Genomic DNA, 71,718 nt, shown 5'->3' on the forward strand with positions numbered 1-71,718 from the left:
GGCTGGTGAGGGAAGGATCCTGGGATTTGCACTTACATTTAGGGCTAAGGAGGGAGGGCAGGAGAGCTGTTTCCTGTGTGCCCTGCAGTGGTGGAGGAAGGCCACACAGAACAATTTTAAAATCAAGCTGGGAGGTTTGTTTAAAAACTTTGTGCTAGGAATTGCATTAGGGCAGGTCTCTGGCCTGTGTTTTACAGGAGGGCAGACTAGAGGATCACAGGGCTTTCTTCTGGCCCTGAAATCTATAGCTCTATAAAGCGGGAGGCTGCGTACTGCTCAGAAGAAGTGCAGCAGTAGTGCCTGAGCCAAAAAGACCCAGGGGCATGGAGAGAGCAATGGATCTGGGTTGTACACATGCTCTCCCTGGGCTCTAGGAGCCTGCACACATTGTGGAGAGTCTCCAGAAAGATGCTTCTCTTTTGCCTTCTTGTTTCTTCCCTTTTTTTCCTTTTCTTTAGGACCTCCCATCTTCTCTTCCTGTCCCAGCATGGCATGTGGAGAGGGAAGACAGGGCTGAGAGCACAGGGCTGAGAGGAGTCCCTGCTCTCAGGAGAAAGAGGCAAGGACACTGTACTGCAGGGTGTGACATGGCTGCCTGCACCCCAGTGAGTCACCGCAGCTTTGTTTCTTTGCCTCCTGGCAAGTGCTGCTGTCTGGGCTGGTTGTGCTGGGATAGGAGAAGAGGAGCAGGAGGTTAGTCGTTATCCTAAACTAACCTCTTTCATGTTACTTCTGCACTCGGAGAGTGTGCTGGTGTGTAGAGTGGGGCCACAGGGCTAGAGTTTGGGGTTTAATGCCTTAAAGAAACAAGAGTATAATCTAAAGAGGGGATAGCTGGAACAGGAAATAGTAGAATTAGGGAAACAATGGGTGGTAGTCAGGGAGTTACTGATTAAGCCAGCTCTACACAGTAAGCAGTCTGAGCTGGGGGTTATAATACCCTGAGGTGGAGAAATTATTAGGCAGAGCTCAAGTAAAATGATCTGAAGACACTGATAAGGTGGGTAAGATGCTGGTCCGCTTAATCCACAAAGAAGAGAAAAAGAAAAGAATTTCCACTCTGAGCTGGTTCAGTTTCCAGTGACAACCAAAGAGTTAAAGTGATATGAAGGGAGTTATGAGTGTTTATCGAAAAGCAAAGGGGCAGGTGAAAGGGATAAAATAACACAGATCCTAAAGCAATGCAATATGTTAGAATTATCCAAGGATCAGAAATGGAATTTGGAAGGTAATATTGGAAAGCAAGAAAGGTTAGATGCAAGACAGAAAGACACCAGCTTTTGATGACTTTCCTACTGAGTGTCATAAAAATGGTTGGAATTAGGAACTTTACTGAGTTTGTTCAATGAAGGGGATTTTTGCCACTGCTTTAAGGGAGGGCTTTTTATTGTACTTTTTAAACTGACCCAAGACCTTGTGGTATGTCAGGCATACAGTACAGGCCTGTATCCCTCAGCCACATTTGGATGCAAAAATGTTGGCACAGATTGTTGCCTCTTCTAATAATATCTCTGAAACGGGCTTTGTGCTTGGCCAGCCTATAAAATATAACAGGGCCCGATCCTGCTAGGTGCTGAGCTTCTTTGACTACTCTTTAGCTCAGTGAGAGCTAAGGGTGCTCAGCACCTTGCAAAATTTGGCTTCTAGACTTCAGAGAGTGGTTCCAGCTCATATTTATGCTAAGTTTTCTGACAGTGACAAAGCGGTTTCTCTTTAGATAACAGGCAGGAACCTTCCATCCCTATTGTGCGAAGTTTTCTTTATTTTCAGTTTGACTTATCTTGATGTTGGGGACAAACATGCAGGTGGGAATGTAGGGATAGCTCTCAGCAGAGTCTTAAATTGCCGACACACTGATGCTAGGAACCTGGGTTACAAATGAGAGGAACTGGAACTGCTCATTCATGAGCATAAATTCAGTTTAGTTGGTCCTACTGAAACCTGGTTGGATGATTTACATGACTGGAAAGTTTCAATCACTGGTTGGTTATAACCCGTGTAGGAAGGATTGAGCAGGCAAAAGGGGAGGAGGAGGGGCACTCCACATCAAAAATGGCATCATCTGTTTCAAAGTCACTGATAACTTGGAAGAAAATGATCTTGAATGCTTATGGCTCAATGTCCTGACAGATAAAGCAGAATATGGAGTATTAGTTGGTGTCTGGTATGGACCATCAAATCACACTAGGGAACAGGATGACCAGCTGCTTATGCCGCTATCTATACATGTAGGAAAAAAGCTGTATGATTACAGGGGACTTCAAGCTGAGTGACGTATGCTGGAGGTCTCTTGCTGCAAGTACGCAAACATCCATGGAATCTCTAACCATTATAGGTGACAATTTCCTAACTCAAAAACTGTTGCAGCCAACATGGGGGAATTCTTTATTAGACCTTGTCCTAACAGGTAAAAGGAACTGATCACAGAACTAAAATTTAATGGCAGCTTAGCTACAAGTGATCATGACTTGATCACATTTATAATGTACAAGTAGAATAAAGTCCATACCAGGTACATACTTGGTACTTGGGCCAATTCCACAAAGCTGAAAACAACTAGAAACCAAAGTAACTGAGAGGAAGAACTTAATCATAAAAATGATTCACAATTATCATTTATATTTAAGAACATCTTACTAGATGCCTCAAAAGGCACAATCCCACAATCAAGGAGGATGGGTATGTTGGTTAAAAAACTGACCTGGTTTAGAAAGGAAGTGAAGGCAGCTGTAAAAAATAATGTTATATATAAAACAAATGGAAAAGGGGAAGCTGACAGTAATGAATATAAACCAGAAGTTAGGAATTGTAGAAAATTGATAAGGGAAGCAAAGAGACACAAGGAGAAATCTATGGCCAGAAGAGTTAAGAACAATAAGGAGTTTTATAAGTATAATAGGAACAAAAGAATTCTGACAATGGTATTAGTCCATTACTAGATGGAAATGGTAGAATGATCAATAATACAGAAAAGGGAGAAGTGTTCAATAAATATTTGTTCTGTAGCTGAGGAAAAAACAGGTATAGTCCTCCCATCACATGGTGGTGGTGATGATACTCTTTCCATTCCACTAATAGCTCTGGAGGATGTTAAACAGAAGCTAGTAAAGTTAAACATTTTAAAATTGGCAGGTCCAGATAACTTGCATCCAAGAGGTTTAAAATTGCTGACTGAAGAGCTTGCTGGAGTGTTAATGTTGATTTTTCGATAAGTCTTGGCACACTGGGGAAGTTCCTGGGCGAAAGTTAATGTTGGGCCAATTTTTTAAAAAGGGTAAACAGGATGACCCAGGTAATTATAGGCCTGTCAGTCTGACATCAATCCCAGGCAAGATAATGGATCAGCTGACATGGGACTTGATTGATTAAGAATTAAAGAAGGGTGATGTAATTAATGCAAATCAACATGAGTCTATGGAAAATAGATCCTGTGAAATCAACTTGTAATCTCATCAAAAAAAAGATTACAAGTTTGACTGATAAAGGTAATAGTGTTGACTTAGACTTCTGCAAGGCATTGACTTGGTACTGCATAACATTTTGATTAAAAAACTCAAATGATACAAAATTAACATGGCCCACATTAACTACTGGCTAACAGATGTAATTATAAATGGGGAATAGTTGTTGAGTGAGTGTTTCCAGTGGGGTCCCTCAGGGACTGGTTCTTGGCCCTGCCCTATTTAACATTTTAATCAGTATCCTGGAAGAAAACATAAAATCATGGCTGATAAAGTTTGCAGATGACACAGTAACCAGGGGAGTGGTAAATAATGAAAAGGACAAGTCACTGATTCAGAGCTATCCAGATCGCTTGGTAAATTGGGTGCAAGCAAACAATATTCATTTTACTACAGCTAAATGTAAATGTCTACAGCTAGGTCAGACTCACAGGATGGGGAACTCTGTCCTGGGAGCCAGTGACTCTGACAAAGACTTGGGGGTCGTGGTGGGCAATTAGTTGAATGTGAGCTCCCAAAGGTGCTGTGGCCAAAGCACTGATGGGATCCTGCAATGTGTGAATGTGAATCTCCAGTAGGAGCAGGGAGATTATTTTACCTCTGGATTTGTCACTTGTGCAACCACTGCTGGAATTCTGGGTCCAGTTCTTGTGCCACAAATCAAGAAGGATGTTGATAAATTGGAGAGGGCTCAGAGAAGAGCCGTGAGAATGATTAAAGGATTGGAAAACCTGCCTGACAGTGACAGACTCAAAGAATTCCATCTATTTAACTTAGCCAAGTGAAGGTTATGGGATGACTTGATTACAGTCTACAAGTATCTACAAAGGGAACAAATTTCAGAACGGGCTCTTCAGTCTAGACGATAAAGCTATAACATGATCCAATGGCTGGAAGTTGAAGCTAGACAAATTCAGACTGGAAATAAGGAGTACATTTTTAATAGTGAGAGTAATGAACCACTGGAACAATTTACCAAGGATTGTGGTAGATTCTCCGGCACTGACAATACTTAAATTAAGATTGAATGTTTATCTCAAAGATCTGCTCTAGCAATAACTTTGTTATACAGGAGTTCAGACTATATGATCACAATGTTCCCGTCTGGCTTTGGAATCGATGAATCTATGAACTCCAAACCACAGTGAACAAGAGAGGACTCAAAGAGGACAAAAATATTTTGTTGATATCTCTCCTAGCCACCGCCACACCATGAAGAGGGGATGTGCCAGTGAATTCCTCCCATCAGGTGAGCTGGTGGCTCAGAGAAGAGGGAACAGGAATAAAAATCCCTTACAGGAGAAACTGTATCTGTCTGCTGCTTAGATTCTTGAGGGCAAGATTTCTAGGCTTAAGCAGGGGATTCCCAGCTGTTTAGCCTGGGTTAGCCCTAAGGGACATATAGCGCTTGCTTATTACACAAGCTTCTATTATCTCTTGAAACTTAAGACTGTAACTTGTGTGTCTGTGTGTGTGTTTACCTACTTTAACCTTGTAAATAACTTCCTTATTTTCTTTTCCTAGTTAATAAATCTTTAGCTTATTATAGGATTGGCTACAAGCATTGTCTCTGGTGTGAGATCTAAGGTTCAACTGACTTGGGATAAGTGACAGATCCTTTGGGACTGGGAGTAACCCTAATATCGTCATGATTATTGGTGTTAGGAACCATCTGTCACAACAGCAAGGTTGCCTAGGTGACCAGCTAGATCTGAATACCCAAGGGGACTGTCTGTGACTCCATGTTTAGGTTGTTGTGCCTGAGGCGTTTACACTTGGTCGGTAAAATCTAAGTATAGAACTCATTGCCAATTTGGGTTGTGTGCCCTGCTTCTTAATCGTCTACCCTGAGATTGCTACTCACTCTCTTGAGCCCCTGCAAAACAGCTTCACAGGCACCCCAGACATAAACTGGCTGGCTCTAAAGGCAAAGCGCAGTCTGTGGTCCATGCATGACAATTTTTATAGAGCTGGCAGACATTGCACTCAAGCCCACTGTCCTCACTCTCTTAGACTCATAGACTTTAAGGTCAGAAGGGACCAATATGATGATCTAGTCTGACCTCCTGCACAACGCAGGCCACACAATCTCACCCATCCACTTCTATAACAAACCCCTAACCTATGTCTGAGTTATTGAAGTCCTCAAATTGTGGTTTGAAGACCTCAAGCTGCAGAGAATCCTCCAGCAAGTGAGCCGTGCCCCATGCTGCAGAGGAAGGTGAAAAACCTCCAGGGCTTCTGCCAATCTGCCCTGGAGGAAAATTCTTTCCAGACCCCAAATATGGCGATCAGTTAAACCCTGAGCATGTGGGCAAGACTCACCAGCCAGCACCCAGGAAAGAATTCTTTGTAGTAGCTCAGATTCCATCCCATCTAACATCCCATCACAGACCACTGGGCATACTTACGTGCTGATAATCAAAGATCAATTGCCAAAATTAGGCTGTCCTATCATACCGTCCCCTCCATAAACTTATCAACCTTAGTATTAAAGCCAGATATGTCTTTTGCCCCCACTACTCCCCTTGGAAGGCTGTTCCAGAACTTCACTCCTCTAATGGTTAGAAACCTTCGTCTAATTTCAAGTCTATGCTTCCTAGTGTCCAGTTTATATCCATTTGTTCTTGTGTCCACATTGGTACTAAGCTTAAATAATTACTCTCCCTCCCTAATATTTATTCCTCTGATATATTTATAAAGAGCAAGCATATCCCACCTCAACCTTCTTTTGGTTAGGCTAAACAAGTCAAGCTCTTTGAGTCTCCTTTCATAAGACAGGTTTTCCATTCCTTGGACCATCCTAGTAGCCCGTCTCTGAACCTGTTCCAGTTTGAATTCATCCTTCTTAAACATGGGAGACCAGAACTGCACACAGTATTCCAGATGAGGTCTCAACGGTGCCCTGTATAATGGTACTAACACCTCCTCATCTTTGCTAGAAATACCTCACCTGATGCATCCGAAAACTGCATTAGCTTTTTTAACGGCCATATCACATTGGCGGCTCATAGTCATCCTGTGACCAACCAATACTCTGAGGTCCTTCTCCTCCTCTGTTACTTCCAACTGATGTGTCCCTAGTTTATAACTAAAATTCTTGTTATTAATCCCTAAATGCATGACCTTGCACTTTTCACTATTAAATTTCATCCTATTACTATTACTCCAGTTTACAAGGTCATCCAGATCTTCCTGTATAATATCCCAGTCCTTCTCTACGTTAGCAATACCTCCCAGCTTTGTGTTATCTGCTAACTTTATTAGCACATTCCCGCTTTTTGTGCCAAGGTCAGTAATAAAAAGGTTAAATAAGATTGGTCCCAAAACCGATCCTTGAGGAACTCCACTAGTAACTTCCCTCCTGCCTGACAGTTCACCTTTCAGTACGACCCGTTGTAGTCTCCCCTTTAACCAGTTCCTTATCCACCTTTCAGTTTTCATTTTGATCCCCATCTTTTCCAATTTAACTAATAATTCTCCATGTGGAACCGTGTCAAATGCCTTACTGAAATCGAGGTAAATTAGATCCACTGCATTTCCTTTGTCTAAAAAATCCGTTACCTTCTCAAAGAAGCAGATCAGGTTGGTTAGGCACGATCTACCTTTTGTAAAACCATGTTGTATTTTGTCCCAAATACCACTGACCTCAATGTCCTTAACTACTTTCTCCTTCAAAATGTTTTCCAAGACTTTACATACTACAGATGTCAAACTAACAGGCTTATAGTTACTCAGATCACTTTTTTTCCCTTTCTTAAAAATAGGAACTATGTTAGCAATTCTCCAGTCATACGGTACAACCCCTGAGTTTACTGATTTATTAAAAATTCTTGCTAATGAGCTTGCAATTTCATGTGCCAGTCCCTTTAATATTCTCACTCTCTTTATGAGCTATCTGTTATGAACCAAGATTCATCTGCTTTCTGGCCCATAGTTCTTGCTACTCTAGTTCAGAATCACATTACAGGGTCAGAGAACACTAGCACTTCATTCTCTTGGGGTCTTCCTTTGTCTGTCTGTGGGCTTTGCCTTGATTTCAGCCACTGGCAACAAGCAGCTGGAGTAGCTGTCCTGGTGCTAACCCCTAATGCAGACAAGGATAGCCTTACTTTGCAGTGGTGAAACTCCCGCATGCTTGAAAGCTTAATGGCCACTGATTACTGAAATTGAGACTAATTTTCACAATAGGTGAGACTCCTGACTTCCTCACCAGTCCTTCTGTAATAAAGCCCTGTAAAACTATCCTAGCAGATCCCCTCTAGACATTGCAAAAGCTGTCACAAGCCCAAGTACAACAGATTTCTACCTTCCATTATCCTGGGCTCTGCCCGCCCACTTCCTGGTTGCCAATAGGATCACCCTGGCCCATTGCAGCCAAGTGCAGCAGAATTCAAGACATGGTGAATTGTGCAATCTGATCCAGATTCAAGTGAACCTTGGAGAGGACCTGGGCAGGGATCCTCCTCCTCCGTCCTACAGTCTCCTTCACAAACATGCCTTTGGATCTCCCCTCTACCCAGTAGAACTTCCTTCCTTCCCAAAAGCTTATAAGAACATAAGAACGGCCATACTGGGTCAGCCCAAAGGTCCATCTAGCCTAGTATCTTGTTTTCTGAGAGCAGTCAATGCCAGATGCTTCAAAGGGAATGAACAGAACAGGGCAATTTTTGAGTGATCCATTCCCTCTTGTCCCACTCCTCATTTTTGTTGCCCTTCTCTGTACCTTTTCCACTTCAAATATATCTTTTTTTGAGATGGGGCAACCAGAACTGCATGCAGAATTCAGTGTGTGGGTGTACCCTGGATTAACATCATAAAACAGAAAATGTCATATTATCTATCACTTTCCTAATGGTTCCTAACATTCAGTTCAGTTTTCTGACTGCTGCTGAATAGTGAGTGGATGTTTTCAGAGAACTATCCACAATGACTCCAAGATCTTTTTCTTGAGTGGTAACAGCTAATTTAGGCCCCATCATTTTGTATGTCTATGTAAGTAGAGTCTGAATGAGCTCTCCCCTGACATCTAGTGATGAGTTGGGGGAAAAGTCTATGCAAACAAGGTCAGTTCCTGAAGTCATGCCCACTCTGCCTAGGTGCGCAGCATGATGGAGCTGCTTTGCCCAATTCATCACTTTTGGCTGGTGTTGGATCACAAGTCACTTTGTTATTGGGAGGCAGGGGTAATAAAGTGTTACCCTTGTTGTGTGAATAAAGGGCAGAATTGTTCTTGGCATACCTTGTTGAGGGACTCACCCTCAACTTAACTGCACTTGCTAGGAAGAGGGCAGGGGTGCCAAAGCCCAGAGAAGATGAGAGAGGGTTGGGGTAGATGTATGTGTATCTAGTGGTGTGGGCTGTACCTAAGGGTTCTAGATTTCTTCTTTTCCACTCTCTATTGATAGAGCTGATTAAGACTAAACTGAGAGTCTTGTTGCAGATCAATAGAACTGAAGTCACTGAAAACCAGGTCTAAGCATTAAATCTGCTTTGAGGCAGTGTCTCTGATACAAGAGACTGCTTAGTCTGCACTAGCAGTGAGGGTCCTCTGCAAACAGCTGAAATCACAGAGAGCTGTGTTAAGTGGTGGGACTTCAAGATATCCCAGATATTGTAGTGGAGTGAGCAGCTCGTGGTGCTAGTGACTGGCTGGTGGAGTGAGCAAGGTGCCTTCCCCCCATGAGTGGGAGGTGAACTCATGAGAATGCATCTCTGAACTCTGCATCTTTGCTGCCAAGGACAACTACTGTGAGTGGGGTATGGTGGAGGCAGAGGGGCATGTTAAAGGAACATTTATTTGTTGGACTTTCTCACTGCAAAGTGAGAACCTGAGGCAGAAGGACACTGCCCAACCTACTCTGGGGTGGGTATCTTGCTGGTGGTCTTGTGCTTATGAATTCTGATTGTGGTTTCACAAGTTAATTCTGGGTTACTTTCCCCTTTTTATTAAGTTTCTGGTCTACACACAGATCAGTGCTTGCAAGAGGGGAAGTATTATTAGACGTACCCAGGGGTTACTGGGCAGGGGATTAAGACAGTTCTGTGTTGTGTTATAAAGGAACCTCATGATATTGCACCACCCCTTGTTGCTGTCAACTCCACCTGTTGGAAGGGTTACATATAATTGGGATTATGTTTTCCAATGTGCATTACTTTGCATTTATCAGCATTAAATTTCATCTACAACTTTGTCACCCAGTTTAGCAAGATCCCTTTAACTTTTCCACTATCAGCTTTGAACTTAATTATCTTGAGTAATTTAGAATCATCTGCAAACTTTGTCACTTCACTCTTTCTTCCCTGGTTCAGGGAATTATGAATATATTGAACAGCGCAGGTCCAAATAGAGATCCCCGTGGGACCTCACAATTTACCTTTTTCCATTGTGAAAACTGATAATTTATTGCTACTCCTTGTTTTGGGTCTTTTAACCAGTTACTGATCCATGAGAGGAACTTCCCTCTGATCCCATGATGGCTTTCTTTGCTTAAGAGCCTTTGGTGTGGGAACTTATCAAGGCAAGTACACTATATCAACTGTATCACCCTTGTCCACGGTTTATTGACACCCTCAGAGAATTCTCATAGATTGGCAAGGCATGATTTCCCTTCACAAAAACCATGTTGACTCTTCCCCAACATATCGTGTTCATCTATGTGTCTGATAAGTCTGTTCTCTACAACAGTTTAAACCAAACTGCCTTGTACTGAAGTTAGGCTTACTGGCCTGTAATTGCCAGGATTGCTACTGGAGCCTTTTAAAAAAAATCAGTGTTAGACAGCTATTCTCCAGTCATCTGGTGCAGATGGTGATTTAAGTGATAAGTTGCATATCACAGTTCTGCAATTTCACATTTTGAATTCCTTCAGAACTCTTGGGTGAATACCGTCTGGGCCTGGTGACTTATTACTGTTTAGTTTATCAATTTGTTCTAAATCTCTTCTAATGACATCTCAATCTGGGACAGTTCCTCAGAGCTGTCACCTAAAAAGAATGGCTCAGGTGTGGGAATCTTCCTCACATCCTCTGCTGTGAAGAGCAATGCAAATAACTCATTTGCTTCTCCACAATGGCCTTGTCTTCCTTGAGAGCTCCTGTAGTACCTGGATTGTCCAGGGGCCCCACTGAGTGTTTGTCAGCCTTCCGGCTTCTGATGTACTTTATATATATATATTTTTGCTGTTAGTTGTTGTGACTTTTGCTAGTTGCTTTTCAAATTTTTTTTGGCCTGCCTAATTATACTCTTACATTTGACTTACCAGAGTTTATGCTCCTTTCTATTTTCCTCAGTAGGATTTGACTTCTGGTTTTTAAAGGATGCCTTTTTGCCCCAACTGCTCTTTTCCCTCTGCTGTTTAGCCATGACATTTTTTGGTCCTCTTAGTGTATTTTTTTAATTTGGGGTACACATTTACTTTGTGCCTCTAGTACGGTGTTTTAAAATAGTTTTTGCAGTTTCCAGGCATTTCACGCTTCTGAATCCTCCATTTTCTTCTACCACCCCCCCCAGTAATATTTAGATATTTCTGGTAGGCATGATGGCAGCCAACCTCTCTTTCCCTTTTGAAGTCTTTAGTAGTTCCCAACTCCTCCCCATCTCCCAGGACTCTGGATGGTTCCTCTGCCAGTGCAGGATTGCTCCATCTTGCCAAGGGCCAATATATTCTGGGATTCTCTGACTGCAGCACTGGCCAGGCAATCCACTCCTTGCACAGGATTGTGTTTCAAAATCCAAGTGTTATTGCTTTAAAAAATGTTTCCATCCTTTTTGGCTACTAAGAAAACTTCAGAAACAAGACATGAGTGTAGCTGATGCTTGGCAGGCCTGAGTCTGCAGGCAGCCTGAAACAGGAGTTATCTCAGTGTGACTCTTTTACTATTTCACTATAGTAATGATGCATCTGACGAAGTGGGTATTCACTCACGAAAGCTCATGCTCCAAAACGTCAGTTAGTTTATAAGATGCCACAGGACTCTTTGCTGCTTTTGCAGATCCAGACTAACACAGCTACCCCTCTGATACTTTACTATTTCACTGCTGATCTTTCTAGTAGATACATCCAGCTAAGGTGTTTATCCCACAATCCCAAACTTCCAAACCCTGCAGCTTCTCTCCTTTCACAAATTCTACCAGGCAGTTCTGCCCTATCAGTGCAAAAATCTACAGCACGTTCAAAATTGGAAATGTGAGACAGTGTGAAACTGAATTGAACACAAAAAGTAACACAAGGTGGTGCTGGCTGATTGTAGTTTTCATTTTCATGTTTGGTTCAGATCCTGAAGACCTGTTACCTCCCATTGTTAATGATAATCAAACTGTTACAGAATTTCCAGCCTATCACAAAGCTTGAGGACTTCCCTACAGAACTGAGTTCCATCGTATTGTGGAGTCTTGGCTCCTGCACATTGTACAGACCCAGCCAGGCTAGTATTAGATGTCTGGGCAATGTAGTTTCCACCCTTCCACTGTTCTACAGCCAAACACTTTGCACTGTCAGGAAACTCTTCCTGATATTTAAACTAAATCTCACCTTTCATAATTGCATCCTATGCTTCCTATTATGCCAAATAACAATCCCTCTTGGGGTTTGCAACCTTTCTATATTCAGAGGTGGTGGTCACCTTTCTTCCAGCACTTAAGACAGTCATTTGGCCAAGCTAGACACACGTTTTGTAGGTCAAGCCCTTCCAGCCATTTATGTGTTTTTTTTTTTTTTTTTTTTTTTTTGAAGTCTCTGTTTGTCAGGATCTTTCTGGTACAAAGTTGCCCAGAAAGGAGCACAATATTCTAGGCGTGGTGGCCCTATAGAGTCATAGATTCCAGCAGGAAGGGACTATCGTATAGAGCTTCCCCCCAAATAATTCCTAGAGCAGATCTTTTAGAAACACATTCAATCCTGGTTTGAAAATGGTCAGTGGTGGAGAAGCCACCATGAGCACCCATCCTATCCCTTGACATACTGTGTATGTAAAGCGAATGCTTCTGTACAGGCCTTGCTCTTAATCTTCATGGTGATGGATTGTCTCCCTGCCCAGACCACTTCATCAGACACAAGTTCCAATAGACCACATTCAGGTCTCTCATGCTCTCTGCATTCCCTGAGCCCTCTAGATTTTGGGTCCTTTCCTTCCATCTGCTCTACTCTTCTGCTGGAGTTGAAAAACCTCAGCAGCAATGCAGAACTTTCCTTGTGCACAGAACACAGCCCCATTGCTGTGCATGCCCATTTTTTCCTATTTATTCCCCACTTGTCTACGTTACTGCAGAGCTATTCAGACATGAAAACACAATGTTACTACTTGGAACAGAACTACATGTTCAGCAGCAAGATAAAGTGAGCCAGCCAGCTAGCATGTAAGCCTGGCTCATAGTTAATGAAGCAATGTTCCTAGTACATGAGATCACCTTCTTTGTGACCTTCCATCAAAAGCATTGTGCTCTGAAAGGCAAATATAAGTAGACCCTTCTGTTAAACCTTTTATACACAGGCTGCTTGACCAGGAAGAGTGACTTCCATTGAAATGACAATTACGTCATTCTCCCCTATCTGAACCAGTGATCCCTCCCTAGTCTGGGGGCGTGAGAGAAGCAGCTCCCCCAAGAGCAGCACACAGTCAGACACTGGAATGAAATGGCGGCTGCCTGTGGAGACCAGACCAGGTGTCTGACTGACAAGCAGGTCACCCACTGCAGGTCCCAGAAACTGCCTGCATATGGTGGGGGCCACCCACCTCAGACACCCGGTTTGGGAGAAGGCGTTACCAGGCCAGAACCTGATTGACATGCCTGGGTGACCCACTGCAAGGACTGCATAGTCTACATCTGGTTGGGACCTTCCCAGGATTCGTGCTGAGTCTGGCTGTGCTTGTGGAGAGAGCCGGCACCAGGGCTCTGGATTCCAGCAGCCGGAGGAGAGGCAGCCCTGGAGATGGTCCCTGCAGCAGATGAGGAGGTGCCATTTTGTCTCTCTCAGACTGACCCGGCGCTCCCAGCTCCACAACAAAGAGCCTGAGCCCAAGGGCTCCACTGCACCTGTGAGGACTGACGGCCTGCTGGGCCCAGTAGGATCCCCTGCACTGAAAGCCAGGGAACGGCCAGGACTTGTGGAGTCCATGGACCCATTCCCTCGCAAAGGGAGAAGTGTGGGCTTCCCAGCAAGGGACTCAGCCCGTCTCAGTGAGCTCCACCTCCACCAGCCAGCTACACCTGTGGGCACCCTCAGGCGATGGGGCATTCCCATTTCTTTTACTTGTGGGGCCTTTGATAGTGGTTGTGTTTAATTGTTGCCGTGCAGTTGGTTAGCCACTCATTTACATGTTACCCTGACTCCCCGGCTTTTTCCTCTGGTCCCTGCCTCCTGCTCTTCCCCTCTATTTACCCCTCTTTGTCTGCAGACCCTTGCCTTCCCGTATTTATAAATTGCAATGTCCTTGAGGCCATAGGGACTGCTAGCTCACACACCCAGCCATTAGCTGGAGGAACTCAGCACAAATAAGAGTCTTCTGGCCCGAATGTGCGTCACCAAGCCCCCGAGGCTGGAGGAATTAGGGGCTATGCCACCCTTTGGGAGATGAGGTGCCCTAAACAGTATGTGATAGGCAGGGATTATCTCTTTACATTCTTATTAACAAAATCAATGTACACGCTGAGGAGACAAGATTGCCCTGCCTGTTGTTCTGTGCCACTGCAGTCCCTCTGTGCAATGAGTGAGAGAAAAGACGGTTACTCACCTTTGTAACTGTTGTTCTTCGAGATGTGTTGCTCATATCCATTCCAGTTAGGTGCGCGCGCGCTGCGTGCACGTTCATCTGAAGATTTTTACCCTAGCAACACTCGGTGGGTCGGCTGGGTGCCCCCTGGAGTGGTGCCGCTATGGCGCTGGATGTGTACCCCTGCCGACCCAACGGCCCTTCAGTTCCTTCTTGCCGGCTACTCCGACAGTGGGGAAGGAGGGCAGGTTTGGAATGGATATGAGCAACACATCTCGAAGAACAACAGTTACAAAGGTGAGTAACTGTCTTTTCTTCTTCGAGTGATTGCTCATATCCATTTCAGTTAGGTGATTCCCAAGCCTTACCTAGGCGGTCGGGTTGGAGTGAGATGTTGCAGAATGCAAAACTGCTGAGCCAAAGGCTGCATCATCTCTGGACTGTTGAACCAGAGCGTAATGAGAGGCAAAGGTGTGGACCGAGGACCAGGTAGCTGCGTGACATATCTCGTGGATGGGTACATGAGCCAGGAAGGCGGCAGATGAAGCCTGAGCTCTGGTAGAGTGAGCGGTGAGGTGGCTCGAGGGAACATGAGCCAAGTCATAACAAGTACGGATGCACGCCGTCACCCATGATGAGATACTCTGGGAGAAGACAGGTAGGCCCTTCATTTGGTCTGCCACCGAGATGAAGAGTTGGGGCATTTTACTAAAGAATTTTGTGCGCTTGATATAAAATGCGAGCGCTCTACAGACGTCTAGGGAGTGCAATTGTTGCTCTTGTCATGATGAATGTGGCTTCGGGAAGAAGACCAGAAGGAAGATGTCCTGGTTTACATGAAAGGCCGAAACCACTTTAGGAAGGAACGCCGGGTGTGGTCGCAACTGCACCTTGTCCTTGTGAAACACCGTATACGGTGGGTCCACCGTGAGAGCCCGAAGCTCAGAGACTCGTCTGGCCGAAGTAATGGCTACGAGGAAAGCTGTCTTCCAGGACAGGTATAGTAGTGAGCAGGTTGCTAACCAGACATGAGTCTGGTTAGAACCAGGTTGAGGTCCCAGGTTGGAGTGGGGTGTCGTACTTGCGGGTATAGGTGCTCCAAGCCCTTGAGGAACCTAGAAACCATAGGATGCAAGAACACGGAGCAGCCACTCTCCCCTGGGTGGAAGGTAGAGATGACCGCCAAGTGCACCCTCAATGATGCTATCACTAGGCCCTGCTGTTTGAGATACCAGATGGTGGGGATCGAGGCCTCGGTGGGAGTGACATTCTGCGTTTCGCACCAGCAGGAGAAACGCTTCCACTTGGCCAGATACGTTGACGGAGTGGAAGGTTTCCTGCTACCCAGGAGCACTTGTTGTACAGAGACAGAGCAACATAACTCGGACTGGTTTAACCATGCAGCAGCCATGCTGTGAGGTGAAGGGACTGCAGGTCTGGGTGGCAAAGTCTGCCGTGGTCCTGAGTTATGAGGTCTGGGAGGAGAGGCAGGGTAATTGGGTTGACTATTGACAGGTCAAGCAGCATGATGTACCAGTGCTGCCTGGGCCATGCTGGAGCGATCATGATCAAGTGAGCTCTGTCCCTGCAGAGCTTTATCAGGACCCTGTGAATCAGCGGGAATGGTGGAAAGGCCTAAAGCAGTTGGCTCGTCCATGGCATCAGGAAAGCGTCTGAGATCCATTCCGGGGAGAGGCCTTAGAAGGAGCAGAACATCTGGCATTTCCTGTTCTCGTGGGAAGTGAAGAGGTCTATACGGGGAAAGCCCCACTTATGGAAAACAGAATGAATAATGTCCGGACGAATCGACCACTTGTGAGACAGGAAGGATCTGCTGAGTCGATCCACCAGACTGTTCCGTACACCTTGGGAGAAAAGACGCTACCAGGTCTATCGAGTGGGCTATACAGAAGTCCCAGGGCTGGATGGCTTCCTGACAAAGGGGGGAGGACCATGCCCCTCCCTGCTTGTTTATGTAATACATGGCCGTTGTGTTGTCTGTGAACACTGAGACACAGCGGCCTTGTAAGTGCTGTTGAAATGCCTGGCACGTGAGGCAGACTGCTCTCAGCTCTTGGACATTGATGTGCAAGGCCAGCTCCTGAGATGAACAAAAGCCTTGAGTGCGAAGATGTCCAAGGTGAGCACCCCAGCCGAGAGATGAGGCGTCCGTCATCAGGGCCATGGAAGTCCGGGGTGGGTGGAACAGCATCCCTGCACACACTAGGGAGGGCGTCAGCCACCAGTCGAGGGAGCCTAGGATGCTGGGGTGAATGGTGACTATTATGTATATGGCGTCTCTGCCCGGGTGGTATACCGAGTTGAGCCAAAATTGGAGGGGACGGAGGTGTAGCCTGGCGTGTTTGGTGACGAACGTGCAGGCAGCCATGTGACCCAACAGACTGAGACAAGTGTGAACTGAAGTCGGGAAGTTTTGTAGGCTTTGGATAATTGTTACCATCGCCTGAAACCAAGTCGGTGGTAAGCAGGCTCTGGCGAGACTGGAGTCCAGGATGGCCCCAATGAAGTCTATCCTCTGTGTGGGAACCAGAGTGGATTTGTCTGTATTGATCATCAGGCCTAGACGTATGAATAGGTCCTTGACGATGCCTACATGATGGGTGACTTGTGTCTCGGAGGTCCCTCTGATGAGCCAATTGTCGAGATACGGAAAGATGTGTATCTGACGGCAGCGGAGGGAGGCGGTGACTACAGCCATGCAATTTGTGAATACTCTCAGTGCTGTAGAGAGGACAAATGGTAGGACCGTAAACTGGAAATGCTGATGGTTGGCTACAAATCGGAGGTACCACCTGTGTGGAGGATAAATGGCGATGTGAAAATACGCGTCCTTCATATCGAGGGTGGCATACTAGTCTCCAGGATCCAAGGATGGGATGATGGTCCCCAGGGATACCATGTGGAACTCCAACTTTATCATGAATTTGTTGAGTTCTCGCAGGTCTAGGATAGGTCTGAGACCTCCCTTCGCCTTGGGGATTAGGAAATAGCGGGAGTAGAACCTCTTCCCCCTTTTGTCTTCTGATACTTCCTCTATGGCTCCCATGGTAAGGAGCATGCGCACCTCTTGTAAGAGGAATTGCTCGTGAGAGGGGTCCCTGAAGAGGGACGACGGTGGGCGGTGGATGGGAGGGGGCAAAATAAACTGGAGGTGGTGCCCAAGTTCCACTGTGCGTAGGACCCAACGATCTGAAGTTAGCTGGGACCAAGCAGGGAGGAAAAAGGAGAGGCGGTTGGAAAAGGGAGGTAAAGGATCCTGGAAAGAAACTGGTATGCAACTCCTGAGTCCTCAGTTACTGAGTGATAAATAAGTATGTAGATGCCCCATTAAATTCCAGGTGGCTGAATATCAATTTGGAGAACATTAATTACATAGGGGAGCAGAGTTCAGGCATTACTCTGTCAAATGCTGGAGCACAGCCCTCATTACCATTACTCATCCTCTGCCGATAGCACCATGCATGTACATGGGACTGGACATAGCAAGTAAGAACACAGTCTGAGCTCCAAAGGCCCTACGTCATTTTGTGCTTTTGTGGATCCCGCAATACTAGGCTTCTACCGCAATTTTGATTTTAATTAGCTCACTTTGCACAGGCCACAATTTTGCATATATTTTGAGGTTTGCAACACACTTTTTTTCCCCTTTAGTACAGTAGAACCCCATTTATCTGAGCTGACAGCAGCTGGGGCTTGGGCTGTCAGCCCTGTGCATTAATAACTGTAATATTGTTGCAGCAAAATGCCTGGTTATTAAAAAAAAATAGCAGACATAATACTTGAGTGTTTATATTGGGCCAGCAATTTTTTCTTAAACAAATAGGCCTTCTCTGGCTTTTCCAATTACCGCACTTAATAAAGGTTCATTAGTATTTTTTCATGATTTTCCATGTCTTGTCTGCAACTCAGCTGCAATTATTTGACAATCATCCTGCGATTCACGTAGGGCCTTACTTATAATCAAATTGGTAACAAGAAGGGAGCAGGGAACATGCACAAGTTGATGGAGCTGTGTGTGTGCCACAATCAGAGCTTGCTCTTTCCGAGTAACTAAAAGCATTTGCTTTATTTTATTGTTTAAAGGGAAGACAGGGTTGGAGTAGTAATTAAATTGCTAATCAAAATACCATTTATTTATTTATTAGAAGCTTATTTAATTCCTCCAAAAAAAGGAGAGTGGTAGCCAGCTGCTGAGAGCTGTGCATGGCCTTCACAAGGAGGATGATCCACTGGAAACTCACGTGGAAGGGACATGGCCAGAAAGAGTGAGGCTTGGCCATGACAAGAGCAGCCTCAGTGGGCAGTCGCTGGCCTGCAAAGCAAGAGGAAAGAGGAGGAAGATGGAATGTGGTGGTTGTCTGGATCTCAAGGGACCTGCTCTGCCATGGACTCACTGGGGGACCTTGGGCAAGTCACTAAGGCCAGATTTTTAAAGGTATTTTGAAGTGCCTCGGTGCCTAAGTGCTTTTGACAATCCCTCTGGATGCCTATCAGCTTCTTCAGGTGCCTCAACACCGTTAAAGATCCAGCCCTTAGTCTCTCCATGCCTCAGTTCTGTACAATGGGGATAAAAACCTCTCTGATGGGGGTGCTGTGAGAGCAAATAAAATAAAGATGGGGCGATGCTCAGGCATTACGGTAATAGGGGGCATATAAGTGGCACATCTAGATAGGAGTCAAGGGAGGATTTCAAGCAGTTGGCAGTGGCATGTTTGAAGGCTGATAGAAAGGAAGCAGATGAGGAAGAGAAAGTAGGAATGAGGAGAATCAGGGAAGGCGCATAGGAAGTGGGCAAGGATGGAGTCCAGTGGGACAGACAGGGGTTCCAGGAGGAGACAGAAGTCAGCCAGGCTCCAGGAGGAGAAATAACGCCGCTTGGAAAGACGTGAAGGAGGAGGGGACTCAGGCCATTTCCTGCAGAATCCGCATTTGTTGGATGTTCTATTTCTGCAACAATGGTCACGCTTAAAAAAACCAAACCACACACAGATGCCAGAATGCAAGAAGTAATCATTTTTATAGTGAATGCCACCAAAATGTGAGTCAAACTATGTGATGGAAACATTACAGCCAATTACATAGTATAAAAATAGGACACTAAAATTCAAAAATAATAGTCAGAGTACCACACAGTTTGGGATAGCAGCATCCAATATCCTACAGCAACCCAGCTTCTGTGCCAGACAGCCAGGGCACGGGGGAACACACATGGGAAGTGGTTTCTAGCTACATTTCCATGACACACAGAGACTTTGGCCTGGGGCAGCACAGATTGACATCTTTCCAGTGTTCTGTATGTGTCTGACAGTGTCGACCAGAGATGCTGATCATGGGGACATCCAGAATCTGAGCTCTGACAGACCGCTCCGCCTGTGTATGGAGATAACAGAGCCTATTCCCAGAGTGCACGACCCTCTGGGAATGCCATGAAATGCCATGGTTTCGGGAGGATTCATCTGTGCTGTTGCCCAGGTGTTCGTATGAAGAGAGGTAGAACAAGAACACTGTTCTGGGGCTAGTTCTTTATGTGTAAGGATCCCATGTAATGACAGCTTCCGATTTCCTAGGGCTCGGCCTCGGTAAACAGCCAAGGATTTCGTGTCATATGTCTCCTGAAAAGAGACCCAAAGACACTCATGCAAGGGAAGGAGCCGTGTGGCCTGGTGGCTGCAGGGAGCAATAACTCCTTGGGCCGGTTCTCTGGTTTATGGGAACAGGCCTCCTCACGTCCCCCTGAGCACAGGAATTACCACATCTCAGGATTTGAGGGAGCGTGGCAGATCGTTACCGTGGACACCAGGGACCCACAGAAGGAAGCCATTTTCAAGCCCTCAGCACCCAATGTGCCTTTAAAAATCTGGACCCGATTGCAGGTACTGAGCCCTTTTGAAAATTCTGGCCTTAGTGCTCACTTCAAATCCGGTGGGGTTCCCAACTCGCAGCCCACAGGACAATCCGGTTAAAGAGCTAATATGTATTTGATTCTGAGCTGACAGCAAAGCCCTGAGCCACATGGGAATTAGCACTGTTGATGCAGGAAGAAACGGGGGGCAGCACCTCCAAGACGACCTCCCCTGCATCTCAGGAGTGCACGGAACAGTTGCAGCCCCTTCCCCGCTACAATCTGCTCAGCACTGCCTCCCCAACCCCCATCTGCATCGCATGGGAGGGAGGAGCAGGAGCTTGACTGGCTCCCGTGAGTGTAGGGAAGCCCCTCACATAGGATGGGTTCCCTCCCCAACAGCCATCCAGGTAACCCCAAGGGAAGAGAAAAGCAGATGTTGAGAAACAGCACCTAGCTCTGGCCCCTGGATCTCTGCCCCAGCACAAACGAGAGCAGCAAGAGACTGAATTAGCTGGAGATGGGTAGAGGGCCGTGCACTCCAGCCACCCCCAGTCTACCTCTAGATCCCAATGGAGCCTACACCAAGGGCTGGAGATGTCAGAGCTAAATGCACTGGCTCTGCGCTCCCAGCTGGGGACTTCTCCACACCAAGGGACTCCCTAACAGGAGGCAGGGGTGGGGTTTCTGGCTCCCTTGCCAGCCTGTGTAGCACAAAGGGTGGGGAGTAGGGCAGTGACTCTGCAAAGCATCAGCTGGGACTCTGCCTGTGGGCTGAGAAGGTTGGACTGTTTTAAACTGATCGTTAGCCCCATGCTCTTGATAACACGACATTGCAGAGTTACCGAGATTTAAGCTACGTGCTGCTCTTGAGCAGGCAGCCTGTCTAGTGGTTAAGGCGGGAGATTAACAGTCAGGATAACTGGGCTCTGTTCCCAGGTGCAGCAAGTCACTGCTGCCCTGTGCCTCAGTTTCTCCCCCTGTAAAGCAGGAATAAGACCCACCCACCTTTCTAAAGCACTGGGGGGGGGGTGCTCTGATAACAGGAAGGATGTGAGTGCATTTGTGATCGCAGATGCCGAATTTGCACCGATGAGAGGCCCAGACTGAACATCCATGATGGGAGTATCTAGAGGAGACAGCCACTAGCCTGAAGATCAGGATCCTCCCCGACCTCCAGAATATTCATGTGTGAGACACAGGCAGGTCCTCCCCTGGGATGCTCAGCAAGTGACAGCTGAAGGCCCCTCCTCCCAGGCATTTCAATGAGATGGGCACCGAGACCTCACCCACACAGGGGTTCTTCCCCTTCTAAATGCAGGAATCCCAGCACATCAGAACAGCCAGGAAGGGCTGTTTGCAGAGAGCACTAGTTTTACATAGTACAGTGCAGCTCCATTACTGGTGGGGGCAGGGAGGGGACGCCCTATGCTAATTTAGCACAAATATCATTTAAAAAACAAAGTAAATCAGAAAAAGGCAACGGTACTGTGCTGGTGCCGAAATGTACAATTGTGAGACGCGCCAGAGAGCTGCAGAGCCAGGGGACCTTGGGGGTGACATTTCCAGGGATCAGCTTTCATTGCAGTTTGAAAAAACCCTGTGCAGAGAGATTATCTCCACACTGATCTGGATTGTCTCGTTCAGCTTTGGCCCTCGGCCTAGCTGGACAACGAGTAGAAAAGTTGGCCAACGTCCTGAGGTCAGCGGCCCCCACTGCATTAGCTGGGAAATAGTAGAAAGAATCTTCAAGGCACTTAAGAACTCACAGGCTTAACACACTGGAGCCCAGAGAATTGAGGGCAGCAGCTTGACATGGGAGTTAAAGCCCATATACCTGCAAAAGGTGATTCAATATCATAGCATATGTAAACCAAAGCGGCGCAGAACAGAAATCACTCCCGCAGTGCAGGACAGAGCTGGTGTTGCTCAAGTTAATGGCTCCTGTTTAGATCAGAGTGAATGAACTGGTGCAAGAGGTGCTGCATTCCAGGTTGGAAGGGGCTTGAGTCCACCAGGTGGTTTCTTCTTTGCCTTTAGGAGGCCTGCACTTACTCAGGGATGGCAATGATGCTGCAGACTGCTGCTTAGCCCCTCCGCAGGGCACTGAAGCAATCTGCTGTTACAAGACAAACCAAGAGGTTACAGTGGAGTTGGCTGAAGGGAGAAGTGCTCTTCTGCCCCACTGGGTGGCTTCACTCCATGGGGTCCTTTCTTGTCCCACACTGTGCAGAAAGCAGAAGTGTAGCATGCAGAGTGAGCAGGGGCCCGTTCTGGGCACACAGTTCAGCCTCTGGAGGAGCATCTGCTGCTGCGCCGAGTCAGTTGTCAGAAAAGTTCCAGCCGGACGGTGTCTGGAGTCCTTCCAACGACCACAGCCGCTCCCCCATCCCATCACTGCCATAGCACAGACGGGATTTCACGTATGTCTGCCTTTCCCTCTAACCTTTCCCCTCTCTTCTTTAAGGGGAAGAAGAGGGAAAAAATATAGGTCTAAGGTCTGCATGGATTCAGCTCTTAAACCTCCGTTTCTCTCTTAAAGAGAATGGATCAAGGGCAAGCAGAAGAGTCCGGACTTTTCTGGATTGGGAACGACAGTCTGTCTGGCCACACTCCATCGAGATGGAGGGTTGGCACCATCAGCACAGAGTTTTCCATTCAGCTAGCAGGGGAGGAGCTGTTAGCAAGTGACAGGGTCCTGCCTTGGTCTCTACCACCAGCAGATTTCTCGCTCACCTGGAAGCGTGATTTTGGGGATTAATCTGCCTTTTCCACCTTTTCCTTCTGCACATCACTAGGTGAGAGGGAGATTGTTTCATGTGCCACCTCCCCTCAGTGCCCCACGGCTTATTAATTCTCCAAATATTTCACTCTCTAGAGCGGCAGCAAGGGCTCTGTACTACCCTAACCCTGGGAGGAAGGAGAGAGAGCGTAACCAGCCCGGCTTCAAGGTGAAGGCTGGGGGGAGGAGGAGCATTCAGGTCTCTGCCTTAAGACAAACTGAGCTGCCTGGTGTGTTCATTTCATTATGCTGTTTGTAAAGCAAATGGTTGCCAGTAAGGACAGCCCAGTGCCCCGCGTCCCCTCTGCAGTGCCTGTGTTTATGGCTGGACAGAAGTAGCAGGCAAAGGCCAACATGCATGTACTACTCCAGCAACATTTCCCCCTCCTTGGAAATCACTTCACCCTCCTACGACCCAAAGGCTGAGCATGGTTGTGGTTCTGGCCACACCGAACACATCCAGATTCCTTTTTCCAGAGTCCCTATTGGAGAGGCCAGGGAGAATGGGCCCCTCGGGGAGCAGAGACAGAGTGTGAAGTGGGAGGCCAGGTCTCCGAGACCCTGCAGATGCGGACCAGGGATGCAGATGCAGCAACTGGAAAAACTGAAGAAATCTCAAGTGACTTCCTGCTAAAACGCTGGGGCAGATTCTGACCCCTGTAAGGACCCATTATGCTGCTCTGGTGTTGGAAAGGGATAGAAACAGCCCCCAGGGAATAGCTCCAGCACAGCTGGGCTGTATCCTTCCCCCAGCACAGCCCTCAGTGCACAGTGCTGGGGAAACAGCCACAGGAGGATGTTTACTGAGGGTATGAGAGTGCCTGCCTCTAGCTAGGCTGACAGCAAAGTAGTTCCGGGAGCTGCTCCAACCTAGCTGGGTCCTGGCTGCTCCTGCAGCACCCAGAACCTGGGTCCTTTTGCAGACAATTGGTCCAGGCTCAGCAGATACACATGGGTTTCAGGATAAGATGTCTGGGGGCATCTCAGGGGTGTGGGGGAAGGAGCAGCAGAGGGCAGGGGTCAGGCCAGGGCCCCATGGCAAAAGTTGGGGGGGAGGGTCCGAACCTGCTGGGGTCAGGTCTGTTCTGTGGGGTAATGGATGGGGGTGGGGCTAGGAGCCCTCTGTGGTTTCGCAGCTGTGGAGGAGGAGCAGAGCCCTGTATGAAGCAGAGGGCATAGGGAGGGGTGGACATGGCTAGGCTCAGGACCGAGCTTTGCTGGGAAGAGGTGTGGAGAGAGGAGACCAGGGTGCTTAATAGGCTGGGCAGGTGCCCACAGTGAGGCAAAGGCTGTAAGAGGAAAAGGACCATTACTCTAAGCAGCCCCAGGTACATGTGGGGTGAAGGCTGTGGGTTGGCCTGGCAGCCAGAGGAGCTCAAGACATCTGAGGTCAGGAGCCCAGGAGGCACCACGGTTGCAGTGGACTAGGCAGGGTTCGGGGGGCAGGAAGTGTGCAAGGCGTGAGGTGACGCTTGCAACAGTGTTGGAGAGGCTGGGCTAAGGGCTGTGTTGTGGGTGAAGGCTATGGAGGGGGTGGGGGGCCTGGGAAGCGCTCATGGACTTACTCATCAGCACGATTATTTTTTCTTTTATTTCTAAGTAAGAGGCTGCTACCACAACAGGCATCAGCTTGGAATGGGAAGAGATGACAGGCCACCAGCCTCACAGGGCAGTTGGAGCTGAACAGCAAGAGTGGATATGGGCTCATGGCACATGGGGGGCTGTTGGGGAAGCAGATTCCACCTTGATGAAGTAGCTTCTGTGCAGTTGGGTCTCTGTTCTCCTGCCTCACCGCTTCCAGTGGCTTAGACCCAAAGGGAGAACCCTACCACATAACAACAGGAAGAAAAAGCCAGGGGCTTGGAACCAGACCACGAGTTTTGTCCTTCCTCACATTTTAACTTCTGCACAAAGATCTCTGGTCTGCGGAATCAGCTGGTCCCAGTAGCTCAGCAGCAGAGTTTCTGGCAATAGCACAATCCCCGGGGCAGCTTGGGATGCTCCGCTGGCTCTGCCCGCTCTCGTCTCCTGACGTGGTACAGAACCAGCCAATATGAGAACAAAGACTTCGGGAGCCTCAGGCCAGGCCTGCAGTTTGTTTTTAGTCTGAAGTAGCTGTAATATAAAAGACCAATATAAAAGTGCCTAACGCTAGGTTTTGTTACAGTTTAAAATCTACGCGGACCGAAATGTTCCATTGGTCAGTCATTTGGAGTTCGTCTGACGGAGGCAGGTACTTGGGGGCAGGCACCACAAAGGTCCCTTGCCTGGCCCCAGCCCAGCAGCAGCATCGAGCACATGTGCGACCCTTCCAGCACATGCAGTTCAGGAGGGCTCTGGCTTTGGCAATAAATAAAGGCAAAAATACAACAATCACTTTTGGAACTTTAAATATCTTTCTCTTGCACTCGGTGTCTCTTTACACAACCCTCTCCTTGAGGCGTCTGGATCACCTCCTCCAGTCCTGGGCAACAGGCAGGGGAGAGGAAGGGTCAGTTATAGAGGGGAGCTACCATCCTGGCATCACCGGCACGTATGCATTTCTACCACTCGGTGGCACTGTTTACATTTGACAAAGCAGCACCAGTGGAACTTGCAACTGCACCTTTCCACCACCTCCACTTCGTCTGTGTGAAAGCCCCGCCCACAGCACATAAGCTCACAGCCATCAATAGCTTTGGAAGTCTTGTTGCATTGACGGCCACTGGTCCCCAGGACCCCATTCTTTAGGTCATGATCACAGAAGTCAGGGCTAGAGTCCAGGTAGACCAGGTCCTCATCCGTGTGTGGTTTGAACTGGGAGTTTTTTGGCACCAGGACTTTGGTGGAGCCGATCTTTCTCTGCTCAACTTCTGTGGCCCCATCAAATTTCTCCTTTAACATGTTGCCCACTTTGCGGAAGGGAGGCATTGCTTTCCAACAGGTCTTCACCTCGCATGAGCCTGACACACCGTGGCATTTGCACTCTACTCGCATGTTGTTCAGGATAGCCTGAAAGAGCACACAAAGAAGAGAGCTGTCAGCTGCTGCAGGAGGCACCCGCACTCAGATCCATTAGTATACACCATGCTGCACGGCAGTAAGACCAGGAAGTGTGATGCAAGTGTGACCTAGCGCAACAGTGAGTGGAGGTGCCTGCTGGAGGTGAAGAGACATGACAGTGAGCAATGAAGTGCAGGAGCCATTAATATTATCAGATGAAGGGAAATGGAGCTTGGGCGGTGGCCAGTCTGCCAGCTGCCCTGGTGTTCTGAGGAGCTATTACCTTCCTTCCAGCCTCATTATTATGGAGGTTCATGAGCGCCCTGCTGGAGGAGGCGCCTTTGCTTCTCTCCCGGACATCAACGAAAGACTGTGAGAAGGCCACTCCGTAGGCGATGTTATCAGAACAGCCAGACCACTGGAAGCCTAAGCACAGCAGGGGATTGGAAAGAGTGATTTGCAGCAGAATGGGGGCGAGGCAGAGCTGGAGGACAGAACAATCAGTCGGCTCCTCAGCCTGTCCTCTCCAATCCCCACAGTCTAGCTACAGAAGAGCTGGCCACTTCCTGTCTCCTTTGAGTTCACACTGGACACTGGGTTACCTAGGGAGGTGGTGGAATCTCCTTCCTTAGAGGTTTTTAAGGTCAGGCTTGACAAAGCCCTGGCTAGGATGATTTAGCTGGGGATTGGTCCTGTTTTGAGCAGGGGGTTGGACTAGATTCCTCCTGAGGTCCCTTCCAACCCTGATATTCTATGGTTCTATGACAGTTGCTGTCACCTCCTGCCTCCAGTGTCTAGTGAAAGGGCTTCATAAGCCAGAGCTGCTACTGTAAAGAGCAGCTCCAGAACTAGGACTCTGCCATCTAGGACCTTCTAGGGAAGGGAAATAAGAAACACCCCCCAGAATTGCTGGGGCTCTTTGGAAACAAAGGAAAAAACATTGCCCAGAGGCAAATTTCAAAGCCGTAACCTGCGACAAGAAGCTAATATCTGATTTTTATTTCCTGTGTGGCTGGTCTGCCATGCTGCCTGGTGGGCTGCAGCCTTCCCCAAAGCCCCATTGGTCCCTGGATTCTGACAGCTGTGTGATGAGCCTATGTACTCTGATGACCTGCAGGGCGGAGGAGTCCCTCAGCCGAAAGGTGCCTGCAGGGCTTGGCAGTATGTTCAGCAGGACGTAGGGATTCTCCCAGGGTGCACCGTGCTGTGCCCAGTCAGAGCTAACAACTGGCAGTGTGGCAGGCACACCTGGAAAGATTGGCAATGCAGCAGGAGTGCTTTACCCAGGCACACCTGGGGCACTGGGTCATGGGGGTGGCACTCTCAAGAGAAAACCATCCAATGCTATTTGAAAATGTGGAAGCTGCCTAGGAGCCCCTTTGAGTGACACCCAGACAAATGGGTGACCTGCCCACCACCCTGTCTGAAAGGGACATGCAGGGAGTGACTGGGGAAGGGATCCGTTTTGTTCCTTTGTCCTTATTCTTCCTCTCTCACCTCTAGTTGGCAAGATTGCACAAGTGGATCTTGTGCAATCCTGTGCTTAGCCTAGAGAAGACCTCTAGCAACCGCCTGGCACCTCCACTCTTGCTCTCCTGTATCATACTCCTGTAAGGACTTACCCTGAGGACTGACACCATGCACAGTCCCATCACAGCCACACTTCTCCAGCTCTCCACTGCTGCAGGCTCGAGTCACTGCAAAGGCCACCCCCGCTGAGGAGATGGCATACACAAAGGCTGCTTCCCGTGTCCCTGGAATGACAAAAGTTGCAGTCAGGAATTGCTTCAAATTCACACGCACAGCCGAGGGCAGCTCCCCTTCCAGTCAGAGGTGCCCATGCCCACACACTCATGCATGTGTGTGTCAGACTGATGCCACTGCTTGATCTAGACCCCTCCCCACATGCAGTTGTGTTGCACAGAGGAGCCTTGCATGCTACCTACCTGACCCAGAGATCCTGGCAATCAGCTCCTCCCAATCAAAAGACTGGCACCCAGAAACTCCTATCATCACATGCCCCATCCTGAATACATGTACCTAGAACTTACCTACAGATCCCCTGTCACACAAGGCCATATAAGTTGCATGCCTGTACCCTGATCCTACGGGCAGAATTTCTGCCCATACCCAATACACACAGTATGCAGAACCCAGCTCTGAGAGCCATGTATCCTGAGTCCTCCCATCCTCATGCAGAACATGGCAGAGGGAATCTCACACCTCACCCCCTCCCAAGCATAATACCCACAGCCTGAGACCCAGCACAGAAACCCCTTCCAAAGAACGCTGTCTAGAAACTCGCAGAGAGACTTTCCTGGACAAAACCACAAATGCAGATGTTGTATGCAGACCCCTTCCCTCTCAGCCCAAGTCTGGGACAGAGAACCACCCTCAGAGCCCCTCACGTAGCAACCCAGCACAGAACATTCTGCAGCCTAAACCCTGCAAAGAAACCCTATAGTTGGAGACCCTGATGCAGCCCCAAGAAATTTGACTTCATACTACAACGAATTTTTACGATTAATAATTTCAAACCTGCTGTTTGGGGCCTAGGCAGTTGAAACAAACAATTAAGCCAGCTTAAGTTGACCATGAGAATCAAAGCGAAGGGGCCTGTCATTAAAATGGTGAGAGTCTCCCCAGCCCTTGTACCCAGCCTCCCAGAGGAGATCAGCCACAATCCCCCCACCCCCCCCCCCTTCCCCAACAGCCATTTGAGAGCAGCCCCACGTAGACTCACACCCTGAACAGTCCCGCAGAACCTCCAGGGCCCCATTCTCCACTGAACTCAGGAGCAGTGCAAAAGGGGCTGTAGTACAGAGCCTAGCGCAAGGAGTCTTGGTCCATGATGGAGACACTTAGGTGCTATGACAGTGCAAATCAATAATCATCAGGCAGCAGCTCTCTTCCCCTACAGAATGAAAAAGTGCATAGCGGGGCTCCTCGCCTGAATGGCTCTGGTCAAATCCCCTTCCAGCCCAAGCTGTAAAGGAAGTTCTGGGAGCTGAGTTGAATCACAGACTCTCAGGGTTGGAAGAGACCTCAGGAGGTCATCTAGCCCAACTCCCTGCTCAAAGCAGGACCAACCTCGTCCCCAACTAAATCATCCCAGCCAGGGATTTTTGAAGCACTGCTATGGTCCAGCTAGCATGACTCAGAGAGCCCATGGGGAAGTTAGATCAACCCTGAGGGTGCTCTAGCTTTGCAAGGTCTAGCCAAGCCCCTAGACAGGCCTAGGACACCAGGCCCACCACTACCTACCCTCCACCCACCCCTGCACTGAGTACATCTCAGCCACAATCCAACCTCCATCCTCAACTAGAGCCCTCACACCCAAACCATTTCCTCCCGGATTGAATCCCACACTCACAAAAAAACCCACATGGAGCTGCCCCTGGAGCCTAAGAAGCTTCCCTCTGCCCGAACAGCTCTAAGCAGAATCCTGTATTAGCCTGCACCCCATCCTCAAAACCCACCTGCAAAATCCTTCTCACGTTGCTGTGCTCTAGAACCCTGCCCCACTCTCAGGACCCTACCCATTCATCAGCTGGGGACAGAGCCCCTTTCACGCTGCTTTTTATGGTTACCAGACTGTTAACTGCCAATTGAGGAAGAAGTTGTTGGGAACTCCAAACCTCTCCGAGGGAGAGAGCAAACATGCAGGACACATGGCCAGGTTTCGGCTGGCCGGTCACTGTGCCAGCAGAGATTGGCCTGTGTGAAAGCGGAGCTACAGCAAAGTTGCAAAAGAAGAGGGAGCTTTGGAAAGGTGCATATAAGGGGTGTGCCCATGTCTGTGTGTGTTTCTCTCTCTCACCGATAGTGTCTCTCTGCATGTGTGTGATGATTGTGGGTTTAGTGGTCATCAATTAAATCTTGCAACACCCAATTCCCTGGCTCCTGTCACGCTCTGAAGCCAAGGCAGCTAGGACACAACGGGCCCTTCTGTCTCAGAACATTGTGCTGTAAACTGAAGGGATCAGCATTAAAGTCCAGGCTGTGCTACTTGGAAGCTCACGTCAAGAGGCCCCAGGATCACTTCAATGGCAGCTGGAGCGTACCATTGTGAACAGAGATCTGCCCTTCACCTCTCGGGCCCTTGCTCACAACTGACTGGTCAGACAACGGGAGCAACTTTGGTGGTCGCAGCTCAGACTCTGGTGGCCAAGGCTGTAATCTGGCCTGGGCGGCAGTGGCTGGTTAGAACCCAGCCAGTGTGGAATCACCTCCAAGTTAATCGAGGTTAATAGTAGGATCATGTTGGTTGGTTTGTGCTGTGGCTGTCTAAAAAGAGACGACTTCAGTTTCTGGTATTTCTGGTATTTCCAGTCCTGAACCTTCACAAGCACAAATCTTCACCCCCATGCTGAGGGAAGGAAAGTTAAATAAGGAGCTGAGGCTGGACTGGGGGCGGCTGGGACCTGCAGGTCCTCGTGTGTCAGAGCAGAGAGTGCCCAGAGCTTCAGAGAAGAGGGAACAGCAGGAGTCACACCAGAGTAGGGGACACCCAGGAGCTAATCTAACCCACAGAGCAATTAGATGGAGGAAAGAGGGTCAGAGTGGAGATGCCTCTGGTCACTAGTTTGCAAGGAGAGAGGGAGATCTGAGCAAAGGGAAGTCACTGCAGCTCCCTCTGCCATAGAAACTAGTGCTGCCTTCAGGAAAGAACAACGGGGCTCCAGAAACAGGCCTCATGCAGCCAGCCACGGAGAAAACTCATCACTCCTCCCAAGCTCTTCCAAAGTGCATCTGCTCTGCCCTGTACCCTCCTGCTGTTCTAGTCCTGGTCATAGGCGCCGACTCTGTGGGTGCTCTGGGGCACCCATGGACAAAAACGAATGGGTGCTCAGCACCCATCAGCCACAGCTAATTGGGAGCACCACCAAACGGCTGTTTGACGGCTTGGGGAGGGGCATGGGGGAGGGCGGAGAGCAGCGAGCAGGCAGGGGCCTCAGGGAGGGGACAGGAAGAGGTAGAGCAAAGGTGGAGTCTTGGAGGAGGGGTATCAGAGGGGTAGCCATGTTAGTCTGGATCTGTAAAAAGCGACAGAGTCCTGTGGCACCTTATAGACTAACAGAGGTTTTGGAGCATGAGCTTTTGTGGGTGAATACCCACTTCGTTGGATGCATGTTAGAGGGGGTGGGTGAGGGCCTTGGGTGAGGGAACAGAGTAAGGATGGGAAAGAGTAAGATGGAAGGCGGGACCTGGGGGGAAGGGGCAGAATGGGGGCAGAGCACCCCCAGGGGAAATGAAAGTCAGTGCTTATGGTCCTGGGCACCCCCAGCTTTGCCACTGCATCTCAATACTGATGCGCCTCCATGCTATTCTAGTCCCCCTCAGCTCTACAAATCCATCTGAGTCCTGACACGGCTCTCTGCCCTGCTCGCCCCCAGCTCTTATATTCTGCGCCCTCCCTGCTCTACAACCATGGGCCGCGTTCCGTTTGGTCCCAGCACTGTCAGGAGGTGAGCACGGTGCTCACAGACGGTTAGAATGTAGGAAGCCGGGGTAGTCCACGCCAGAGATCATTTCATTACGATGGATGGCTCTGGAGTCTCTGTAGCTGGAAGGATGAGAACCAGAGCCAGCATAGCAGCATGCAGAGAGCGATGAGTGTTTTACTGCTTTTGGGCAGCAGAGGGCATCATCCCAAGGTCTCACTCCGGAGTCACAAAGGGTCCAGCCATGCTCGCTGACAGGCCTAGCTCAGGGCTTGTTCACTGACCAGAGAAGAGACCAAATAAATAAAGCATCCTCCTGCCACTGCTGCTGCTGCTAGGCCCTTGCCAGGGGGAGCTTCTTGGTGAGGCAGATGAAGTTGCAGAACTACCCAAGTAGCTTTACGGGGCCAGTTCCACCTCAAACATGCTGCAAGGCAGAGTTCAGGCTGAGAGACCGTGGCCAGCCCGCGCCACTGTGCCCAACCCAGGTACATGGAGAGCCCTGCTATGCTGGCAGAGGGCCGGCTCTGCAGCACGGGCAAGAAAATTGGGGTTCACAACAGAAACGCAGACAGCAGCTAAGGAACTGGGCAAGCTTAAAAACAGCCCCAACGAACCTTCCTGTACAGCACGTATGAGAGTCCCAGGACCAGGTGGTACCACATGCATTACTACCACTCTGCCTACATCCTCAACAGCTTCCTGTGGCCCTCCACAGCCAACTGAGCCAGTCCAGGAGCCTCAAACAGAATCCCATGGCTGCACTCCTTGGTAGTCCCCAGTGATGGCTACTTGCCATCTCCAATCCCCAACTGCTCGCCACCAACACCCAGCAAAACAAAGCTGTTCCCATTCATATGCCTGTCTTTTGGGAGAGTAGCACATTACCATTCTGTAAAACGGGTGTGTGGCAGGGAAAGGTGGCATTTCTGGCAGAAGTGAAAGGAAAGCATTGGGCCATCTCCTGCCCTTCACCACATGGTAGCTCTGATGCTGCCAAATAAATCAGACACCACACTGGAGTACTAGTGAGCACACGCTGCATGGGTGGTTCTCAAACTTTAAACAGTGGTTCGCAAACTTTTCTCCTGGTGACCCCTTTCACACAGCAAGCCTCTGTGTGCGACCCCCCTCCCAAATTAAAAACACCTTTTATATATTTAACACCATTACAAATGCTGGAGGCAAAGCAGGGTTTGGGGTGGAGGCTGACAGCTCGTGACCCTCCATGTAACAGCCTGGCGAACCCCTGAGGGGTCCCGATCCCCAGTTTGAGAACTCCTGGTCTACAAAATGCAGCCATTTCCCACAAGATCTGCCTCTGTCTGCGTCACTGCTACGGCCCCAGCTGGATGTTCGTTACCTCCCACCTGGAAGCTCACGGCTCAGTTAAGTTCCCTCCCTTTCCCAGATGAGCACCCGCCTCTGGACAGTTCGCTCACCTTGTGTCACTACCTTGCCAAAGACCGGCAGGGTGTCCAGCGTGGAGCAGTTCCAGCGACGGTTCCGGAATTGGTACTGGCACTCCTCAATGGCCAGCTGGGCTCCCCGACGCACCGAATCCATCACCTCCAAGTTCCTCTTGCACATCTGCACTTGGCGCTGGATTAACCCTTTCAGTTTCTCACAGGTCTCTTCCTCGGAAATACTCCCCACTGAGGACAGCTTTGCCAGGTACCTGTCAGCACACCCAGCAAAATCTGTTAGAAAGGTTTGTTGCACAGGAGAAAGAACTGTCCCAGCCTCTCTCTGGGAAATGCTGCCCCTTCATTTCCCTTCCCAGGAGCTGTTTGGATATCAGGGGCAGCCTTGGGCACAGACACCTGCGGTCCTGAGGCTGGAAAGACCCCTTGCCATTGCACTGACAACCTCGAGAGCTGGTGAGATCTCCACCCACGTGGCCCTTCCAGCAGGCTAGATAAAAACACAGGCTGCTCTCCTTCCTTCCTTCCTTACTGGAACTGGAGGCTAGTGCCTGACTGGGTCCCTCTGCATCGCCAGGCTGGCTGTGGGAGTTCTGCAGCATGGCCCTTCTGCCTTGGAGCAGAGCAAGGGTCCCGAGAGCAACACTGGGGGAGAGTATGGCCCTCCTGCCCAGCTACAGCATGGAGTGCATTCACTGCTCTGTCTGCCTAGCACGGAGGGGGATATTCTAGGCATGTTCTGAATATGCCCTGTCAAGTCTCCTGAGTACCAGCACATCCAAGTGCTACTAGGAAAAGCCAGAGGTCTCTCAAGTCAGCCAAAGCAAGCAGAGCAGCGGCTCGACTGCCAGCTGCAGCTGCCACACTGCTCCCTCAGCGCTGGCTGTGTTCTCCTCATGACAAACATCTCCCTCAAACCACTTCCCTTCTTAGTCCTGCTTTTAGCTTCCTCAGCCACCTTTGCGTGGGGAGCCAGCGCTGGTGGGTGGTGGAGGCTGCCGGGCCCACCTTCGCGTGGGCATCCAGCCCTGGCGGGTGGTTGGGGGTGGAGACTGCTGGGTCTTTCACCACTCGGAATTCTAGTGGGGCTTGAAGTGGGGAAGCTGGAGTCAGGAGCCCGTCGTGGGCAGAACCACTTGTCGCACCTTCCAGGTCTCCACTCACAAACATGGGCTCCAGGGCTCACCAACTTGAAAAACGCTGCCTTTGCTTCCCTGTGCACCCAGGGCACCCCAGGCTGCACTCTCCTGCTGCCTTGCACATTGCTCTCCAGGACTGAGGCTGCTGCACCAGCCTGGGGCTGAGGGTACTTAGTGACAGTGTTCTGGGGAAGAGGTGCGCGTGGCGGTGTAACCCCCTCACTACCTGGACTTCCAGCGATTTATCCCCTTGCCACTCTCCACTTCCTGGCAAATACTGGAACCACTCCCCCACAAGACTGCATGGGCTTCCAGAGGGTTATCCCCCTGCCTGGGCTCCCCCGTGCTCAGGAGAGAAGTGTGAGCGCCTGCTCACAGACTCTGGAAGGGAGGGGCTGGCGATCCCACCCCAGCTCAGTCTAGTGAGGGGAGGTTCATTAGGTTTCTTGGAGAGCCATTATTTGATCTTCTTCCCAAGGCCCAACCTCTTGCCCTGGCATTTTGATCCCCTCAGTCACTATTTCTGAGTAGCTCAGGACATTGGTACGTTATTCCTACAGGTCCCTGGATAATCCCACACCCTCTGCACCCGTGCGCCTGCCAGAGCAGACTCAGCCAGGGACCCCTTGGCCAACTCTGCCCTCACACAGCCCAAGGCTAACGTCAGCACTCTCCTGTCTGTAGCTGCTGGCCCCTGCTGACATGCTGGAGAGGGCGCTGCCAGTAAAGTGCTGTGCTGCCTTTAGGGGTAGGGAGCTCCTACAGCTTAGGGCTCTCTGAAACTGGCATTAGGACTAAATATGTGTCAATGAACCTGGGGGGAATCCTTACCACCATTCAGTGCTTGGACAGACAGTTTAAAATCACCCCCAAAATAGCTGACAGTCAGAAAAATTCTAAGTTACATTTAGCTACCCTGGCACAGCAAGAAGAAGCAGCAGGGCAGAGTTAAGATAGTTTGAAGCACCTCAGGTCAATTGTTTTTGAAGTAGAATCTTGTCTTTGAATTTCATGATTTTTCAGGAGTTTGCGTCTTACAACATTCTGTTAAGGATCCTGCCCTTACAAAGTGAAGCTCTGTTCTGAGATGGGACTGCACAGGAGTGACTCCTTATTGCACAGTTTGCTCCCCTTGGGTCTCAGGCAGCAAATCTGCTGACTTCAGCAGTACATAAGTTTTCATTGTTAGCTCTGTGGAGCCAGCTCAGCAGGAGGGAGCTGGAATTCTGTTCCCTCCTGCGCATCAAGAGAATTGTTCACTAAATTCCAATCGGTTATACTTGTACAAAAATCACCTCTGGTGTCTGGGCTGCACAGGTGTCACTGAAGGAAGAATCTGGCCTGTGGAATCCCTATTACTAATGATGTGCAAGACAGAGAACCCAGCTTGACTCTCAGGTCCCAGGGGAGTGCTGGCAGTTAGAAAAAGCATGCAATTTTCACTTGTAAATTGAGCACATTTGATAGGGAGCTAATGAGACACAGACAAACATGGAGTGTCTTGCTGCCACACTTTTAAAGTGAAACTCTTTTACAACCTTAACCCCAGTTAAATCTACTTGTCCAAGAATTTACGTTCTTTTAAGACAATTACTTGCTTATGTAAAAACAGCTCAGTGACTCCTTAATGTACATTTCTGGCTTGGAAATTCTACTGTGGCCAAATCTAGGTTTGACATCTTTCTGTCAGAGCCTCACCTCCTCCCACCAAGCCAGGGTCCTGAGATATCTGTGGCAGGCTAGGACACTGGGAGAGATGTCTGCTGTTCCCATGCAAAGCTGCTCTCTGCTTCTCCAAGATGACAGGGGAAGATAATACATTAACTACCTTGAAACCACCCACCTCCCCCTGAGTTCAGTAAACTATCATCCCTGTTTTACAGATATGGAAATAGAGGCACAGAAGAGTTAAGAGACTTGCACAATGACCTTGCAGATTGGTGGATTAGTCATGGGAGTAGGAGTTAGGAAAATTGGGTTCTAACTGCAGCACCAACTCCATGCAGTATGTCTGGTGCTGTGACTTTCTCCTCTGTGAAACGGTATTTGCTATCCTCCTTGGGGAGAGTGCCATAAAAAGTACAGATCAGGGCCACAGAGTGGGGTACGAACTCCTGGCTCCCTAACCCATTTCAGGAGAATATTCTCCTTTTCCCCGTTCTTGGACCATGCCCACAAATGCAGTATTTGAGGCACCTCCTAGGATTCAGAGAACCCCCTGAATTAACACTTCTCACAGCTGTGCAGCCAGCACCACTGACGATTCTGCAACTGTTCTGAACACAAACAAGCTGGCAGGAGGAAGTGATGCCACAGGTGAAGAAGCTGCTGGAGGCAGTCATGTTAGTGTCAGCTCTGTTTGGCACATGGGGAAACTCTGTTTAGCAAATGGAGAGGAGAAAATTGCTTCAGAGACCCAATGTTCTTTCCAGCTCAGCAGAATTCTCCAGGTGATGGGGACTCAGAAATTCAAAGCAGCGTAGGAAGAGAAGCGGGACAGGGCCCTTTCAAACCTTTCCAAGCAGATGCTCCAGATAAGAGGCTTCCCAAACAAATACTTATTACTGTACAGTTTAAAAAGATAAAACAAAGACAAAAGATGTTTCAGAGAACTGCATCCATTACCGAGAGAGGAGCAGTTAACTGGATGCACAAGACACACAGGCTAGCTGAAGGTATCCAGAATGCTCATAACTACTCCCTCCCCCCTGGGGGCTAGCCACATGCCTCCATCTCCACTCACCACGTCTATGCACCCATCCCTCAATGCTGTTCAGCACTGCTCCATGCACAGCACACAACACAAGCATGCACCCCCGCTGCCCGACACAGCACAGTCAGACTGCCAATGTAACATGGGCCTGCTCTATTCAAGGATGGCCTCACCTACTGTTACCAGAACCTGCTTTCCAAAACGCATCTCCCTCTGTAGCTCTTTCAGGAGACCTCGCTGTAGCACCAGATCTGTTGCTGAAGGGAATCCAACCAGGTCATTGATGCAACAAAAAAATCCTTGCCAAGCGCAGTACGGTCCCCAAGAAGCCAGCCAGAGAAACCGAGAGATGAACAAGAAAAAAAATCTGGCTCTCTTTGGAAGGAGGGAGTTGTGAAGTGTGGTGCTTTGATCTACTGCCACAGGCATCCACTAGGGGGCCTCTTGGAAGCCAAGGAGAAGGTCTGCCGGCAGGCGACAACAGAGCACTTCTTTCTATAACTTCCAACCGGGTCCTGAATCCAACCGCACAACCCTGGCAGCCACAAGTCATGTGGGCCTATGGCACGTAACCATGGCCTCAGTTGTGGATTGTGTACAGCCCAGTCACTTTCCAGATACCCTAGGGGCTTCTTCCCAAGGGAAACAGCCTCCCTCTTGAGAGCAAAACCAAACACACATGCACTATCTCAGTAAGAAGTTTCTGGAAACACTTGGTTCCTGTCAGGGCTGGGCTCTGGGGGTCATGGCACAGCAATGTTCCAGGGTGGCCAGGAAAGTTGCCATCGCATCACAGCTACAGAGGGGGTGGGTTATGTGAGCTAAGCTGGTTGAACTGGGGATGCCTTTGCCTGCTCAGCTCATGTCCCTGCCTCTGCAGGCTGTTCTGATCTTTTTAGTCTCCCCTGCTTTGACCTCCAGCCTGACAAGCTCTCCAGCCTCCCTCTCCATGTAAATCCAGTTATACCCTCTAGCTCTGACTCCCCTTCTCCCTTTCTGTTCAGGTACTGGAGAGCAGCCTTACTCTGCCTTTTAGCACATGGGGGTGGTCTCCTTGTATTCCATCCCACTCCACCTCTGGTCTGTCTTCTGCATAGAAGCATTCTGGGTATTGCCATTACAGAGAAAGCCAGGCTCCAGCAGCCACTTGGAGCAGGTTGAGTGCTGCTTCCGGGCCTGGAAGGAGGCCAAGGGGCCATTTTTGCTTCACCCTACTGAGAGGAACTGCAGAGACCTTGACTGCTGAGGGCGATTATTGCAGTGATTGGGGAGGAGAAGTTACATGGCCAGCGAGCATGGCAAGTGTCAAGCATGGGTGCTGTCAGCAGGCCAGCACCCCAAAGCATCGGGAAACTTCTATGTCTCTACATAGACAAAGCTGAATGAGAGATGTTGGCCCTGGTGGGGGGCTCCTCTTTCCCTTCAAGGTGGGGCAGGGTAGAAGAAAACAGGGTTGCATCTCACATTGTTCTTCTCCTGATCCTTGGCAGCCACAGGTTAGGAAGGGAAGCAGGTAATATCCACTCTTCCTCCCTGGCTCCAGGAGAAGAGGGCAGTCCCCATCTGCCATCTCTGGGGCGTTCCCCACCGCACATTCCATGATCAAAGGGCCCCAGGTTCATGCCTACATTTTGTGATGCATCAGCCCCTTGTCCCCAGTGGAAGCTACGGAGCATTTTGAGGTGAGGACCAAGCTGCCTTAGGCCCCGGGCTGAGGCATAATCCATCGTTGCTAGCTTCCCCGCACTGTGACCATGGAAACTTCAGGCTCCACCATTCCATCTTGCCCTTAAAAGGAACACCGTTGTAGCATTTTTTTCTCTGAATTAGACAGTCATTTCCCCTTTGCACACACGCAAGCTAAGGCTGCAGGAGCAAATCACTCCAATGCCTACATTCTGTAGGACCACTTTCCACCCTCATTCCCACCAGTACCATATCTAACATGCTCTACTGCGTGCTCATGTCCGGACAGCCTGCCTTGCAGTCTGTTCTACCGCACAATTGCTTTGCTGCTAATAGCTGTCTCGAGACACCTCAGAATTTCCCTTTACTTGCTGTAGGCCATTGCTCCTCTCCTGCTGTCTTCCAGTCAACTCCAGTTGCACTAGCCTGCCAGTTCTCAAGTCTAAAGGGATAGTTTCAAGACCCTGGGCACTTAAATCTGGCATGCAATTGTGCTGGAAATTGCTGGCCTGGAATGAGAGGCATATCTTCAGAGGGAAAGAGCCAGCACACTGGACCAATGGCTGCCTCATCCCTTCGACATGTACAAATTGAGGCAAACTACTGAAGTCTTCAGAGAACCCCTCTATGTACAAGGCCAGTCCCACTGGGCAACACCAGATAGCAAACCCACAACTAACAAACACAGTCGAGATGGAAGGACCTGGGTAGTTATAGGCCTGTCGGCCTGACATTGGTCCCAACAAAGATAGTGGAGTGGCTGATATGGACTTGAGTATAAAGAATTAAAGGAGGTAATGGATTTATGTGAAATAGAAGCTGCCAAAAATCTCTTTTTTTTATGAGATTATAAGTTTGATTGATAAAGGTAATAGTGTTGATGTAATATACTTAGACTTCACGACATTTTGATTAAAAACTAGAACAATATGAAATTAAGATGGCACACATTAAATGGATTAAAAACTGGCTAACTGACAGGTTTTGGCATGTAATTGTAAATGTGGAATTGTTACTGAGTGGGTGCGTTTCCAGTGGGGTCCCACGGGGATCAGGTTTTGGCTCTATGCTATTTCATATTTGTATCAATGTCTTGCAAGAAAACATAAAACTGTCAATGATAAAGTTTGCAGATGACACAAAAACTGGGGAACTGGTAAATAATGAAAATGCCAGGTCACTGATTCAGAGTGATCTAGGTCGTTTGGTAAACTAGGTGCAAGCAAACAATATGCATTTTAATACAGCAAAATGTAAATGTCTACATCTAGGAATAAAGAATGCAGGCCCTACTTACAGAGTGGCGGACTCTATCCTGAGAGGCAATGACTCTGATATAGATTTGTGGGTCATGGCAGAAAGTTAGCTGAACCTGAGCTCCCAGTGTGACGCTGCAGCCAGTGGGATTCAGGGATGCATAAACAGGGGAATTTTGAGTAGGTAGAGATTATTTTACCTCTGGTTTGGTACTATTGAGACTGTTGATGGAATAAGGTGTCCAACGCTTGTGCCCCCAATTCAAGACAGATGTTTATAAATTGGAGAGGATTCAGAGAAGAACCATGAGAATGATTAAATGATTAGAAAACCTGCATACAGTGATAGACCAAAGAACTCCAATCTATTGAGTTTAACAAGAGGAAGGTTAAGCGTGATTTTATTACAGTCTAGTACCCCAATATGGGGAACAAATATTTCATAATTGTTCTTCAGTCTAAGACAAAGATGTAATACAATCCAATGGTTGAAGCTAGACAAATTCGACTAGAAATAAGGTGTACATTTTTAACTGTGAGAATAAATAACCATTGTAAACAATTTATGAAGGTTTTGTCGTGATTCTCCATTACCGACAATTTTGAAATCAAGATTGGATCTCATTCTAAAAGAGTCTGCTTTAGGAATTATTCTGGGCAGTTCTCTGGCTTGTGTTTATATAGGAGGCCAAGCTAGATGACCATAATGTCCCTTCTGGCCTTGGAATCTATTAATTTCCTTTCCAGTAAGATGTGTTAGGGGATCCATTAGCAACGGATCCTATGAAGATCAGGAAGTCAGATTCTCACGGGTAAACTGACCCACCGGAGTACAGGTGCTGGGCCTTTGTGGACCATGAAGAAGAATACGCATAACCAAGCATCATTTGGTTCCCAAGTAAGGACTCTCTAAGGCACTTCTGCTTCAAACTGTTTCCCCAAGTAACCAGCTGGAAGCCCTTCAAGGGCTAGAAGATTGCACAGAATCAGAACCAGAGTCTCTCAAACTTTCCTTGAAGTCTCTCACACCTACATATTGACTGTTCCATTGGAACCTATTTCTCTCTACCAGTCCCTCAGCACAATAGCAAACAGCAGGCACCACAGAGAAGGCATTAGATCCTACTTTAGATAGGTATTTTTCTTCCTTTCCATATTGGGCCTAGAACACAGCAAGGAGCCAATTAGTCCCATGGTTCATTTGTAGTGGGCTGACTTTCTTTCAGTGACACTGTTGCTCGCAGGGTCGTGCCTGTTACTCCTCTTTCTTTTAGCCTTTACGTCTCAGGATTTGTCCACAACTCTAGTTCCCTGTTTAAAACCAAAAAGGTCTCTTCTACACAAAAGTTTGCACTGGTTTAACTAAGGCAGTATAAAGACACCTTAGTTATAGCAGTATAACTTTGTGTTTAGCTAGGCCAAACCTCACAATTTAAAAAGTCTGCGATTCATCCCCTCTGCAATTGTTTTGTCTGCAACACTGCAAGATCCCTCCTACCCCAGGGCTCTTTTAAAAATTAATCTGTTTTTGTTTAAAATATCCCAAGGATAATAGCAACTTCAGGGGAGAAAGCCTCCCGGAGCAAGAAGAAGACAGCCCATGCAGGTTGCAGATAAAACTGAAATTAGGGGGAGATAAACTTCTGCTTTCCCACTACAGAGAATCTGAGTCATTGAGATATTCAATAAAGACAGCGATCAGGGAAGACATAGCAAATGTCTTGCAGAGAAGAAGCCATTTGGATTTTTAAACAAATCTGCTCTGGGTGTATTGGTACCTCTGATGTTCTTGTTTTGTGACTATTGTAGTGAGCACGAGGCCATCTCTGTGTCTCTAGTGCCACCAGACCTTATTGCCAGAAACATACCAACAAACTAGAGGGAGCTCCAAAGACCATGAAAATTAGCAGAAGGGTGGATGGCTCAAGGAACGATTAAGAATAATTTGGCTTAAAATTAAACAGAAAACTCAGTCTGAAAGACACCCCGATAGTGAGCTAAGTTAGGGTGTGGAACAGTTTGCCTAGGGCAGGAGAAGCAGACCAGGCTCCCAGAACTTTTTAAAAGACTGGGCAAAACACTAGAAAGCGTACAATGGAAAGCACTGGCTGGGATTAGATGGGGCCTAGGATTATTTTTGGTTTAATTGTTCTGCTTTCCTTGACTCAGACACCTTCTCTAGTCACTGCCCTATCTCCATCCTCCCCACTCTGCAAAATGCTGGAGAAAATTGCCTTTTCTAATCTCTCATGTGACCTCGCACACAACACCTGCTCCAGTGCCAGGTTGGTTTTCACTCTCGCCATAGCAAAAAGCTGCCCTCTGTTTAGCCAATGGCCTGTGTTTCACTGGCTATGGTTCCTTCTGCCTGATATAGCCTCATCCACACAACCACTCTCTAATCCTCCTGGACTACGGCACATGAGGTCACAGTTGCACTGCTATAAAAGGCTGAGGCCCTCTAAAAGTGACCAGTTTCAAGCATTCTGTCTTACATGTATTTGGGGAGTTTAAAAAGGGCAGGTCCACAGCTTTAAAGGCATAAGGGGCCATTATGACCATCCAGTCTGGCCTCCTGCATAGCGCAGCCCCAGAGAATTTCTCACTTAGCAGTTCCTGCATCAAGCCTAGAACTTCTGCTCTAGCTCAATTAGATATTTGTTTAATCTTGACTTAAACCGATGGAGACTCCACCACATTGCTGGCTAAGCTGTTCCAATGGTTAATTACCCTCCAAGTTAAAGATCTGCCCCTATTGCCAGTCTGAACACATCTAGCTTCTGCTTCCAGCCACTGGTTCTTGTTCTGCCTTTGTTTGCTAAATTCAAGAGGCTTTTGCCATCAGAAATCTTCTCCTCATGTACCTACAGCCTGCTCAGGCCACCTCTGGCTCTTCTCTTGGCTAAACTCAAATCGATGGAGCTTCTTTAGGCTCTTGCTGTAACTGAGACGTGTTGGATGGGACGCTGAAGCCTGAGGGCTCCATAGCGACGATTGCTATGGGGAGAAGCAGCAGCACCGGGGAGCAGGGAGGAGTTTGTGCCTCAGGGATGATGCCCCATGGAATGCAGGGGAGAGACTGAGACTTTGGCCTCTGGAATCAAAGGAGCATGACTGGAGCAGCCCAAGAGGCAGCCAGAGCTGGCGAGGAGGGGGAGTTAACCATAGGCTCCCCCCCCTCCCCGTATCTGCACAGAGTAATAGGAGCTCCCTTCTCAACAAAGAGAGACATCACACCACACTGGCCTCTGGGTCTTCTAGGACACAGGGGTTTACCCCCCTTCCCCTGGGCCTGGCACAAGCAGAACAGTTTCCCCGGAGAAAGAGGAGGCTCCCCAGGAAGGGGAAAGGAGCTCAGAGCATTGCTGCCAGAGGGAAAGAAAGCTCCCGACTGAATACACCTGGAAGGAAGAGAGGTAATTTGAGGATTCTCTCATTCTCACTCAGGCAGAAGGGGATGGAGCAATTCCCCGCCCTTACCTCCCCCCCATGACTCTTTCAGGAGTGAATTACAGGACAGGGAGAAGGGAATCCACTTCCTGTGGTTTCCCAATAGGCCTTTATCTGACAGTGGAGAGAGGGCAGAGAAAGTGTTCTTGTGAACAGCTGGAGAGCCCCCCGTTTGTATTCTACACACTTCTTAGGTACACTCACCACACACTGCACCACTGTCACTGCCCCAGCCAGTCCTGCCACACACCTCCAGCATGTCAGCTCACACACGAACTCTGCAGTGGTGTAGCAGTAAGTGTATTTCACAATATGGAGCATGTTGCAATATGACATACCATGTCATGCACTAACACAATTCAGCAATCCTTGATTAGCACAATCAGCTGTGTGTGCTGCCAGAGAATGGAGTACAAAACCCAGGGATTTGTCAGAGGTGGATACAATACATCAAGCATCTGCCTAAGGCTGGGAGGTAAGTCTGGGAGCTTTCATCCATGGCCATTTGTCATTCATGGCTCTGTGGCAACATCTCACTATGCAGCATCCTACCGAGACAGGCCCTTTGCCATCTCCCGCTAGTCAGACACTGTTTTCTGTAACTGTTTTTTAATGAAAAGCGTCATCCCTGAATTGATTCTGTTTCGGGCACTGGACTAGGATGTGTCTCTTTCTCAATCTTCCTGTTACATCGGCTGCACATTTGTTCTTCTCTTGGCTTCGCTTTGCACCTCCCAATTTCCACCTCTAGTTAAAGTGACCAAGTCAGTCTCTCAGTGTGTCACTTCCACACAATTACAAGCTTCTGCCACTCTAGGCTTTGCACTAACCACTTGCCCCCCCCCATGCCAGTTGCAGCACCACTCCTCAGAATTGGCCTAGCTGACCGTCCCACTCCCCATCACAATGGGGGATCAGCCAGACCAAACCTAGAACCTCGCCCAGACCCACGGGGGGAGGTACAAGGCTGGGAAACACTGCTCTGTACTATGGCACACAAGCACTGCCGCATGCTGCACACCTTGCAAACCCATTGTTGCATGCTGGCACACACGGACGTGCTCTGCCACACATTACTGCTTTGTGCCAAGGTTTCTTTGCCACAACAGTCACAGAGTCTGAGAAATGCTGTCACTGCTGACTCTCTATGTGCTGCTGACACTGTCACAAGCCTGTCATGCAATGCTGAATGCGGTCCAATTGCTATTATTCTAAAGGAGAAAAGTGCCATTGGCACTGACTCGATCTTGTTGCTCAACCTTCAAATCAGGAAACATATTGCAGCACAGTCCAGCTTTACAACGCCATTACCCCAATGTGCACACTGGCAGGCTGACAGGACCTCAGGGGCAGCACTAACTTGCACAGAACTTACAGGAGTTCATGAACTGGTTTAACTGAATATAAACGCACAAACTCACAATATTAACTCTTCACTGTATCTTCCTCAATATGTGAAGAGAAACTGCTCCTCTGCTGGCTGCAGCATCCAAGTGCTGGCAGTGCTGAAATCTGCAGCAACTATAAGAAGTTGCTGTGTCTGCTAAAAGTTGCAGTTGCCACCACAAAACCGCTGCCCACAGTTTTCTTACAGCCTTAAATATTGCCAACTCGAGTGTCTAAAAATCCTGAGTCAGGGCCCCCCAGGTCATCGGATTTTTATAAAAACTAGCACATTTGGGGGCTTTATTTACCTTCTGGCTTGAGCCTTTAGGGAACACTTGGGTCAAGTTTTCAAGCTTCTCTCTGCAACCAAGAGGACTAGAAACTTTTTAAGTGAAAGCTGAGATTCCCTTGTATTCACATGACTCCAGGATCCAAGGCTTAAAAATATCCACAAAATATCATGAAAGTTAGGAAACCTGCCTTGGTAAAGACATATGAAAACATGTCAGAAACAGATTCTTGAGTTTGTTTGGCACTTTTATCACTTTTAAGAAAGTCAATAGACTGCTTCCACGTACAGCGGCCAAGACGACAAGTTCGTGAAGGGGATGACAATGAACCAGAGATACTGGAATTAGAAGAGGGGGTGGGGGTGGGGAGGGGCGCTGCAGCACCCCCTGGCTTGAAGTGGTTTCCTTCATATACAGGGTTTACAGTTTGGTTCAATGGCTCCCAGCACCTTCACTATAAAAATTGTTCCAGCCCCATGTGACAATCTTATAGCTGAGTGACACAAACAGCAGCAACTGTAACAGTCATCGACAGCTCAGATAACTGCAGGGTCCATTATAGGCTCAGAAACTACCATCACATGCAGTACCAGGAACGAGGCAGACAGAAGTCCACTTTCCTTGCCATTGTTTTGGTCTTGGAGCTCACAGGAATCTTCCCCTTCTCAGCCTGGGAGGCAGCACTTTTTAATTTCACTTTCACTTCTCAGATACCCTCCTTCACACCCAGATTCAGGGTGGTTCCTGCCTGCCATGACCCACCAAGCTATCCCTTTATCACCTGCTCAAGAAGCCCCAAATAAGGATGTTCCCCATCACTAGCTATCTGAATATTGCTGATCAAGTTACCTCCTGTCCTGACAAACAGTCCTGGAGATTCCCGGCCAGCTAGGACCTGATTATCGATGGCATTACTAGCATCTAAAAGGGGCTCGAGATCAGGGCCTTGCCCATCCCAGCTAATCCCAAGGTCTGGGCGATTTCAAAGTGTTTTTTCTGCCACCAAGATACAAACCTTTAAGCCACTTGCTGGTTTGTTTTTTTTTGGAAAACTGAAGCTGACTGGGCTTGTTGTAAACTGTTGCAAGATTTTTTAATCTATTTCAAAATACAAATGTCCTACAGAATAATTTGAAGCTTTTAGCTCTTCGTCCTCTTGCCCTCCATGGAAGGGTGTCCCCTGCTGCATGAGACCCTGGGGAGAGCTTGCTGCATGGACAACCCAATGCCTCCCTCAGGATTAGAGAGCTAAATATGAAGTGACAAAACACTGATGGTGGGTCTCCAAAGGAACCCTGGAGCAGCACAAGGGAGCTCCCCACCCCGCTCACAGAATTTGTTCCCAAATCTGGGTCCTCAAATCTCTCCTCTCGTGGAATACTCCTAGTCAGCCTCCAGGACTGCGCTCACAAGATGTTCAGCATGCAAAGCGACTGTGGTTCTAGCTTACAGTGTTGGTCTGTCTGTGTTGTGCTGCCATAGGCTGGCTACCTGGGAATGTCCACTACGTAAGGTCTGGAACAGGGAGAGTGACCAGGGTAAAGGGGACATGGCAATAGTGCCTCTATGTTCCAGCCATTCCCACCTGCGCCAGACCAGCACCTTGGGGCTCTTGGCAGTCAGACATCAGCTTTGGGCTGGACCAGGCCACAGCTGGGCTGAAAATCTAGAGCCACAAGGATGATGTAAAGGTAAAATCCACAATGAGTGGATTTTAGCCAGACCTGAGAATCCGGACCTCTTGCTGCTATGGTGAAAGCTGGGAACCTCTAGCTGAAGAGAACTCTGTCATCCACATCAAGGTAGTTGTAAGAGCAGAGCCAACCAGACAGTCACGGGAGGGAGAATGATCAGCCCAGGGCCCAGTTCCCCATCGCCTTGCACCGTGGATAGCCATTTGCACCAGCACCAGCAGAGTAAGCACTACCAAATTAGAATTCTGCACTCAACTCCAACTTTCAAAGGTGTCCATGAGACTAGGTACCAGGCAGAGGAGAATCTGGCCCTGTGTTTGCAAAGCACTGGGAGATCTCCGGATGAAAGGGGCTGTAGAAATGCAAAGCATTATTCCTTCCTCTCTGGCCCTCTAACGCCAGCAGAATGAGACCACAGAGACCAACTTTCCAGCAGGCCTCGCTTTGTAAGTCACAGATTTTTAAGTATTCATAGAACAGTCAAATCCACTTTCTTAAAGTTTAAACACCTCCCCACTTCCTCCCCCTCAAAACAAACAAAAACTCCAACAACTGTGCTCCTGGCCCTTTAAGCCAAATCTCAGCCCAGAGGGAAATGTTACTGCCACATCTCTACCCCCTATTTACAAGGGTTAAAGAGCTGTTGGCGGCACACCCTGCTATACAGCAGCATAACCACATCTCAGAATATTTACAGCACATGGAGAGCCTCCTGCAAAGCTCCCAGAGACCAACACAATTTTATCCAGATAACAGCATGAAAATGAAGGCAGTCGCTAATGATTTCTGGATGAGCGGGTGCCCAGGGTTCTCCACACACAAGCAATCTTTTTTCTAGAGCTTCGAGAAAGTCATCCTAATAATCCAAACAACCAGTCACATCTTAAAAGCCAACAGTGTCAAATACAGAGTCAGGAGAAACCAGGCTTCATAGTGCCTGTTTGTTTACTGGCTACAGTTACTCAGTTGTACTGGAATTTGCCAACAAAGTTGTTCGGTGATGATTTCATTTGCCCACCTAGAGTCAGAACTCTGATCATCCTATTCCACTTCGGTGAGGTACTCAGCTAGTACACTGCAGTGCCCCTTTGGAAAAATGGACATGCATCCCATTTGCACCACCTAGAAAACGCCTTGGCACATACAAGCCATGTTTTTGAGTGCAGGGTTTGGAATATTTTAGCGCAATAATAGCAATGAATCAAGAATTTAATTCAGTCCTATAAGCCAGTCACAGTAACACCTGCAATCCAATGCGTTGGAAAGTAACACAAGCCATGGACTATCCAGGAGTGAAACTCCTATGTGTGCAGCAAGCTTCTGTGCTCCTCTGGAGATCAGTGCTAAATTTGTAATGAAAGAGGTGTCAGGGTTCACGCAACTTTTTTACTTTCATAACTGATGCAGTAAGTCCAGAGGCGCTGGGCCTATGAACTGCCAAGCCTAGAGGTGTCTGGGCTATGAACTGCCAAGCCTAGAGACAGCAGGGCTCATCCCTGGCAAGCCCTGGCACAAATTAAGTACTGCTGGAGATAATGTTTGGCCAACTTTGAGAGGCACACAGAGGCCAAAGGAGATGTTCCCTTCCCCTGGCACATACCCTCAGTCTGGGGCTAAGATCTACTGGGCACTAACCTTTCACTTCAATATAGTGTTTGGTATGAAGCTTCCACTGATCCTGGAAATGTAGGAGGAAAAGCAAGGCTACAGGTGTAATCAAAAAGTTTCTAGTTCCAAATCTGGAAATGGCTTAAGGGCAGAGATTTCCTGGACATGCAGCAAACCCAGCAGCAACTCCTAACATCCAGAGACTGACAAAATATGCCTGAGGTTTACTTTCTAGCCAGATATAAAGTATCTTGGTTTGTTTAATGATCAGATTTTGGAAACTTGCTTCCAACTCTGAAAGTCTCTGTAGCACAGTGATCCCTCTGAGGGACTGCAGGTCAGTCATTCCAGAAGATCCCAAGATGCTTCTCCTTTACAGATTATAAAACGCATAAACACTGGCATACGAACCAATCTAAACAGCCTTTCCCCGGCTACCTCCTTACAGCTCTTCCATGCAAAGCAAGGAGTTTGTGAAAATGTCCAATTCAACTGTTACAAGCTGTCTGTCTCTGAAGCGTTTGGGGAATGCGAGTTCCAACAGGTTAAAAGAAGCTTTAGAAAAACTCTTGTCTTGTGAAACGCTCACTGAGCTTAATCACTAATCCAGCAGGTTTCTGGAAAAGCAAACTCTCTACAGAGCTGTGCCACTGAACATACACACCTACACAAAGGCCTAACGAAACATGCACACAAATACGACATATCTGGGCATAAGGTAACACATATCAAAAAGAGCCACACACTGCCTGCCCAGGCTGAATGCAATGGTCACGGGCCACATGTGCTGTACACACACACACATGCAGCATGCACAGGCCTGAAGCAAGACACAACACTACGATAAAGCAGAGCGCTAGAGCTCTGCGCAGAATACACATGGTATGTGGGAAACATGCAGAACATACTTATTCTCAGACTCTCTGAGAGCTCCAGAGTCCTTCTTTCTGGGTTTACTGCCTGAGGGCAGCTCTTTCTTTTGATGTCAGAAGTGGGATTTGCCTGAGTCCAATAGGCAAAGAATAAAAACACCAAGTTGCAAATTGTCTTTTTATTGGACTAGCTACATTTGTTATGCCAGACTCCATTCTTTTCTTCCAAAAGCAGTGAAATGAATCTCTGCTTTCCCTCCATACAGTTGGCAGGAATTGGTGCCTGGAAGTAAGTGCTTGGAATGAGCCCACAGAGCTTCAGAGCCCACTCCCACAGAGCTTCATCCCCACATGTCCATCTTCTCAGAGAGAGCCACTATAACCTAGAAAGTACGAACTGTTGAACACAAGTCCCCAGTCGCTGGCAACTAATGCCGCCTATGCTCTGTTTTCTCAAACAAGAACCAAGGGGGCTGCAATGCTGCAACACACTCAGCTCCAGTAACGCAGTGTACAGAGGCCTAGGTACCAGGACTACATATCATAATAAGGCATTTTTCAGCCTTGCTGTAATACAAATACACAAGTTAATGCATAATCCCACCCAGCCAGTGGAAATCCCTCTCAGTACAGCCAACCCTTATTTAAAAAAATAAATAAATAAATCTTACTCCCCAGGGTGGTTTTGCTGAAGGCCATTTTCATTGGTTACAACACAGTTTCTCCTGCCCGCTACTCCTGTGAGTCAAACCCTCTTTGTCCAGAGAACAGCCCTGGGGAAAGGAGCCTCCACGCCCACCGCTGCATCTCCACGCTGCCATCCTCTTACACACATCTACTTTTACTACACAACGACAACCTTCCTGTTACACACAAACCCCACCCACTGGCAGATAAACAGCTACACATTCCCTGGCCCCTTCAATTTTTGGTAACCTTGTGTGATGGGCCAAATGACTGGGTGGATGTGGGAAACCCAGGTCAGCAGTTTCTGTTGGTACTGCATCAAAACAGAGTGCAGGGAGAAGCTTGGAAGTGCTGGAGAGCTCAGAGTCCCTGTAAAAATCCCTAAATATTAAGATGATTCCACCGACAGAATTTTCCCTTTTTCCCAAAAGTCAGCCTGGCAAGCATCTGTGCCAACTCCTCTGCAAAGTTCCTGGTAGGGCCACTATCCTCAGCCAGTACTTCCCCTTTCAGTCCTGCTCACTGCAGATGCCACCACCATAGATCCATGACATGTCTTCACCAAATGTGAGGCAGTTAAAGGCCGCCTTGTTGTCTGCTTTAACCCACCTAGCATTTGCAAGAGACCCTTGCCACAAAAGTCTTTCCACCTGACAAGGGAAAAAAAAGGGGAGTCCAGTAACAGAGCATGGGGCAAACAGGCTCCTTATAGCACCCTTCTCTCCAGCTGGCTATTTGATGAACGACAGTGGCCACTCCAGGCACAGATTGGTCAGCACCTTGGTCTCCTTGGGCTAAGTAGCATCCTCTAAAAACCACTCAGCCACCACTGGCTTAAACAAGAGATAAAGCATTGGCACCTGTGCACTATAGAGCAGAATAAGGGGCATGGATTTGCTGTGGCTGGCAGGGACAATGGAAATGTCTGCAGGGGGGCATAAGCTAGACATACAGCATTGAGTTGAGGCAGAAATGACAAGGTCCTACCTTATTCATTGTGATAGCTGAAATGTAATGTCTCTGGAGATTAATCTCCTTTCGTGACACATTCATCACTCCTGTTCATGCCCATGGGAGACTGAGGTGCAGAGGAAGAGGCAAACCGGCCCTTTAGATTTATTGTTATGTTACAAGTGGTAAATGTAGCCATGGTGGCTTGTGCTACTGCTGTAACACCCTGCAACAGTCACTCTGCTCCAGAGACTAGATTTGTTAAACCCTTGAACTGGGCTCTAATTAGAATTCAATCACAGCCGTGGGGACCGATAAAAGCTGGAGCGGCAGCAGCCTCCTCACCCACCAGAAGATATTAAGTAGTCAAACCGATGCTTAACTCAAAGTTATGGAGGAAGATGCTGCCTCTCCCCTCAGCAGAGCCCTCCCAAAGAGCCGGTGTCAGAGAGCTCTTCCCTCAGCCTTGGCAAAGCTCTGGAGAAATCTTCTAGAACTTGCAGCAGTTCCCGTCAGTGTTTACCTTACAGGTTATCTCAGTGTTTGTTCCAGGTCTTCCTAATCTAACTGGGCTCCTCGACATCATACCCTCAGAATTTGCATTTCTAGAGCTTCTCATCCCAGAGAGCCCCATGGCAACACTGATCTCCAGAGCTCTGGGACACAGCGTGCCAGCCAGGTGGAGAACGATAGGAGGAGGGGAAGCAAACCCCTACTCTTCTCACTAGGGCCAGGAAAGATCCAGTGTCCATCAGCACGGACAGGCCCTGAGGGGTAGGGAAGAGAGAAGGCTGCTGCTAAACTGGGCTGTAGGTTTGTAACTTTGCCATTTTCTCTCTCCCCACTTCACCCAATCCTGTCCCCCTGATTATTTACTCGCTTATCATAACCGCAGCAAAACCCAGGCTGCATTTTGACCTGAGCTCTGACCTCAAGGCCTTGGTGCTACACAGATTAGTAACTTAAGAACAAATGCAGATGTAGCTTCTGCTTCCATAAAGTTATACTATAACTAGCCTAAACAATAAATAATAATTCCTCCGGGGAAGAGTCCTGCCTCGCCTCTGTTGGGCGTCCGAGTGCTGGAGTTCACCCCAGTTAGTGACACCATGACCCAAAAGGAGTCTCTCAGGAAGCAGGTCATGACCTCGGAGCAACAGCAGGGTGGACAGGTAGGGCAATATCATAGGGGCCATTTGTTCTTTCCTCCCCAGGTGGAGAAACTGTCCAGCCCCCTCCCGATCTTCATGGAAACCCAGATTACACCAGTCCTGCTCTTTAACTGGTTAGGACACCAGGAGGAAAGGGGGGTCCCAGCCCAGGAGGCTGCGAGCAGGGCTGCCTGAGGCGGTGCAGGAGACGGGTCATGCTGGGACTGGGACAGATAAGCAAGCGACGGGGCTCAGCTCGACCCTGGGACGTTTCCTACAGCGAAGCTGAGTGCAGCGGGCGGCCAGGGTCAGCGCCTGCAGCTGCCGATCAGGTAGAGCCCCGCTGCGAGCACGGAGCAAGGGAAAGAAAGCACCGTGCACCGCCACTGGGGGTCACTTCGGGAGCCTGGCAGCCCCGCTCCCCGGCGGGTTAATCGGTTGCCCGCTTGGCTTTCCTCCGTGGGGAAGACGAGGGGCGGCTGGCTTGGCGGAGGGAATCCCAGCCCTAGAGGGGGAACAAAAGGGGGAGATGGGGCCCCCCGCCCCCCAAGCGTGGGGCCAGGCTAGCGCATGTTCCCCCTCCGGCCCCGCTCCTTGAAGGCAGCGAGCTCCCAGGCGGACTCGGCTCCGCAGGGCTCGGAGCAAGTGCCTCCCGCAGTGACACTCCCCTGCCCGGCAGCGGCCGGCTCGGCTCCCGGGGTCCCTGCTCGGAGCCGCTCGGCGCCCACCAGCCAAATGCCCCCGCGGAGCCCAGCGCTGGGGCGCCGGCAGGGAGCCGGAGGCACCTGCTCCGCGGCGGGTCCGCCCCCAGCCCGCTCCCGGCCCCGCACTTACAGCCAGTTGCTGGCGTTGGCCGAGAAGGCGGCGAGGATGACCAGCAGCAGGGAGCGCAGGGAGTACTGCGGGCTCATCCTGGAGGGCAGCCGGGCAGGGAGCCGGCGGGGCAGCTGCCCTGCCCGAGCCAGGAGCCCCGGCGGCGGCGGCTGGGGGACCCCCTGCTCCGGGCTGCCGGGCGCCCCGGAGCTGGCAGGGCAGGTGCGGCGCAAAGCAGGGTCGCTGCCCGGCTGATGCGCCCGCGGCTACCGCTGAGCCAGACTGTCAGCTCGGCCGGGCGATCCCGGGATGGAGCCGCGGGGAGAACGAGCGGGGGGCGGGCCGGGGGCGGGGGGAGGAGCAGGGGCGGCCCCAGGATGCGGCTACCTGGGCGGGTCCGCTGGCCGGGGACAGCCCCAGGGCGGGACAGGAACGGCTCCGGAGAAGCGCTGCGGGCTGCACAGCGAGCCGGACGGGACGCCCTGGGCCGGTGCATCGGCTGCGTCTGCTCCCAGCCCTGCTCCTCGGCGGGTCTCTCCACCCTTGTGGGGTTCAGGCCAGAGCCCCAGTCCTCATCTTGCGGGGAGTGAGAGAGCCAGAGCCCTGCCAGCGGGAAGGCTGGGAGGAGGGTTAGCGCTGCATGGTTCTTGGCGGGGCTCGACCTGGACCAGTGCCCTGGTACCTTGTTCCGGGACCTCTCCTAAACTGGCTTCTTGCTCTCGCATCTCAGCTGCATTCAAAGTCACTGGCTAGCTGCAAATGTTGAAAATGTGAGCTGGTGCAGTTGAAGGGGAGATATCTGCCTGAGTTTGCAGAGCGCCTGAAACAGCAGCTCTGAGTTGCCCCAGTCATTTCACTAGGGAGACTGAATGAGACCCAGTGAGGAGCCTGCACATGCCACCCCTGTAACACTGTCACTGCTCAAAGCAGGTGAGAAAATGGACAATCGGACCATGAGGATCTTATGCAGTATTATTTACATTCCAGTAGCACCTATTGTCACTAAGTGCAATCAGGACCGTTTTGTGCTGGGCGCTGCATGCACCCAGTCAGGGACAGACCCTGCCCCAAGGAGACAATAAGCTCAGTAGACAAGACAGACAGAGGATGGGAACAAACGGTGGGCACCAAGATGAAGGGATTTACCTAAGGTCACCCAGCAGGTCAGTGGCAGAGACAAAATTACAACCCAGGTCTTCTCACTGCCAGGACTGGTGGGGAATTTACCAGCATAATTATACTACTATGGTTATACCAGTATAACCCCCTGTATGCACACTCTTATTCTGGAATAAGTGTGCCCACAGGGGGAGTTTACACAGAAATAATGCCAGTAAATTTCCCTGTGTAGACAATCCCTCAATCCAGTTTCTTAACCACTAGACCCCATTGCTTCCAGAGCTACACATTCTATGGTGGCAGTTCACTTTGGCACCCTGAGTTGGTGAGCTTGGGAGATATGGCCCTTTATTTTTCTCTTTCTGAGCCTCTTGCCCCGCCTGTCAAGAAGCTCAGCCATGGTATATTCACACTTGAATGTGGGAGAGCTAAAATCAAGGACTCTAGAGATCCCCTATGATCAGTTTTGAACACTCGCACATGCTACCACTTTTTGTGTCAAGTGGGCAGAGCATATGTTGTGGGTGGACTTTGGAAAACACCATTACCTTCTTCCCCAATTCAACCTCCAGATCATGATGGCTTTGTTCTGCTGCTCTGATGATTTCTGGTGTCAGGGGGTTTAGGATCTCTGTTTAGCCCTGAAAGTGAAGAAAATGTGGGAATATTCTGGGCTTTGGGGTGACTATGAAAATCAATGGGAGACTTTCCACTGACTTGAATGGGCTTTGGAGAGACCTTGACTGTAGGGAGAATAAGTGCAGAGAATTCTTAAGGGAAGGGAGACAGACAATAGCCATATTTCTGGATGTAAAAACAGTTCTTATGTATCTGTGAAAAATTGTAATGCTTGGTTTTTAGTCTAATAATTCCCTTTTTGTTTCCAAGGACTGTTATGAAGAGGCCTTAAAGCAGTTTAACCCCACTGTTTTCAGAAATTTCCAAAACTACGTTTAGAACTCCCAACTTGTGCTTTTACCTTTGTAGGGTTTGTAAATTGCCAAGTGCCAGTAGCTAGAGATTGTTAGCAATACAGTTGACAGTTGTTCAAGGATAAGACTCTCCTCTTTTTGACAGTTTTATAGCTATATTCTAAGCTTCCAATAACAGGGGTTTATGGTGCACCCAGGGACTAAATCTTAAGAATGACAACAAGACTGCCTCTCAACTAATGTTAAAGGCAGATCCTGGAAGAAAGGAGGGGAAGAATAGTGTGAGATTATTGGAACAGGAAGGTGGAACTTGTCCTTAGAATATCTGAGTATAGAAAGTTTTCATTGTCATTGAAGTAGAGGGAATAAATTAATGGCAGCCCTTGGGACATTTGCGGGCAATTCACATCTAGTTACAGCTGCCAATCAAATGTCAGTTTTTTATTTTCTGTATTTTATTAGGCTTAGAAGTTCACAACCAAATGGAGTTGGGAAAAATTAGCTAACTCTGGTGTTTTTATCAGCAGGGAAGAACTATACAAGCTGGCTGTTTGCACAGTACCACCAATGACCCAGGTGTTTCTGTAGAATTATCACTATGTCCAACAACCGGTTAAAATTCTTGTGTTAGAATGCTCTGTTAGGTTTGAGTTGTCCCATTTGTACAGGGAGTGCTGCTCCCAGGGAGATTAGGAAGATGATTGTCAATCAGGTATCAAGAATTAAATCTGAGTCTGAACTTGTCTGGGGAAGTGAATGGTTCAAAATCCAGCCAGGAATTCCCAACAACCTGATTTGACTGGGTCTCATCTGCAGAAGCCCCCTGTCCATTCATAATGTCCTCCCACATCACTTACATACAGCACAGATATAAGTGGCCTGTTATTGGAGGTGGTGGTAGGGATGTTAGATCACCACAAAGCAACATGTCTGCTTAACATGAAATCCAAGATCCAGAGTGGCCAATATCATCTGGCATGGCAAAAGCATTCAAAGAGAACACATTACTTAGGTCCATTGCAGAAACCTCTTTGTACTACCGAGAAAACCTTGCCAAACTGGTGTGGAGCTACTGAGGGGGGCAGGGGGAAACACCCTCTTTTGTCTTTCCAACTCAATTTTCAGGAGCGCCTGCTTGCAGTATAGCAGCAGGATGCACTTATTCGAAATACAGCAACTTACATCCTTCTAGGCACATGTTTGTCAGAGCATATTACTCCTATTTCAAAGTCTTTGAATTAATTCCCTGTCAAATCAAGTGTTTGAGTTCAAAATTGGTTGATTTTCAAAGAGGTTCAAAATTCTCCTGAGGTCTCTTCCAACTCTAATCTTCTAAGATTCTATGATTTATATTCAAGATCCTGAACAGTTGTACCTGATTCTGCCCAGCCACCTTCTGTCTTTATATTTCTGGATCTGAACTAGCAGCTTATCTGGTTTGCTCTGCTAATACATGGGAAGTAGGACATTTTGTAACTAGGTGCCCCAGCTATATAGTTCCCTGCCTGGTGCAATCAGAGATGCTTAATCCGTCTCTTCATTCAAGACAAGATTAAAGAAATACAGGGTTACTACAGCTTGTGGCTGTTTTTCAGCGTTGAGTAGCATCATTGTGAAGGTGAGACCTATTTTAAGGGCGAAAAGGAAGGAAGAGGGAGCTACAAGGATGACTGTGGGATTCATGGGGTCCACCAAACCAAACCAAAAGCACACAGTCCCTATAGTAAGAGAAACCCCAGTGGCTCTACAGGAGGTGCAGGGCTGGGTACAGACCACTGGGAGCTGGCCTAGCAGTCCCAGCCGTTTTCCTTCCTCCTTAGCTGCCCACTGTGCTTCATGGATGCCAGCTGGGCCCTGGGAGGTAATGACTGATCTCCCCTGACATCCTGGGGTGTTGCACAGGAAGACCAATGGGTTCCCTGAGCATGTTACACAGTGCCATCTTGTGGCCACTGCATGCATTTGTCAGGAAGTGCAGAGGCCAGAGGAAGTGGAGGGGAGAGACTTGGAGTGCAAACCTCCAGACTTTAGGGATTCTCAGAGTACAACTCTGAATCTGGTTTTATCCATCTAGGGTGACCAGACAGCAAATGTGAAAAATCAGGACAGGGGGTGGGGTAATAGGATCCTATGTAAGAAAAAGACCTCAAAATCAGGACATCTGGTCACCCTATATCCATCACAGTGCTGACGTGATAGAGGCATTGTGCTGAGTCCTGAGACTCCTGGCATCATCGCTGATACTGCAGTTTGGCAATGAGCAGTGGTTTGGTGAAGAAGTTTGAGAAAGACGGCAAGTCCCCCTGTATCACTGCTCTGCCTTCTAGCTTAAATACAACCAACCTCTAAGCAGAATAGAAGGTGCAGCTGGACTCCTCCAGGGAGGCTGCCAGTGGCTTGCCTGAAACAAGCAATGGGATGCTCTCTCCCCATCTCATTCTTCCTTACAACCACATCTTCTTCCCGCAGCATTTCATTCTGCCCCTACTCCCTTTACCTTAGCCTGGGAGGCCTGCTGGCTTGACTGGGGCAGAGTTGGTCCTGGTTTCTCCCCCCTTCTTGGGTAGGGCTGCTGCTCCCAGGTGGAGCAAGTGAAACAGACCTGCAACCTACAATGCAGCATCTTCCTCCCCTGAGCAGCAGGAGAGCTAATCTGGGATCTTCATCCTTCACTCTCCCAGGTTGTGAGTGAAAGTCAGTACCAAGATCTTCACCCTCCTCATCTTCCCAATTGGTGAGGGGTGAGCAGCAGTAATGATATTAGAGCCGTTATAAAATCCCTCTGTAAAGCGCCTGGTTTCCAAGTCCCTTGAAGCTAGGGAGTCAGTTGTAGGGCTAGTGCGGAAAGATCCCATGGAGAACTCCGGGTCTGTTGCAACGCGTATGGAGTGATTTGGATGGGTAAATGGGCTAATGTAGGATATGGAAAGGCACCTTTTGTTTTTGTAAATAAAGTTTTGTTAATCCTCCCCTCCCGCCAACTCCCCTGAACTGGGCCCTGCTGACTTGTGTGACCCAGCCTTGCTACTGCAATCCACACTCCTCCGCCTGCTCCTAGGCCTTTGTCCAACTGGAGGTAGGTGGTAGGAGCTCCTCCTGTTTCACATGTTGAAGGACTGGGCCTGCCCACAAACAAGGGGAAGGGCAGCCATTCTAATAGTGAAATCGCTGGTTGAATTTCCCATCTGTGACCATGTGGTTTAGCAGGGCTGAATTTAGCTTCCTCTGTGCTGTGCCTGCAGCCATGAGCGTTTACAGAGTGCAGTCTCACTGTATAGCTACCAATTGTTTCCATCCAAAAGATGTTTCAGCGTATGCACAGCAAATGGATTTTACTACTATAAATGATCACAGCATTTGCTGGTGTTGGGGACTGTCTGCATAGCCACAAGATAAATGTGGGGCTAGTCGTGCCAACTGTCTGTTCTAGAAGAAAGCAGGGCTGCTGAGGCACCAGGCTAGAGATTGCTGAAAGAAAGTGAATAGCGAAAAGGTTGGGCACAGAAGTTTTGAATGAAAGCCGTCCCTGAAGGAAATAGGAGAGCGGGAGCTGTCTGAGGAGATAACACTGAGTCAGAGGCAGAGGAGTTTGTTTATTTTACAAACTCAGAAGAGAAACTATAACTGTTAACAGACAAAAACTGGAAATGGTCATTGATCTGGGGAGTGAAGCTTTCATAGCTTTGTCTCTGTAAAGAACCCAGTCTGTACACTGGTACATTGTTATCCAGTAAGAAATATATTCTCTATATTTGGATAATACCAGTTCATTGTATGGAATATTTCCAAGTGCAGATCAGTTGGAAACCATATAGGCTTAATTGTATTATTATTATTTAGACCAGTGGTCCCCAACCTTTTTCGGGTGGCGGGCACCAGACAACGAGCCACCGAGGACCGTGGCTGGCGGACAAGCATCTGCCGAAGTGCCGCCGAGAAGCGGCAATGTCAAGGGGTGTCACCGCTGAAAATCAGCGGCATTTCGGTGGCGATGCCTCTTGGTGACGCCGTTTTTCGGTGGCATTTCAGTGGCGACGCCTCTTCAAGATGTCGCTTTTTGGCAGATGCTTGTCCGCCGGTCAGTACATGTGAGCACGTAGATGCCCTGGTGTGTGCCATGGCGCCTGTGGGCACCGCTTTGGGGACCACTGATTTAGACTGTAAATGCTTTCAAGCACAGTCTGTGCATCATGAAGCCCATTCTGGGCTGGCCTGTATAAAAAATGATTATACATAGGCATTTCATAGTGCTTTGTGACCACACATCTTAAAGCACTTCATTATTGTTATTCCCATTTTACCAATGGGGAAATTGAGGCACAGGACCGTGACATGATTTCCCTAGATCCAGGGCTAAAACGTAGGTCTGTATAGTGGTAGTTTACTGCTCAGGCCTCTAGACCATGCTCCTGACTTAGGTATTAATGTAATAAACATCATTAATAATAACCATACCCACACCACTCGCTCAATTGACATAAAGCTTTGCTGAATCAGTGCATTAGTGTGAGAGATGACATGTATATTACTGAAGGGAACATCAAAGCCCTTTTAGGTCAGAAAACCAGATTTGATGTATAAATTCTCCAGCAGGAAGTAGGAGAATGAAACAGTAAATCCCAGAGAACAGTTTGATAAGCATGTCCAGGTATAGGATTTATTATTCAAAGGCTTTGTAGAAATTCAAGGAGATGACAAAGTTACACTAGTAGCTCAAAGATTGATGTGTTCCACAGTCCAGGACAGAAGCTGTGAACCAACAAGTGGATAACATGCTAGGTGACAGAATTATTGAAGAGCAGGAGAGGCCAAAATGAATATAAAATAGATAGCACAAAAAAAAAAAAAGGTGACTAAGAGAAGTAGATAAAGCTGTAGTTAGAGAACATCACCTTCTAGCTACAATTGATAATATTCTCCACACTTCACAGTGCTTAAAAGTTTTCAGTAAACTTAATGCTAAGAAAAAGTGTCTAACATTGCTTGATTCCTGGAATCTGAGGCCGTTTATTACTTGCTGTAGCTCTTACAGGTACTCTAACATTTCTTGTGGACTTCCCAGTGCTCATAAGGCTTATCAGATGGCTATGGATTCAATGCTATGTAGTTTACCTGGAGTTGTCTGTCATATGGATGATGGTGTCATCTTTGTGACAGTGAGTAACAGCTGGAGGGAAGGTTGAGATCTTTTTGATCAATTTCAAGAAAGGAGATTGAAAGTGGAAATAACTGTTGTTTTAAACTGAATGAAACACAAACATTAGAAGGTTTCATCACAGCAGATAGTATTGAGTCTGTCCCAAAGAAAGGGGAAGCTGTTCTTAAAGCCTTGAGGCCAGGACAATTGCACTCCTTTAGAGTAAACTGTGGTTTTCTTATGAAATTTATTTCAAAATATCCAAACATTTTAGAGCCACTCTGATGACCAGTCAGCGAAGGTGCTGTATGACAGTGGAATTCACATACAGCAACAGCTTTGCAAGGATTCAAAATGCTTTAACAAATAAACTGTGTCTGGTACATTATAAACCAAATGAAATCAATATTTGCTGTAAGTGACGTTAGCCCAATTGACGTAGGTGTGTTCCAAGTGCAAAATGATGATTCCAGGAAAGCTGTGGTCTACTCCAGTCATTACTATAAATGTGAAGAGGCTATTTTTCAGACTGAACAGGAAGCCCTTTGGTTTTGTGTAGGTCATAGGACACTTTAATGTGTGTGTTTGGGGATGTACATTTGTTTACATGACTCATCATAAACCCTTAATTCAAATATTAAATCGTAGCTAATCTATCGTGCTACCACCTATCACCTAAAATCCAACTTCTAAGATGGAAAATTCACCCATATAAGTTTACTAGGAACCACATCAAAGGACAAAGTAATATTGCTGATGCTTTGAGACCTTTTCTTTTTCCAGACACTGCCTCTGACCCGATAGCAGGTGGCTTAGTATGAAAGATTTTCAGTGTGTACCACAGATTTTCAGGCATTAACTGTGGAGAAACTAAAGATCCCTTCTCAGCAATTGGAGCTCTTACATGAACTTCGTCACTATCATGAACAGATAAGTAAGAGTTAATAGAACAGAAGTACTTCATCACTTTTTTGCCTGTAAAGGGTTAACAAGATCAGTGAGCCTGGCTGTCACCTGACCAGAGGACCAATCAGGGGACAGGATAATTTCAAATCTTGAGGGAGGGACGTTTGTGTGTGTGCTGTTAGTTTTTGGTTGTTGTTCTCTCTGGGTTCTGAGAGTGACCAGACGTTCAACTAGGTTTCTGTTTATGACAGATGCATTAAAAATAAATAAAACAGCTAAGGTGGACAATGCTTTCTAAGTTTTAATCAAAGATGAAAAGCCAAACTATTGTCCATGGGAGATTTTGTTAGCAGCTGAGTGTGCCACCTTGCAAGTTTCCATTTCAGAAAGGAGCAATTTGTATCACCCCTAACTCCTAACGCGATTAACAGATTTACTTGTAATTTATCAGAAAGCTGAATCTCTGCCCTTAGAGTCAGTGGTGTAAATTTGCTGAGGATTCTCATTACTTTTCATACCTACCTTGTTATATGTAAGAGGGGAATGGTCCTGCTATTGTGGGGAACTTTCTTGGCTTATACACTACCCTGGTGGAACTGGACAGCAAAAGGATCTTAGTCCTTGCTCCCACTCCCTTTACCCAGAGGCCTGCCTGACCTTGAGGACTCGTGGATGGCAGAGTCCTTGTAACCCCGACAAGACTGGGCCCAGGATTTCTGTGGGACTCGACCCCCAATCTTGTCGTGGGCACTTAGCACAGGGGCTAGGTTGTCCCAGCTCCGGGATGCTGTCTCCCCTCTGGACACTTCCTTGATCCCCTGATAATTGCATAGAGTTCAAAGCAAATAACATTTATTAAATACCAACTAATTTAAAAAAATAAAGAAAAATGGGAAAAGTCAAAGGAAAACACATAACCCTGCTCTGTGGCACAGGACGTCACAACCAGTGTCTCTGGCATGTCAGGAAAGTTCAGTCTGTTCCTCGCACGTCGCAGGCCTCCTTCACAGGCCCTGGCTGTGCTGCAGAGACTCTGTGGGTCGGACACTTGCTCTGGCAGTGGCCACATGCTCTCAGGCACTAAGTGGCAGGACACTTCTTCCCAGCATCACCCCTACCCCGTCAGCGTTATGATCCCCCTCCAAGTCTGGCGTGCAAGGTCTCTTGGCTGGGGGCATCTCCCTGTGCTGGGTCTGTTGCCCAGGGTCCCCTTGCTGTCCCCAGCTGATCACCATTCCCGGCTCTGGACTGCTCCAGTCTCAGCTCCAGCTCCAGCCCCAACCCCACCGCTCTGCCTCAGCACGGCTGCTGCTGCTGCTCTGCCTCCGGCTCCCTGGGCTGCTTCTCTGGCCTCTCTGGCTCTGGCCCGGCTCAGCTACCCAGCTCAGCTTGGGCCCCTGCTCTCTCCTTAGGTCTGCCCTGCTCTGGTCCAGGCAGCTCCAGCTCACAGGGAGGATAGGACCCCCCCAGCCTCCTGGCTCCCTCATTGGCCTGCCTGCCCTGACATCAGGCTGACCTGTAGCATTAGACTCTTCCCATTGGCTCTGAGAATTGTCAGTCTCAGGGTCCTGATTTCTCATTGGCCCTTCCCCTTTCTTTTAGTACTGGGGGAGGGCCAACCAAACACCACTCAGTTTCGGTAAGGGGCCCACAGTCATGCTACATTTTTCATACCTGCCAAGAGCATTGATTCCTTGATCTGTCTAGATTTGCAAGCCGGGGTCTGGGTGGGCGGCAGGGAAAGCTCTCAGTGTGCCTGGCTGAAGCACTTTTGAGGGCCTGGAGGAGTTTGGAATGGGGAGGGGGGGTTGCATGCGGAGAGCGTATTACCCAGGGAATGGCACTTGTATCACCAATAGTGGTAGAACAGTTTTGAGGAAACCCTCGTTAAAACTGATTCTCAGTTCCTCCCTGTCATAAACGGAGTGTTAAGGGTTAATGTCTCTTATACTTGTAAAGGCTTACAAGCAGGAAACTGGACACCTGACCAGAAGACCAATCAGAAGACAAGATACTTTTAAATTCGGGTGGAGGGAAGTTTGGGTGTGAGTTCTTTGTTCTTTCTTCTTCTCTCGGAGGGCCTGAGAGAGACCAGACATTACTACAGGCTTTCTAAGTCTCTTTTCAAGTAGTGAGTAAAAAACAGGCCGTTTAGGGTTTTTTAAAAATTGTTTTACTCTATTTGCAATTGTGGATCTGGCTGCTTAACTTTTATATGTGTAGTTGCTGGGAATATTTTGATTTGTATTGGTACTGGGGGGAAAGTCTCTTTCTGGTATCTGTAAGCTATAGGACCCTGTAATATTTACATCTTGAAGTTACAGAGATAATTCTTTACTTTTTCCTTTCTTTTATTAAAAGATTTCTTTTTAGAGAACCTGATTGATTGTTTTTTCTCTGTTTCCCTTGTTTTATCCAAGGGGATTGGGATAATTTACCAGGACGGGTGGGGAGACGGGAGGGGGAGAGATAAAATCTCTCTCTGTTTTCCTTGAATCTGTTTGCCTCTTTATGGAAGGGAAGGGAGATGCTTTTCTGTATGGTGATTTAAGAGGTTAGATCAGTACCTCAGGATAGCCCAGGGAGGGAAGTCCTGAGAGGGGGAGGGTGGGGGAATGGTTTATTTCTCCTTGTTTTAAGAACCCAAGGGGTCTGGGTTCTTGGGGTCCCCAGGGAAGGTTGGGGAGGTCAGAGTGCCCCAAAACACTATATTTTTGGGTGGTGGCAGCCTATCAGATCTAAGCTGGTAATTAAGCTTAGGGAAATTCATGCTAGTATCTCATTTTCTGAACTCTAAGGTTCAGATCTGAGAAAGAATGCTATGACATGGTGTGCAGCGTGTGGGAAAGATAAGAATCCAAAAGCCAGTAAGATTGTTAATTTGCTTCTCTGCTAGCTGGTTATAAGCAGAGGGAAAGGGTGTTTTTTTTTTTTTAAACTGCAGCTAGAGAATTTTTTTCTTGCTCCGTCTAGCTGTGCATAGGGAGGGCTATTAAGGTTTAACGATGGTCGTTTGTTAAACAAAGCAGCCTTAAGTGGTCAGCAACGCACTCCAGCCAGAACACATTTGTAAATGAAAGACAGTTTCTTTTGCTTTTTAACTCTTTCGGGAGAGGCTAGGAAGTTAAAAGGACTCTGTTGCTAAGCAACCCCAGGAAGCCAACAGAGAACCTGCATTTCAGGCAGTAAACACCAGAGGGCGCCTCAGCACAAGAAAACAGGAACCATGACTACCAAGGGCCTGAAACAGGAACTGGCAAGACTGGAGGCAGAGGAACAAATCAGAAACGCCGACCACAAGCGAGACATGGAAAAGAAACTTCAAGAACTAGAAATAAAACAAAAAGAGATGGCGCTGAGAGAAAGAGAAGAAAAAATCAAAGAGGAAACCTACAAAAGAGAGCAAGCAGCCAAAGAGGAAACCTACAAAAGAGAGCAAGCAGCCAAAAATGCAGCCCACCGACGAGAGAGGGAGAAACACCAACAAGAAATGGAAAAACAACCAAAACAAAGTGAAGAGAGGGAAAAAGAGAGAAAGCATGAAATGGACTTAGCGCAGGCCAGACAGGATGCTCCCGCCAGTCCTAAGAACCCTGCGCCAATGATTGTTCCACATCACAAGAAATTTCCCACCTACAAAGCAGGTGATGACACTGAGGCCTTCTTAGAAAATTTTGAAAGGGCCTGCCTTGGGTACAGCATCTCTGAAGACCAGTACATGGTAGAACTGACGCCACAGCTCAGTGGACCCTTAGCAGAGGTGGCAGCTGAAATGCCTAAGGAGAACATGAACGACTATAAACTTTTTCAAACCAAGGCCAGATACAGAATGGGGATAACACCTGAACATGCCTGTCGGTGGTTCAGAAACCAAAAATGGAAACTAGATGTGTCATTCCCCCGACACGCCTACCACATTGCAAAGAATTATGAAGCCTGGATATCATGAACAAAGGTTAACAATCTGAATGAGCTGCATCTCCTGATACAAATGGAGCAGTTCTTAGATGGTATTCCTGAGGAAATAGAGAGGTACATCCTAGATGGGAAACCAAAACGGTAATCGAGGCGGGGGAGATTGGAGCCAAATGGATGGAAGTGGCAAAAAAATAACCAACCTAAACCGCCTTTTTTTATTCACTACTTGAAAAGAGACTTAGAGAGCCTGTAGTAATGTCTGGTCTCTCTCAGACCCTCCGAGAGAAGAAGAAAGAACAAAGAACTCACACCCAAACTTCCCTCCACCTGAATGTAAAAGTATCTTGTCTTCTGATTGGTCTTCTGGTCAGGTGTCCAGTTCCCTGCTTGTAACCCTTTACAGGTATAAGAGACATTAACCCTTAACACTCTGTTTATGACACTCCCTCACCTCTCCCACCCCGTTCCCCTCCCAGACAATTGATTATCAGCCCCACAATTAACTTACAAAGAACCTCAGGGGAGGGGGGTCATTAGTACTGGCAGCACCACTGTGCCCCTCTCTCATGCTGTCAGGAGTGCCTGTGTTGGGGAGGGAGCCATGCTGTGCTATGCACTCTCCCCACAGATCAGGCAAGGCCAGGGAAGCACCTATTCTGCTCACTCTGGGGCTTTCAGAGGTGGGGAGCTGCTGGAACTCCTATTTCCCCCTCTGTTCCCCGTTGTTCATACAGCAGGGGGCCAGCAGAGAGTGGCTGAGCAACTGCAGCAGGACAGACAGACAGAGCTGCACTTTTACTCCCATGGCTGCTGAGTGCTGGGGGCTGCAGGGCAGATGTAGGGCAGTGACACTTTCTATTGCCTCCCCTTGGTAATGGGAATGATTCTAGGGCCATTCTCAGCTCTCTGCATCTGTACGCTCCCGCAGAAGGGGAACGTCCTCCTTCGAGTGCCAGGACCCTCCTGGCAGAAACCAGCCCAGAGGCCACACCACGGACCACCTAAGTCTCTCAAGGAAAAGCCGTGTTTCTTCCCAAAGAGGATTTCTTCAGTATCCTCTAGCTCAGTGACGCATGTGTCTCCCGGTGCATGTGGAGACAAGCAGCAAATCTGGGGTCTGCTGGAGAGCCCCAGATACAGCCTTCCTGTTCTGTACTCTGTTTTAGTGCAATCTGGCAGTTTATCTTTCATAGCACGTAGTGGAATCATCTGAGAGCAATGGACCCAGGAACATTCAGATGAGGCTGTACAGGCAGTTCCAAGCCGTGCCTCATACTTTGCACAAGAAATTACTGAGGGAAGATGTAGCATCCTTCCTCTAGCCGGGAACCATACAAGTACCTTGAGAATGGAGGCAGTAGAGGTTCCTCTCATGGTCACCAACTGTTACTTCTGTCCCAGCCTCATTCTGAAAGATCCAGGATGTGATGCCTTGGTGCATGTCAGGTGCAGAGACAATGACAAAGGGAAGTTGCTAGTAAAGGAGGGGATGTAGGTACAGAGTGTTGCTCTTCCTGTATTGAATCAGACCAGCCAAAACTAGAGCTGCTCAAAAAAGTTCGCTCAGTTTTTTTAATTAAAAAAAGCCAATATGGATTTTTTTGTGGGAAATGTCCATTTCTGATTCAATTTTTGGTTACCAAAATCAATTTTTTTTAATTTTTTTTTTTTTTGGTTTGGGGGTTTCCAGTTTTTTGATGAAAACTTGAAAAATGTTTGGAGAAATTTTTTAACAAAACCAAAATCTTTTTCATTTTTATCAAAATTTTCCGTGGGAACAAAAAACATTTCTCAGCCTCAGTTTGCATTCTCGCTTTGCAGCCTCGCTTGCCTTATTGAGATCTTTTGGATGTTAGCAAATCTTTAGCTTGCTTAGTTTTATTATTGTGTCCATATTGTTGACTCAGTCAACTGCTGTCTTAATTAGCTAAATAACAGCTAATTTTATCATCTGATCAAGTTCTCCTCATATTTTATCTCTCAGGGCTAATGAGACTTTACATAGTGCACACATTTTTGGTAGCACACTAGGATATATATCAGTGTGATGCTTGATATCCTTAATCCATCCCAGTCTGTTCAACACCTCATCAGATTCTTTAAGAATGTCTGTTGCACCCTATTGTACACCTGTTATCTGCATTTGCTCATTAACACAAACACACATGGAACTTCCTATTCTGCTATTTCAGAATCTGAATGGTGGATGTTCTTACATTGTCATGTCAGGATGACTGTGCCACACTGATTCATATTGTGTCTGCCATACGAAACAAAGTTTTTATATTAAGATTGGATGGTTGCTAATCTTTTGAATATTCTTGCTGTGATTAAATTGCACTCTGCTCCAATATATATTCATGCACAAAAACGCTGCACTGGGTAACAGTTAAGATTGCTCAAGATAAACAACCAGCACAACAAACATTACATATCTATGAAATTAACAGGTAAGCCCCATTTAGCACACACAAAGCAAGCAATCCACAGCAACTTATAGAGCACACACTCTTTAGCCAAATCATACAACTCATATGAGATAAACATAATATTTAAACAGAAATGCAACACACAAACAACCTTAACTGTGCCCTATATCTATGATAAGTAAAGGAGAAAATAAATAACAACCAAGCCTTCATTTAAAAAGTATACATTAATAGTGATGCAAAATACTAGGTTGAACAGAACACATAGGCAGTGTATGTGGAGAAAAAGCATCATGTCATACCCAACAGCACTGTACTGGACTAAAGGCAGGCACCACTGACCCACTACTACACCAGAAAACAGGTTCCAGTTCACCCTCCCATCCCACCTTCCTAATATACTTCCCTCATGCTGGCCACTGGAAGTTTTACAACCATTTCAACCCATTATTATCCCAACCTGGTCACCTTAAGCCCCATATATCTAGGTACCCTCTGTTGGCTTAGCCACCTTATGAGTAAATCATGGCGAGTGTGGATTCAGATGTGAATATCTGCAGGTGAGATGTCAACTAGCTGTGACGTATGTTTGAGAAATAGAGAGCACACATGGAGGTGGGGAGTGAGGGACATTTAAAGGTGTTTTCTCAAGTTTTTAATAAATATTTACAATTGTAACTCTCTCTTAACTAAGTTTGTCCCCCGGCAACTGTTATAAGATAGCCGGGGACAGTAGTGACTGTTTTACTTAAAATGGCAAAATAGTTTCCATCCTGAGTTTAACCCTCTGTTTTCCAGATTAATGATTTTCCTGGGAAAAAGTAAAACTTTTTGCCTTTTGGGCTGATATTTCTCAAGCTCAGGCATGGCCACATGGTGACCTTCTGGAAAATCCCTTCATCCATTTTTGAGTTATTGGAAAGTGAGGAAAAATGCATTTTTGTGGCCTTACAGAAAAAACATTGCAGCCCCATACATCTTACGTAAACACAGCACCAAAGGATGTAACTCAGAATGGCCATAATCCACTTTGAGGGCCAGTGCCTTTGCTAGCCAGGGGATCCTGCTTTTGTTGAAGTTAGGAGATAGCAGGACTGGATTCTAATGGTCAACACTAGGGAGCCAGTGTAACAGCTCCTCTATCACACTAATAGGATTAAACAAGACATTCAGAGGCCAAATCAACAAGTCTCTATCACTTAAGCAAAAGGAGAATTTCTTTAACTCTTGATTCAGATAGTAAGCTATACAGTTGCTAGGACCAGCCACTAGAGGGAGACATGATCACTCGTAATTGGACAGGTGTGCCAGCATCTAGCCTGAGCAGTGGGCTGGGTGCAGGGTATCTCTGTGGATGAACACGCCCTCCCTGTGCCATAGCCTGGTGCTACAGCTCCTCCATGGGGAATCCTTCTGCCCTGACCTAACTGATGCGAGCCTGGGGGCTTGTTTGCCATTGCCTCACAGCTTGCTGTTTGCACACTGGAAAGCCAGTGCAGCGTGGGTATGAAATGCTAGCCAGCCAGAATTGTTCACTCACACCCAGGGTAGAATTTCTACTCTCACTGCACAGCTGGGAATGAGCTCACGCCACAGGACAGTGGGGAATCAGAGGGGTTATTCATTGCTCCTTATCACTCCTTTCCATCTGGGTATGTGTCATACTCCAAGCTGGGATTAGCACTGAGATGGGTGGCAATGCTGGCCACAAGCCAGATGGTGGGCTCTGCATTTATTACTCTTGCTCTTGTCTGGAGCAGGCTGTACAGTGTGGAAGTGAAGGACTGGAAGGATATGGATTTTATCCAGCCTTAGCAGGGTAAAATAAAGCCACTGAAAGTGGTGCAGCTGCATCTCAGAAAATACTTTAGGCCTCATTCAGACTGTTTCTAAGGCTAACTTTGTACTGTGAGTGGCCTGCGGCTCTGACCTGGGCTGTGTTCCTCCCTGCTCTCCTGAGCTCCTTGGGGAAGTATAAAGATGGGAAGCGTAGGTGCTGCAGGGAGCGAGGTGAGGGGCTCAGTAGGGGGCCCTGTCTCCTTGCAGTCAATGGTACCAGGAGGTGCTATTCTGTAGGGAGCAGCGTGGTTTATTCAGTAGGAGGTGCTCTCATCTCTGAGTCAGTGCTGACCCCGCAGCACTAGAGGGTGCTGTGCCACTCCTAACATCCCTTAGATGGGAACAGCTTTTAACCCTTGCTGAGCTGGGCAGGATTCACAGGTGTGACCTACAGGTGAGAGGCTGTGTAGCTGATGAGCAGTGCCCTGGAGCACTAATGTTACACCTGTGAGAGCGAGGCTGCTTTGTGCAATGATATGTTTATGAAATCGCACTCTGACCTTTGTGGTGCTGTCACAGGCCCCGTTCTCCCTCGGCCACAGGCAGCATCTCCCGCCCACTCAAACACTCTCTCCATCTGCCACCCTGGGCTCTTCAAGGGACAGCGCCCATTAACCAAATACTAAAATGCAGCAGTAATCTAGACATCAACACACCAGCCACGTTCATATCTAAATACAATGGTTTGCAAGGTACACTCCCTCCGGGGTCCTCACACTAATGTATTCTTGTCATTCCCCCCACCAGCAATACCACGGGCCATCAACTATCAATCTTCAGCTCTGCAGCACAGACCTCTGCTCCAGGGATAATGTTGGGCTGGGGGCGCGTGAGGGTCCTGCTGGTGGAGCAGCTCATTCAGGGAGGCACCACACACAGTGCCAGTGGGTTACACAAGTACTCAGGGCCGGTGCAACCATTTAGGCGACCTAGGCAGTCGCCTAGGGCGCTGGGATTTGGAGGGCGCCATTTTCTTCAGCAGCAACCACGGCAGCCGGATCTTCGGCTGCCCTGGTCGCCACCGGCATTTAGGCGGAGGGAGTTGGGGCAGGGGAGCGCGGGGAGGGCTGCCTGCAGCAAGTGTGGGGGGCGGCACGCAGGAGAACTCCCCGCCCCAGCTCACCCCTGCCCCGCCTCCTCCCCGAGCACACCATGGCTGCTTCATTTCTCCCGCCTCCCAGGCTTGCAGCGCCAATCAGCTTAGGTGCCGCAAGCCTGGGAGGTGGGAGAAGTGAAGCAGTGACGGTGTGCTCAGGGTGCTCATGCTCGTGACAGAGCAGGGGAGAGCTGGGGTGGGGGGAGTGCCTCAGGGCGGAGGGTGGGGAGTGGGGAGCTGCCACAAGGTGGGCACCTCAGGGCGTAGGGGGGAAGCTGCCATGGGGGGGGCACGCCTCAGGGCGGGGATGCGGGGCAGGGGGGCGCAAGGTGGAAGTTTCGCCTAGGGCGCGAAACATCCTTGCACCGGCCCTGCAAGTACTTGTGCAATGGCAGGGGGACACTGGGTATCAGGAGTCTGGGTTTCTCTTCCCAGCTCTGGGAGCTAATTGTGGTCAAGTGGTTACAGCCAGCACAGCCAAATACAACAGTGTCCCTGGCTGGGTCATCTGAGGTGACAGAACTTGGGAACTCAGGATGAAAAAGCCTGAGCCTCCAGCACGGGAGCTAAGGAACCCGCTCTCTGAGCGGAGAAGCAGTGTTGGAGTCCATTAACCTCTGAATGTGGTCTGGCTGCAGCAGGGTAACACAAAGCCACATTGTCACTGTGCAGTAGATGGACACCTAATTTGGCACAATCCTTCTGACAGCTCTCTGGTAAAATGGCTGTTACCTGAGAGACCAGAGCTCCAGTCCTAGCTCTTCCGGCAGTGAGCTCTCAGTGATCTTAGCTGTGAAATGGGTGGATGACAGTTATTCCCACTTAGTAGTGTGAGACTTTGGCTCCTAATAAGGGCTGTGAAGTACACAGAAATATTAACCATCATTGGAGAAGCTGGGATGAGAAGTTAGGCCCTCCAGTTTGGTGAACGTTCCTCTCGGCTACACGGCATTGTGTGGTGAGATGTGTTAGGGCTCTGCGTGTGTCAGGGGTATGACAGCCTGGAATAGCTCGCAAGGCTGGTTGTTTAACTCATCCAGTGAGGAAACGTCCTTGAAAACCCCATGATAATGTATTGCTCAGGGCACAAAGTACAGCAAACCCCAGATGTTCCACATTCTTCCTACTTGGGACCCTGCTGGCAGTTGGGAGCTCCCTTCACAAGCTGCTTGGTACAGGGGTGGGGCCCAGCTGTCAGTGAGGGAGGTCCCTTTGCAAGGCTGCCTGGAGATGGGTTTAGGAGAGGGCTGATCTCTGGCTCAGGCTGTCCCCAAATTTAATTCATGAAGTTCCCCCATACAATTCATACAGGTAGCCGTATAATTCACTCTTACAATTAATGCTAGCCCATCCCCACATATAATCAATGCAGTACCCCCCAAAATTAACACATGCCACACAGTGTTAATGCGACTCTACCTACACACACACACACACACACACACACACACACACACACACACACACACACACACACACAAAACCCAAGACACATTTATGGCACCATTTTGTCAAGTTATGAAATATTCCTACAGGCATCACACACAACTTCCTTGAAGAGCATGAGCTGGGCTAACTACTGTGAGCTTCTGATTAAGCAGGGACTTGGGCACATCTCAGAGTGGAGGAGTGTTTTAATTCTGTCAGGCCTGAATTCACAAAGGGACGTGGGCGCTGTGACGCTGAGCGGTGCAACACCTAACTGCTAGAAAATCACAGGAACATACTGAGATCCATGAAGCCGGGGTCAGACATCTTGGCGCTGTCACAGTTTCAGGGTTAACTGCACCTTTGACCCCTACTCCCATCTTCTTCAAGGGCTCCCTGGTAAGTTTTCCAGCGCTCACCTCACTGCACATGTATGAAGTAGTGCACATTGGAAGGGACAGTCTGAGCCAGTCAGACACAGATGGGCTCTAAATTGCCTCCAAGAGCTTTGCGAGAACAGCTGGCATCCTTGTTTGTCTCTGCACTGAA

The 71,718-nt window shown here is 48.3% G+C and overlaps 1 protein-coding gene across 1 annotated transcript; it reads right to left on the reverse strand.

The window, feature by feature from the left end:
* Positions 1-24,936: 24,936 nt before the first annotated feature.
* WNT4 (Wnt family member 4) lies at positions 24,937-52,463 on the reverse strand. Its single transcript, XM_030537810.1, has 5 exons — positions 52,387-52,463; positions 32,688-32,923; positions 27,424-27,555; positions 26,085-26,227; positions 24,937-25,810 (listed from the first exon to the last, which is right to left on the reverse strand). The coding sequence occupies exons 1-5, from the start codon at positions 52,461-52,463 to the stop codon at positions 25,343-25,345; spliced, it is 1,056 nt and encodes a 351-aa protein (XP_030393670.1). The 3' UTR covers positions 24,937-25,342.
* Between the last annotated feature and the right edge of the window lie 19,255 nt (positions 52,464-71,718).

The sequence above is a fragment of the Gopherus evgoodei genome, chromosome 18 (genome assembly GCF_007399415.2).
Source record: "Gopherus evgoodei ecotype Sinaloan lineage chromosome 18, rGopEvg1_v1.p, whole genome shotgun sequence".
Classification (NCBI taxonomy): Eukaryota; Metazoa; Chordata; order Testudines; family Testudinidae; genus Gopherus; species Gopherus evgoodei.

Bases quoted from the DNA above. Each gene is read 5' to 3' on its own strand.
- WNT4 (XM_030537810.1), bottom strand. From the start codon at position 52,463: ATGAGCCCGCAGTACTCCCTGCGCTCCCTGCTGCTGGTCATCCTCGCC. The intron at 27,556-32,687 runs GTGAGCGAACTG...TTGTCATTCCAG, and splicing joins TGGCAAGGTAGTGACACAAG to GGACACGGGAAGCAGCCTTT. The intron at 26,228-27,423 runs GTAAGTCCTTAC...TGCTGTGCTTAG, and splicing joins GCATGGTGTCAGTCCTCAGG to GCTTCCAGTGGTCTGGCTGT.